Here is a 72,089-nt window from a genome sequence, read left to right on the forward strand (position 1 = left end):
GAGTAGCTGCCTCCTATAGCAATATTTGCCCCACGAGGAGGTGCCTAGTCTCCTGGAGATATACATCATAATAACCCTTTCATTCCTGAAGATGTTCCAGATGTTTTGTTCCAACATAAAATTTTCAAATATATCTGAAGGAGAGTTACAGTAATAACATGGTTTTACGGAATAATAACAATAATAATAATAATAATAGTATTATTATTATTTTTCCCATGTGACCTAAATGGCTATGTATAAATTCAGTTTATTCAAAATATTATAGAAAATGTTTCCTGATACTGGACTCTACTTGGCAGAAATGATCACTAGTTGTGAAATCAAGCTGCCTGCATACACAGATATCTCAACTATTTCATTGACTTTAACCTCATCAATAGGAGCAGTAACTGTACCATAATTCATCAGTATTTAACTTGCTGATTCAGTATAATTGCTTCTATTAACATATCAAAATGGTCTGTTTATATATTCATTATCTTTTCCATTACAGTGAGTCTCTATACCCTTTCCTCTTCCTGTCAAGAGTTATCCTTAATAAAACCAATCAGTGTATGTAGCCTATAATCTGTCTTTATATGTCCATATGAACTGTGGCCACTTAGGCAGAGACAGAATAGAACTGTGGTCCAGTGAATCACACATTATACTCTTTCGTCCATACACCTCTACTTGTACATGTTCATTGCAATGAGTCATTGGTCTTGTTTGAGGCCTCTGGTTTCTGGTACACTGTGGACACTGACTGCTCAGTAGGACTCCTCTGGGATACAATATTGTTGCCTTGTGTTGTGGAGATCCTGTAGCTTTGGATCTGCAGGTCTGGCCCCTTCACAAGCTCCAGCAGTTCATAGAGGAGGCCGATGTTGGAGATGGGCTACCTCATAGTCCTGACACTCGACCAGGCTAGTAGCTGCGTTTGTCAGCCAGCCAGCTCTCCATCATTGTAACCACCTGGACAAGCACTCCAGCACAGCTGCATGTAGATCTCTCAGTGTAGTGGACAGCATGGAATTGGGCCATTCTCCTTATTTCATGCCTTCTAGTCTAGCTCACCTGCACTACACCACCAGGACAAGCTCTCCTGTTTGTCCAGTCAAGATGCAGGGCCTGCTCTCTGGATTGCTACACTCAGTGACAGGCAGGCTAGATCTTACATTGTCATGCCCCTGAGACCAGCTCTTCCACCTGTCACAAATCACAAGCTGGGAAAACATATTTCACTTACCCTGCTACTTCATGGTTGATGAGGAGGGGTGGGGTTAGTCCTCCTGCTAATAGAGTCTGCTCTCTTGGGCTGCCCAGGAGAGGTACACGACCTCCTGGCCTAAGCACTGGTGCCAATGGTTGTAAGGGAAACAAACTTCTTCTGATAACTTTTGATATTTTAGTTGTAAGAACATATTACCTACAACAAGTAAGATCTGAAAAAGTATAGTCATTAAAAAGAGCAAACCAAACATACATTGGTAAGAGTTACATAATGGTATTTCATGTTTGTATTAAGGATGGTCAGTTAGTAAAGAAATTCCTTCAAGTTTTATATTTAGTTTTTAGTAATGTCTCTGTTTTTTCTTCACATCTCATTTTAAATATAAATATCTAGGGAGTCGATTGAACCAGTAAAGCTTAAAAACAAAATACAAATATTTATCCTCAAATTTTTTTGAAATCCAATGCAATATAAATTATGTGAATTCATTTGTGAGGTGCTAAGTTACAGACAACTTTATGTTGAAATCTATGCTCCCAGTGCCCTTCACAGTAAAGAGGCTGGGCTGAAACAATTCCTATTTCAAATACGTATGGCCATCAGTGCTGGGAACAGACTGCTAAACTATTCCAACGCTTTTATTAATACAATCAAGCTAACTACATTGTCATTTTAAATTTCAGCATTCTGTTCATTTTAGCAATAGAAATAGATTAATACCATGTTAATGACTACACAAATGTGAAATGAACTGGGCCATGATATTGTACCAACAGCTGCATCTATTTCAAGTCTGTACTGGTTAATTTTATATGCCAGCTAGTCTTGCCCACAGCATCCAGATATTTGGATCTCATCTAGATGTTGCTACAAAGACATTTTTGGAGGAATTTTACTTTCATATTGATAGGGTTTGAGTAAAGCAGATTAATCTCCATAGTGTAGTTGGGCTGTTGGTGCTGTTAAATCAGTTGAAGGCTTTGAGGAAGACCAGTCTGGCATTGTATTCTTGTCCACTGCAAGTGTCAGTCACAAAATCAGCTTCTTGTTGCATCTCCAGTTTGATGATCTATCCTGAAGATTCTGGGATTATTCATCGCTGCCATTGTGCGGTGCATGTTAGTAACTATTTTAAAATAACCTCTCTCTATTTCCTTTACTACACATACACTTTGCAAACATACAGATATCCTGTGAGTTCTGTTTGTCTGTAAGAGCTACTAAAATATGATGCTTAAGTTCTTGGATCAAAGCCTGAAAATGAAGAAGATGGAGGAAGAGACGAGGGGGGAGTACTGGAGGAGGTGAAGAAGGAGGAGAGTTGAAGGAGTGGAGAGGAGAGGAAGAAAGGTCTGTCACAGCCTTGTGTTTCATGGTGTATCTTCTTTAAAATAGTTAAGCTCTGTTTTTGAGTTGAATTTTGTTTTTTTCCTCCTATATCAACGACTGAGGGAAGATAATCTGTTAGCACAATCAAGATAGCTTTAATAAAGCCAATGTGATTTATTCATCTATTAACAGCAAAATATTTCTCTTTTTGGACTATTGTGTACTGAAAATGTGATTGACATGCCTTCAGTGACTGTGAGATCAGTGCAGGATAGTCATATTTAACTTCTATTATCATCAAGACAATTATAGTGTAAAAATATAGTATTATGAGCAAGACAGGGTTTTCTCAGAGCAGACATTAATCTTGTGGAAAGGGAAATGCTGGATTAAACAATACCTAGAACTCTTATTTGAAGACACTTTTTGCAGCATATATGCTCCTTTCATTAACATAATTTTTGTTCTCAGAAAACCCTGATTTTTACTGAACTCATTTTTAAAATAAAAAATACATGACTTTTAACTATATTTAAGGGATGGTAGCCTGTTTATGGAGAGAGAGCTTGAGGAGTGCTCCAGGGGAAATGTCAGTACCTGTTCAGGAAGAAGGCAAATGCCATTTCACATTTAAAGAAACATGATTGTGGTTTCACTGTGAAATTCACAAAGCTTTTTAGGGTAGGGGAAAACTTTGCTTGATTAAGTGGCACCAAGCACAGCTGTATATCAAATTATAACTACAGTGGTAACCAGAAAAATGTTCTTTGACGTGTGGGGAAGGCAATCCCATGAATATTGTAGCATGATTTGTGTTTTCATTGGAGAGGGAAGGCGGCACGAGGACCACAAGTTAAACTCTGTCAATGCTTGAGTTGCAGTTGTCTGCATGAATAAGCACAACTTCCTAATAATAGCCAGCAAGCCTGCTTTCATTTGTAAATGTTTTCCCTTTGGATAGAAGAACTATTCATATCCCTAGGAAGCCTGTACATCCCTTGTCAACTCTGGTCTCCTTGGTGCTTAGTTACTCAAAACTGTATTTGTGGTCAGAAATGGAAGAGCTTGATGTAGCTTGGTGTTACAAATGAGGCTCTTTCACTTTAGAGATGCTTGATACTGGGTGAGCATATTGATGAACAGGTAGAATAATTTTTTGCTTAATAATTACATATTTATTTAAAATCAATTTTATGTCTGTGTGTGTGTGTGTGTGTGTGTGTGTGTGTGTTTGCCAATTTGTGCACCTGAGTATCTAAGAACGCCAGGATGGACAGGGGATTGGATTCCCTGGAGCTTGAGTTACAGTCAGTTGCTAGACACCCGACTTGGTATCTCTGTAAAAGTAATGTGTATTGTTACCAGTTAAACTGTTTTCCCAGTCCCTGGAGAGTGCTTTTTAAAAAATAGAATATTTAACATTTATGAACTCATGTGCAACTTTTATTTTACATTTGTGCTTTGTTGCCAATAAATTAAATGTATACATCTGTCATTCTACTGTTATGGTATAAAAGCCCCCTTTATTAGGCAGTGTTCTCTAGAGGAACATAACCAACATGAGGTGTATATATTATAAAATTACTTGATTGATTTATAGTAGGGGCAGAGTAATTTGACAAGAGCTACTTGAGTCCTAGAAAAGTAAATAACCTGCTTGTAGCTGCTAGTTCAGTTACCTGGATGCCTCAGTTGTCGTCGTCTGGTACTGAAATATTGGAAGTTCCATGGGACATTGTTAGTACTGAGTCCAAGCTGGAAGAATCTGGCAACAGCAGCAATGACCACACTGTTCAGAAAGATTTGAAAACTGCAGTCACACCTTGCTGTTTCCACAGACCTCTTTATACTTGACTTTCAGTTTGGAGGTGCTACTGACTTTGTAGGTGGCTATTTTACTCTCAGCTAATCTTGACTGGAGTTGTGCAGGTGTTACTTACAGGTGATTCCAAATCCTATTCATTGACAGCTGGAATCAGCCTTCACAACCTCCTGAGATGGTGTGCTGTTGCAAGTGTACTAGGAAAGTTGCATCTATTGGAATATTACAATGTGATGTAAGAAGAGGTGCTCTGGAACAAGGTAATAAAGAGAGTTACTATTTTGGCAGGATTGAGTAATAAATTTTATATCTTTTGCATAAACTATTCAGCATTGAAAGATCCCATAATGAGACATGCATGAATGGCTCATTATCATAATGCCAAAATAAAAATGGACCTTTGCTGTTATCTGAAAAAAATCAATTCACCATTTTAAACTTGAAATTTTTTATTATGTTTTAATGGAGATATCCTCTATTTTACATAATGTGTTACATACTTTTGTCTTTATTCCAATAAGGATTTTGGTCAGTCATCAAAATCTGGGATAAGGGTGCAGGGATACTTGGTGCTTTATTGGTGACAAGGATCCAGACATTTGTGTAGCACTGCCAAGGATTCTGAGTGGTCCAAGGAAGGCATTCTAGCTCTATTTCGCTGTTCACATTTCAAACAAAAAATGAGAAATTGTTTCCCCAAAGGGTCAATTAACATGTATATTAGATATCTCAAAAAAAGAATACTGCCAACTGCCAAGCAAATATTCCACATGTATACCACTCGGGGAAACACTCACATACACTGTCTGAGAAGGCCGAAATGTGCAGTTTTTATTGTGACTATCCAAATGTCTACCTGATATCTACATAACTTCAGAATAAGAATAAGAATGCATATTTATTTGGGATAACTTGGTTTTGTATTTACATTTCTCTTTTTGGCTGAGCATTTGTTGGTTGACAGCATTGCAAAAGTTGCTTGTTAACTCCCCCATTCATCAACTTTTTCAAGGTAAACATGTTTCCCTCAGTGAGTGGTAATATACACTGATTTTAAAACAGGCTCAAACATGAAAGCAGGAAAGTTCATGGTGCCTCAGCCTTGGACCAAGACCTATTTGTAACTAAAGAATGCTATGAATATGATTAATGTTCTTTCTCAAGGTGCAGTTCCCTATCTGCTTATTTAATATGTAGTGATCAGCTCTGTGATCTTATACATATGGGTAAAAATACATGAACTGAGTAGTGTATATTTATGTAGTTACACATATGTAGCTGTATATGTGTGTGAGAGAGAGAATGAAAGAGAGGGAGTGAAAACAAGGAGAAAGAGGTCATGAGTTTGAAAGGTCAATAAAGGATTCGTGGGAGGCAATGGAGTGAGGAAAGTGAAGGGAGGGAAATGATGTAATTATATTAGAAATTTAAAAATGAATACAAATTATTAACAGACAATTTTCACTAAGGAAAGCTACATTTTTGAATTTCATTTAATTTTGAAATAATAGATTTTAAAATATAAAATGGAAGTTTCTAAGAATTTTAAAGTAATAAATACATAAGACATTTATAGCAGTGTTTTAATTATTAAATTTTTATCTTTTATAATTTCATGCATACACATATAAAAATCTCATTTTTTGTGGTCCACACCCTCTCTTTTCTTCCTTTTACTTCAATCAGTTCTGCTTTAGTGTCTAAAGTTTCCTGCCATTTTCACACTTTTGTGTCTTGTTTTGAGACACACTGAATTTGATCTTGGCCATTTATGTGACCTGTGCTTGCAACTATATAATTGAACCTGGTGGGCTCACTGCTGGGTATGCAATCAAAGACAGTGATTCTTCCCACTCCTGAATCCATCAGTGGTCAATAGTCCAGCAGGGAGCAATAGGGTTCAGTGAGGCCCTCCCATATCCATAGCTGACTACTGGTCCTGTGAAAGCCCTGTGCAAGGAACCACAGAGCTTGCACTCCCTGATTGAAATGGCTACATTATCCCCTGATTTCATGGCTCTTTTCCCATTTTCTCCTATTAGATTTTTTCTATACCTTCTACAACATTCTCTGAGCCCTAGATAGGGGTGAGCAATGGTATTAAGATACTTGTTAAAATTTAAAGAATAATTTTGAGAATTCATTTGAATGCTGAGATTAGCATCATTGTGAAGTAAAGAAATCCCTCCTCTCTTATATATGTTCATAATTTGGAGTTTAGTGGCAATAATCAAAGCAATGAGAACTGGGAAGAGTTAAAAGTATAAAAATGGAATATAAATATAATTTATATTAACATAAAATGGAACCTTCCAAATGTTATATTTCCAAAAAAGCTATTATTTCAGAATTAGTAACTGAAACTGTTTAAATTCAAAGAGATAGTTTTTCTTAGTGAAAATTGTCTTTTTATAAAATTTAAAATTATTTTTGATTTCTATCATGTAAATGTCCTATTTGGGCTGAGCCCTGAAGTCTTTCTTATTCTCGATTCCTTGAGGTGGCAATAATCTCTACATTCATTGTCATTCACTGTAAAGAGAGGCTTTTCTGATTAAGACTGGTAACTTTTGACTCTTTCTATTTTCAATGTTTTGAGTATTGTCACTAAATGCCAAATTATGGACATATTGAGAAATGAGGGATTTGTTCACTTCACAACAATGCTAACATTCAAATGAATTCTCCAAATTATTCTCCAAGTTTTAGCAAGTATCTTAATACCATTGATGAAAGATTGCAAAGAATGATGCAAGTTTATTAGTGGATGCTGTAATGGTGATACTCTACAGCACAAGGACAGCAGGTGACGCAGGTTGAGTAGAGGCAAAAGAGCAGTGTTATGGGTTTTTGAAAGGGTCTACCCACATTCCATAGAGCTCAGATGGCAAAGGAGTCCTCCAGGATAGTTCCTACATAGCACTGAGAGGTATGGGTCACACACACACACACACATACACACACACACACACACACACACACACACAGAGAGAGAGAGAGAGAGAGAGAGAGAGAGAGAGAGAGAGAGAGAGAGAGAGAGAGAGAGAGAGAGAGAGAGAGAGAGAGAGAGAACTTTCCCTTGGTTTTATCAGTTTGTACATTAGCGACTCTTTTCAACCAAAGGAAAATGAGTAGAAGTAGCAGAAAGCTACCACTCTATAGTTCTTCAGTGCTGTGGCATAATCTAAGCCTAAAGTGCCCAATTCACTTGTTTAAAAATTTTAATGAGTAATGTAACACCATTTCTCTTTTGTAGTAATTTGAGTATCCCCTTGGATCTCTGTAACCTACACTAACACACACACACACACACACACACACACACACACACACACCATGTAAGACAAAAATAATGAATACTGGGGCATAATGTTTTGACTCTCTGGTAATCCAATCAATAGTGCCCTTTATCTTTTCTTGTCAGTGATATTAATATTACATCATGCTCAAGATACATGACTCAACTTGATTTATTTTCATCCTAGGCAGTGGACTAAATACTATATATAAATCTGAGCTGAGTATCTCTCTAAGAATTTCTTCTAAGAATTAGTAAGTTATATCATACATTCCCTCAAGCACAGCCTTGGAAATGCCAACTTTAATCTGTATATTGTGAAATACACAAATGACATTGGGTTTGCTATTTCAGAAGAAGAGAACACTGGGCATGGAGGCAGAGTGGTTCATGTATTTTCTCTGGGATCTACTACTAAGTCAATCCAACCATCTTATTGCTGTGTTTATGTGGATGCATATTATGTATTTGGGTTTATATGTTCTTTTCAGCTCTGGCAACTAATAATTTTTCACACTGGTTTTACATATTCCTTAAATCAGATGATAATTTATAATTACTTAAATATTATTTTCAGTACACTTTTATAACAAATAATAATAGTTTGGAATATGATATCCTACTAAGCAGTTCAAACAAAAAAGTCATATTATATGTGACTATATTAGTGTTAGTGTTTAACTCTAACTACAGGAAAAATGTCCAGAGCAGGCAGACAGGAATATAAGCAGTGATTTCATGAATGATGCATCTGCAAATTTAGAAAATTTAAGAAGCTAATTAAACACTAAGAATGACTAAGTGTGGTAAGCTGAAAAGAGAACAAAAAATGAATCTGGTTAAAACATTACTTTAGGACAAAATGTAAATGATGACATAGACTTATTTAATAGGGAAACAAGCAGAATATTTTCAAAGAAAATGAAAATTGCTCAAACTGAGTTTTGAGACTATTTATTAATTTATTTAATACATCATTATTCTTTAGTATGTGTGTGGCTAGTCACATTTGAATAGGAAGGCAGTAAGTTAAAGTGGAGAAGTAGTTTGCAACTGGAAAATATGGCCAGGTGACAGAAGAAAGAACTGGTAAAGGGAAGAAAAGTAGACATCTCTAACTAATTAAAATAAAGCAAAGTACTAAACATTATTTGCCTATTATTGGGACAGATGCTAATCTCATTGTCATGGTCCAATAAACCTTTGCCAGTTAAGAAGAGATTCTCCTAGGTGAAGAGCAATGTTCAGGAAGTCTTCCCAGAAGAGAAATGAGTTCAATAAGATGAGTACCAAGAAATAGAAATTGAGTTTCACTCTTGAGGAAGGAGTGATTGAGTAAATCTTTTCATGGATGAAGGGCTTTTATTTGAAAGATTATAATGTTTTTCTTACACTGAAAACTGTGCGGACTAAACTTGCTTACTCTAGGCATGGTAGGTTTGAGTTAATAGACAGTATGGCAGTTTCTGACAGTGAGGGAGTCACTCAGTGGTTTGTGAAGGTCCTTCGGACAAGAATAGATTCTTGCTTCTCTGTGATTCATTATACATTGCCTGACTGCTGACTGAAAGCCTGCACAAAATGATCTATTTTCACATTTATAATTTCCTTATGTAAGGCTATCAGCTTGAATGGGGGGAGGCATGGGAGGCATTGGAGTGAGAAATGGGAGGGGACAAGTAATGTGATTCTACTTCAGTTAAAAATTTTTGAAAATGTTATATGACATATCCTCTCCAAAAATCACTGCCCCTAACTAAAATTACCTTTCTATACAACTAACTTGACAAAATTATTTGAAATGAGAAGTCTACCTGTTATTGTAACACTAAGAAGAATATTAATTTCAAATATGCATCATTAACAGGGTTATGAAGAAAAAGCATAAACGTGGAAACAAAAGGACAGCATTCTCTAGTCAGCATTGTAATAACCATGTGAATGAATAATCTTTAGTAAAGCAGCATAAACATAACAGTAATTTTGTATTTATCATCGTGGTTAATATTTAGAACCAATTAAAAATTTAAAGCTCATGATATTTGAAAGAAGAATTTCTCTTCTAAAACAGCAACAGCCGGGCGGTGGTGGCGCACGCCTTTAATCCCAGCACTCGGGAGGCAGAGGCAGGCGGATCTCTGTGAGTTCGAGGCCAGCCCGGTCTACAAGAGCTAGTTCCAGGACAGTTTGCAAAAACAATACAGAGAAACCCTGTCTCGAAAAACCAAAAAATAAAAAAAACAGCAACAAAAAAAACTACATATGAAGGGCAGAGGAGGTTCCTGAGCCACTAAAATAATAAACATCAGCAAGACGTCCTATAATGGATGATAGATAGTAAAGTGACTTGAAGTTGAAAAATATCAGTATCTTTTTCAAGTTGATTAAAATGAATGTTTTCCTGTAAGTAATCTACAGACATTCTGATGAGCTCACTTGCCCAAGGTCTTTTAAGGGGAACTATTGGGCAGGAATGTATCTCTTTGTGTAAACGTGTGTGTACAGGTCTCACACAAATACAGATGCCAGAGGCCAATATTGAGTAGCTTCCTTGGTGGCCCTTCATCTTAATTTTGGCAAAGGGAATCTCGTTGCACTTGAAAGTTTGACTATATTGGCATGCTCATGAGCTCTGGGGATCACAGTGCTTCCGATTTCTCAGCCTTGAGTTTATAGGTATATACCTCTTTTGAAGCTAATGTGGTTTTAGTTATCCAGTACAGGTCTTCAGATTTGCATGACAAGTACCTTAACAGATGAAGTATCCTCTAAGCCCACAGAAAAGTTTTTTATAGGCAGATCCATCCTGTGTAGGCTGTTGACTTTTATTAAAATTTCCCCAAGTAGTATATCCCTGAGCACCTCTCTTCAGCCATAAAATTAAATAGTAAAAATGACAGAATGAAGATGAACATTATTCATCTAACTTAAAGTATAAAATCATTCCTTATAACAAAAAATTTTACCCCACAGAAAGTAAATACATCTAAAGTCACTGAGGGCAGAACATGCTATACATGTGTGAAGGACAAGAAAAGAATTCTCTTTAGGGATGAAAGCTTAATTTAAGCATACAAAGAAATGACAAGAACTTTTAAAAGTTGTTTGTGAAGTTAAGCCTATAAATTGAGTTTAAAAAATATCTTTACCTATCATAATTGCATGGCATATATTTTTTTGCCATCCTAGGGATAAGATTTTTCCCCTCTTGGATAGGAACGTTCTCAGAAGCTCTCCTTTCTGATTTAGAGAGCTTTCATGAGATTTAGGCATTGGGCATGATTGAAGATGTTTTAGAGACTGGATTTTAGCAGTCCTAGGTAATTACTTCTGTAAAGCGATGACTATTTCCATCCGTTTGTGAAAAGGTATAAATCTTGATGCTTTCAATTGTTTTGTTTCCTTGAACACTGGAGGAAGATAAGCAAACAATCTAGTTTCAGACAATGTACTTTACAAAGCTCAACTATGCATCAGCTTTGGCTCTTTTTTTGTGACCATAGTATATATAACGAAGTTGACTAAACTTTCATAATAATTCTGTGCACTTCAGGATTTGAAGACGTGTTAGCCTGTAAGATAAGCAGAAAGAAACCCAGTTAAAATGTCACTGGAAGGAGTTTTGGGAAGTAGTTTGACCAAGCATCAGGACAGGACTTTGATCCTCAGAGTCTATGCATGAAATATAGGCAAGGTGGCTGTTCTGGATTGCTTTTTTAATTACTGGGATAAAACACAGACCAAAAGCACCATGTGCAAGAAAGGGTTTATTTGACTTGTAGCTATAGTCCATAAAGGAGGGAAGCCACAGCAGGAAATCAGCATCAGTGCCTGGAGACAGGAACCAAAGCAGAGGTCATAGAGGAACACTCTTCGCTGGTAGTTCTTTCTTATGACTGGTACCATCTGGTTTCTCTATACTTTCTTATGCACAGCCCAGGCCCAGCTTCCCAAGGATGGCACTGCTCACAGAGGGCTAGATCTTTATATATCAAGAATAATTAAGAAAATGCTTCACAAACAAACTTATAGGCCAATCTGATGGAACTGAATCAGCAAATTGAAATTTCGTTTTCCCAGGTATGCCTCGGTTTGTGTCAAGTTGACAAAAATCATGGCATAAAAACTTTAACGATTTTGACACACAAATATGTATCTTTAGTCCACACCCTTTCATTTCTTGTCCTCAATATTTCATGTTATTATTACAATATAAAACATAGTCTAACTGCTAAAGTCTCAGACTCTTTAATTATTTCAATACCTTGAAAGTATATGGTCTCTTAAAAATTCTGTGTATGTGGGAATACATACACAGGACAATAAGAACAGCAAATAATTGGAAAATGTTATTACTTTCAAAGAGAACAAGCAGGAAATCTACATGGTAATGTTGGAGGCAGAAAAGAAAAGGAGGAAATTATCCAATCAAAACAAAAAAGGTATATTTAAAAATATTTCAAGATTGTCTAACTGTAGGTTCCTGTAAAATCCAAATAGGTTATATGTTTTCTTATTCCAGGGAGGAATAACCAGGGCACAAATAAAGTCAAAACAACTCAAAAACCAAATCAAACAGTATTAGTACCTCTATGTCCTATATGTGGAAGTTACTCATCTTTTATGTTTAAGGGCTTGGATAGCCCCACATCTTCAGTTCTGCCACCCATAGTGTTCACATAGCTTATCTGGGGGACACAGATGCAGAATGGCTATACTCCATATATATCTCTGTCCTTGGTTATTGTTCCATAATCCTGACATCTTCAATATGCTAGAATATCCCCTACATCTGAGTCTCTACTTTTACTCATGATATTTCCTGATCTCTCCTATAGCCAAGTCTCAGCTATTCCTAAAACCAGTGTCATGTAGGAAATTTTAACACATTTCCAAGTTCATAGTACTGGTTCTGTGTAACAACCATGAGGTGTGATCACCTCCTCAGGAGGCTGCATCTCAGTGATGTTAGTGTCTTATTAATTATTGATGAATTTTAAGTTCTAGCATCCCACATCCATTGTCCCAGTAAATCAAAGAGAAAATCATTTCACTTTTGCAGATTCTTAATTCAAATATCTCACAAATATAGCACTGACAGAATCCTTACAGGACTCTCAAACTTCTTTTGAAATCTTTAGAAGCCAGACCATTATCTGCATTTCCATCAGTATTCTTATCTTTTTCAGCTCCCACAGAACAGACAATTCAGTTCTGAGCACTCAATGACTTTTTCAGCCTAAAGTTACAAATACATCCCCCTCAACCCCTAAACCCAACATGGTTCAGGTCCATTATAGGAAGATCTCACTCTCTGGTACCAATTTGGAGAGAAAAACAGTTTTTTTTAGCTTACAGTTTATAGTCCATCATCGAGGAAAGCCAAGGCAAGACATGAAGCCGACACTGTGGATGGCTGCAGCTGAGTGGCTTGCTTCCTCTAGTTTGTTAGGTTACTTGCCTTATAAACTCAATGCTCATCTGCCTAAGACCAATGCCATGATAGGGGACTTTGCTTGTAATTCCTGTACTGAGGAGACAGGGTCAAAGAGTCCCTGCATTCAAGGTTCAATATGACTGGTTGCAAATTTACAGAACAGTAAACACAAAACATAGTGTGGGAAGTCCAGCTCTGAACCTTTTGAGGACACAGAAGGCAGTCACTGAACAGCATAATTTAAACTTGTTGAGTGGCAGGTTCACAGACACGTTTAGATTGTGGTAATTTATCAAGCTGTTCACCTTTGATTTCTTTATGAACAGACAATTTTTACTACATAACTTTTCTTTTGACAAAAAGCTTGTTAAAAACTAACTCATTAATAACATTAGACAATTTTGTAGCTTATATGCTACTGAAGAATTATTTAGACTAGTAGAGTAACAGTGTGTATTTGGAGAAAGTATCATCCTTTTTAATTATTAGGCATAGAAATTTAATTGGATTTTTACTTCATTCACACACAATGAATTTCTACCTAAAACTTCAATAATAATATGTTCAGCAATATAAATGCAAAGTGTTAAAGTTAGAGAATGTTTATCAACTTACTCTGAATTTATTGTATCCCACCCCCTTGTTTTCATCTAACAAGACATTTGGGAAATGCCTTCACATTCTTTCTTGTGGCAATTCTTTGATCATATTCCATTGCAGACAATCTTCAATTTCTTGGATGTATATCAATGTATTCATTTTGCGATTAACATACAGCATGCTTTTTAGCTTTTGTCTACAAAGACTAATGTTTCTATAAACATTTTTCACATTTTGATCTTTAATTTTTGAAGACATGAAATGATGCAGATTTATGTGAAATACTGTGTTTTAAGAATATGGTTCTTTTTTTTTTTGAGTCAGTAATTACATGATGTCACTTTGACTGGCCTCAATCTTGCTGTGGGGACGAGACTGACCTCAGACTCATAGAGAGAGCCACATGTCTTAGCATTCAGAGGGCCAGATTCAAGATGTAGGCCACTAAATCCCACATAATATACATTTTAACATTAAAACCAAAACCAGTTTTCATAAAAAAGTTACAGAAATTTTGAGTTCCCTTTGCTCCATCCTCTTTACTGGCATAGGCATTATGGGATTCTATCAAATATATTGTCTATGTAGTATTGTTTTTTATACTTAACAACATCAATGTTGTGGGCCTGTGGGTGAGCAAAACAAGATTGCATTTGATCAGATTCCTGTCCCTGGAATACAAGTTAATGCTTGTACTATATTCCATGATGCGTGGTACTGGAGTCCCAAGCTGACTATTTTAACAGTTTACCTAAAAGTGGATTATTTTGAAATATCTTGATAGAAGAGCTAAGTGCTTTCAGGTTTTTTTTCATCAATTTTGACTTGTGTTATTCACCATGACCAGTCACTAGCCTCAATAGATTAACCCAGTACTATGAAAATGTTTATGTTTAAAAAAGGCTTTCACTTGTGATAAATATATTACTGCTTAAGTCATAATCTTCTTAAGTGAAAGTTCACAGCTGTCCCACAGGGCATAGCTGCTCTAGACTTGCTTTCTGTTGGTGGGTATTTTGCATAAAAGCCTCATAAGCATAATCGAAGTGTGAAGAATAAAACTATAATACCTGAAGTCAAAATCAGGGCTAAATATTTTAAATGTTCACATGAAAATAATTTCAATGCATATTACAAAAGAAAATTGTGTGAAGTATTAAGAGCACCTAGGAACAGTAAGAACATTACTAAGAGGAAGGAGTCTTTGTTGTGTTTAGAGAGATTTCTTTGGTAGGAACTGCTAACAATACAGAATTAAAGACCAAAATGAGTTTTTTATAAAGGATATTATAGAGAAATTAGCACACATTATTTAACCATGGTACAAATATGACAATTCTGGATGTGTGTGGGAACAATCTAAAGCCATCAACAAATTTGGTACACACTAGATTGCCGTGATATCGAGTGGGAAGCACAGCTTCATTTGTTCAGTTAAACAAAAAGAAGCAAAGGGAGAGGGGAAAATATTGGTTTGCATTTTAGTTATTTTAGTCATATTCAAGCACTAAGCTTAAAGAGAAATCTGGCACTGGGGTTTCTTTTTTTTAAGAGAGAGAAAGAACAGAAAATGGGATGGGTAGAGGGTTTGGGAGGACCTTGTTTCCTAGATTCTCTGGAGGTGTGGACTGTAGGCTGGTGATCCTTTGCTCTATGTCTAATATTCATATATGAGTGAGTACATGCCAGGTTTGTCTTTCTGTAATTAGGTTATCTAACTCAGGATGGTTTCTTCCAGTCTATCCATTTGCCTGAGACTTTCCAGATTACATTATTTTTTTCCTTTGCTAAGTAATAATCCATTGTGGAAATACACCATATTTTCCCCATCCATTTTTTGGTTGAAGGGCATTTAGGTTGCATCCAGTTTCTGGCTATTACAAACAGCACTTCAATGAACATAGTTGAACAGATGTCCTTGTTGTATAAATATGCATCTTTTGGGTGTATGCCCAAGAGTGGAATTGTTTGATCTTGACGTTTCCTGATTCTCACACTCCTACAAAACAGCCTATACATTTCCAAAGTGGCCGAACAAGTTTGCACTCCTACTAGCAAAAGAAATGTCCAAAGATCCACAAGGATGACCCTTAAGTATCTAAGCAATAGAGGAGAGGCTATCTTAAATGCCCTTCCCCTATAATGAGTTTGATGACTAACTTAAATGTCATCCTAGAGCCTTCATCCATTAGCTGATGGAAGCAGAAGCAGACACCCACAGTTAAGCACTGAGTCATACTGCTGGAATCCAGTTGTAGAGAGGGAGCAGGGATGAGCAAAGGGGTCAAAATCATGCTGTAGAAACCCAGAGAAACAGATGACACCAGTCACAAAGCTGGGGAACAAGCATTGGACCAATCCAAGCCCTCTGAATGTGCATGCCAGTTAGGAGGCCTGGACAGTGTATGGAACCTCTGACAGTGGAACCAGTATTTATCCATACTGCAAAAATGGACTTTGGTAGTCCATTCTCCATGGAGGGATACTCTCTCAGAGAGGAGGGCCTAGACCCTCCCCCAAATGATGTGACAGACTTTGATGATCCTTCATAGATGGTGTCACCCTCCCTGGTGAATGGATATGGAGTGGGATGGGGAGTTGATGGGGGCATAGGAGGATGGCAGGGAGAGGGAACTGGGATTGACATGTGAAGCAAGCTTGTTTCTAATTAAACAATAATTAAAAATTAAAACAATGTGGAAGTGGTGTGATGTCAATAATCAGATAATGTTGGTAGCTCAGAGTATGGAAGAAAATCAGGGTTAACATGTTCAATATCTGTGTAATTGAGATAAATGCCCCCAATAAATGTGACAGCAGAACAGTGGCGTTTATAATTGAACATCTGCTTTGCATAGCACACATACATTCAAAATTCATTTGACAAAATAGTTTGAGCATTTAAAAAGTGCTAGGCTTGCTCTAGGGATTGTAGGTTTAAATGCAAACAAAACATAGACATCTCTCTGTTCTGTTAACTCTCTTATTTCATGATCTAAGAAGTAAATGGAAAGTGACCAGAAGAAAGATCACAGTAACTCTTCTGGATATATCCTGAGGCTTTGTCAACAAAAAATTACAAACAGTTTTAATCTGTTTTAGGTGGGATGGAAAGCCATAAAGAAGTTCTGGGTAGAGGCTAGAAATTACCTTATATAGGCATTAGAAGTTTTGCTTGGGATTATCCTTCTGAGAGTTGCGTTCTACTAATTAAATTATAAGGAAATAAATATATGAAAATTACATGCTAGGAAAGAATTTAAACAATTTATACATGTAATGCCACAATGCTGTATCTACACTATCTCTTTGACTATCCACTGACACTATGTTTCTGAGAAACTGACTCTAGTCACAGGGTGGAAATTTCTAGCCAGTCTCAGTGTCTACTGTACTCAAAAGTATCAGGAATCAGCACAAGTATAATATACAATTACACCCTTTTAAAAATATATATCTATTTGGATTGTTTATGCTGAAGTGACATTTTAGTATCCATTAGTAGCTCTCTGTTTGTTTCATATGAAGCTTTAGAATTAAATGCGTGCATAAGATCACCATCTTCCCATCACCTTCTTTTCCTCTAGGGGTTATGTTCTAGTCTTCATTGATGTAGTGTCCTCACATGACAAGTTCAAGTGCTCAGGCACTCCTGTCTTTGTGCTGGGCTATCTTGTCTACTCTCGCTTTCATTGTGCTAGGTATTGATACATTTTGTTTACTCACTCAGAGAATATATCCCTTTTCTCCCTGGGCATTGAGCCTTTAGCATCCACTTCCAATAAGAAATATTCTGGGCCCATAGAAAACACATAGGAATAAAGATGGGTAAGCAGAGTGCATACTGCTCTTCAATAGCCCCATATGGCTTACATTTGCCTGTTCTTGTATCTTCAAGGGTGTGAAACCCTTCCCCTTTGAACTCCATAGACACTGCACTCAAGTACATACACACACAACACACAGAAGCAGTTAAAAATAAAAGTAAAATCTAAAAATCTCTCTAAAATAAATACTCAGAATGCACACTTTATGTTGTAAATAATATTTAATGCATATCTCTCTGGAAGTACTGGAATTTGCCCTTTGTATTAGAGTTCAGCATAAATATAATGCCAACCTCATTTGACCTCCAAAGCAGAAAAATCTTTACCTTGATAGAAGTCTTCAAAGAGTAGATAAAACTACCACTTAATTCTCAAGCATCTTGCAGTCGCGTTTATCAGTCTCCCACATTAGTGCTCTTATCTGTATGGTACCGATTACTAATTGACACTCACCACCATATTTCTCTTTTCTATGAGTGAAACAGATAACTCACTCAGGCATGTACTCTTTGTGAAGGAAAACACTGCAGAGGCCTTTTTGGTACAGGTAGTAAATCTTTCTAACATTGTCTAGAGGGCAGAAATGAGATAACATGAAGTAAATTGCCTTGCTCAATATTGGACGAAGATAGCCTCTGTTATTCAGGCAAGCAGGACACGAAAAGCTCAGAGACAGTGAGGGTAGCAGACTCCTAGTGACACACCAACAAGCCACTATTTCCATATGTTAAAGTGTAGAGCAATGCATCTTCTCCGTTTAAAACAAAACTTACTCAGCTTCAGTTAGCATATACTCATGGCCATGGTACTACTTCTCTGTATTTTTCTCTTGTCTTTCCATGAGCTGGTAAACAAAATCTACTACAGCAGGCCAACCCTTCTGATACCATTGCTACTAGGTCAAAGAAGAAAAAACTTCTGATTTGCCTAATCAACTGCTTTCATGTCTCCTTTGCAACTTGATCTGTAACCAGTTAAGTGGTATTAATATCTAATGACAAGCATTTATTATGCTTTGTTATAATTTATTCTTCCTGTTACTCCAACACTTCAAAAGAGTCCTTTGAATGCTTCATTCTCACTTAAGTGATTAGCATGTGATCCCCAGAAAAGGAACACATGAAGTAACTAAGTTTGCAGAAATTAGGATGTGAGTGGATGCAGAAAACTAGCATCAGAAGTGAGAGGAGAAGCATTATTTATCTTAGAAGTTCCTGAGAAATGTAAAGGGGGAATTAGTTTTCTTTACTATTCACGTAACACGCTTATTTGAGGTCTAGAATTGAGAAATTCTTGAATACTGAGAGATATATACTTCTCACACTACTGACTCTTGAAATGCGTTACTTTTTGCTCTCCATCTCCCACTTTTCTCTATTAAGAAATCTGCTGCTTGGCTCAGAATAGATGCAGATCTCAGTCTTTCGAACAGAACATGCTTTTAAGTAGATTTTCCACTCCATACTGTATCATCAACTCTTTGTTTCTTCATATATTTGATGGCATATTCTCCATTTTGGTAATTTATTCCCTGAGAGTTTTGAAGGGAAATCTTGTGGATGAATATCAAAGACACTGAGGATATTTTCAAGAAAGACTTTACTGTGATTCATGGCCTCTTCTGGTCTAACACCTAACATTTATTATGAAGCTCCATTTGACTCAAAGACTGAGGTGATGTGGTAAGTTCATAAATATTTGGAGGCAGCTGTTGTTGAGGGATTTCCCTATATGAATTTAGTAATACTATCTTCAAGTGATCTATAAAATGAATGGAATATTGGGCCCTGAGTCTCCGACTTTCTGGGCCAGAGAAGTTAATTATTTACTCTCAACTATGTAAATTCATTTTAGTAAATAAGAGATTAGTTTTTTAACCCACTGAATAATTAATTGATGAAACTGTGAGTTTATCATTGGACCAATTCAAAGAATAATAAAGACTATAAATGTTTATCCATTGTAGATATAACATATTTCCCTCCTTCCCATTCTTCTTTCTATCCCCTGTCCATCCCCCAACTTTGTATATCTTTCTCCTTCTGTTTCTTTCACTCTCCATCCATTTCTTTTATTCTTTCTTTCTTCCTTCTTTCCTTTTTCTTTCTTCCTTTCTCTTCTTCCATTCATCAATTTATTATCTCTCTCTCTCTGTCTCTCTCTGTCTCTCTGTCTCTCTCTGTCTCTCTCTGTCTCTCTCTGTCTCTCTCTCTCTCTCTCTCTCATACTTTCTTTCTTGTGGATGTATGTTTGCCTGATTGTATGTGTGCAACAATTGTGTGCAGGTTCCCTGAACATTGGAACCCTGAAACTGGAGTTACAGTGGTTATGAGCTGCCAAATGCGGGTGCTGGGTAATGAGCCTAGTTTCTCTCAAGAATGAAAAGTAGTATTCACTACTGAGCCATGTTTCCATTCACAAAACACATTTTCCTTATCTATTACATCATTATTTTATGTAATGATTAACTTCTTACTTTTTCTATAAATTTATGTAAATATTTTAGTTTAATTATCCTTTTCTAAATAGTATTTATATCATATAAGAAAAGTCATCCAAGAGCTTCACTTATTTATTACATCTCCCTGGATAAAACTCTCATGGATTATTCATTAAATTCTGAACACTATGAATTTGAGATAATGTGTAAATAAAATGTATGCTATATTTTAAAAATATGAGAGAAAAAAGATAGACATGTAAAAAAGCATTGTAATCATTATTTTAAAACTATGTTTTCAGTATGTAATTTAGCTTGAGCATGAACAATGGTTTTCATCTCATTTACTTGACCAAACTTATTTATTAATAAATAACTCTTGTAATTAGTGCACAAAATTATGTTAAATAGTGGATTTTATTCTCTCTTGTGCACAGCCACAGATACATATATAGTACATTTATATTAACTCCTTTATCATCATCATCTTTTCTCCTTCCCTTCTGTCTCCTGGTTTCTTTTATCTTCCTAAACATATCCCTTTTTATACATCTACAATTTCAATAAGAATCTATATTTCATATATGAGACAAAATATGCATTGTTTATGGTCTGAGCTAATGCCAGTTAGATGATCTCCAGTGTCATCAATTTATATGAAAATTATAGGATTTCATTTTTATGACTGAATAATACTCCATTGTATATACCACATTTTTTGAAATCCATTCATCTGTTGGTGACTGCTTAGGCTGATTTCAGAAGTAGATTAGCTGTTGATGCTACATCTGGATAAAACCACTTAAATTTTCCTCTATTTCTGTTTGAAACTGCTTTGCAGACTCTAAACATGGAAGAAGTTCAACTCCTTAAATCAAGCACGGAATCAAATTTTGAAATACTTCTTTCATTGATTCTTAGAGCTGTAGCTTTTGAAATTCTCAACATAAAAGCCACAGGTATTAGAAGGTATTACCATGGTTTCTCACCAGTCCTTACTCCAGTCAATGTTACAGTAAGGTCACACCATCATATAATTGCCATGACTGCCAGTGATCTTCCAAGTGGACAGTCCAGACCTAAGGCATTATATTTAGCAGTATAAGTTATGCCTTCCCCCAACAATGTATTCTCCAAATCTAGAATTCTCCACCATGTCAATACCAGTAATCATGCCTTATGTCCCTTTTCTTGGAATCTGTACTGTATTTCCATTATGAAGATGTTTAGCTTTGTTTGCTGTGATCTTGCTTTTCTGTTTTGATGAAAATTATTTGTAGTCTTACAAGATGAACTTTATTAGTATTCTACAAGATATGTATCTAAAAATTATTTATCTCTCTAAAGAAGGGAAAAAATACAAGACCAAACTTTATTGGGGTGTTCAACTACTGTATGTAGAGATCAACAAGGGAATGATGTGGTGATCAACATTACTTTACAAAAGCAGTCAAAAGACCACAGAGAAGCAATGCAAGAATGATTGATTCTATTTATTTTTAAAATTTTATTAATTTTATTTTATATCCTTACCTCAGTCTCCCCTCCCTTCTCTACTGCCACTCCCTCCCCCTTTTCTCTTTCCCCCCACAATCCATCCCTCCTCCATATTCAGTCAGGCAGAGGCAGTCCTCCATAGGCATCATCAAAGCTATCATGCTGTCTTAAGACAAAGCACCTCCCTCTGTATTCATGCTAGGCAAAGCAATCCAGCATGAGGAATAGATTTGCTGGTGAATTTAAATATTGTCTTGGGCAAGCTGACATGCTGATAACAGGTATTTTAAAGTGAAAACTTGGTAAATAGAGTTCTTGATTGAAACAAAGAAATCCCAAAGTACATTTTGGAAATGGTAAATAATGTGGTGATGCTGATACTGGAATCCAAGTAGAGAAGATAATGTAGTGACAACCATAAAGTAAACTATGAGTGGTGAATTTGATGAGCCTTTCTTATAACCCTGTTGCAGTAATAATGATTAATAATTAATGATTTCAATAAAATCTTTTCTGTGGTTATGTCCGGTATGTTGTTGCTGCTGTGGGAGTGTGTAGGAAGTGACATGTTTGTATTGGTATTAGCATATGGGTGCTGCAGTCTACACAATGAAAATAGATGGCAACTTTAGGGAGTCAATTCTCTCTTTTCATTGTCTCAAGGCACAGACTCTCTTGTCTGTGCCATCTCTCCTTAGGAGTTCCTGGACTACAGATGTTTGCCCTTATGTTTAACTCTTCTACCTGTGTTCCTGGCATCTAAGACAGAATATCAGGCTCTTGTGGCAAGTGCTTTTGTTTGTTGAGCTATCATTCATAGTATAGCAATAGTATGGTGGCCGTTTTTTGAAGGATTTTCATAGGTTACTTCATTATTCTAAATAAGATGGAATTATGAATGAAACATTATTTCACTATATATGGAATTTATACTTACATATCCTTGTCTTGTTTAAGTCTCTCCATGTATTAAAAAGACAGGTTAATTAATTTTTAACCTTTTAAAAATGCTTTCTAATGCATTTAAACCAGTCGTTTTATTTCTTGGCTGCACCAGTGTATCTTTCTTCCAAGCAGCTCTTTCCAGAGACAAGAACCCAGGTTTTTCGATATCAGGTTCTTTCCTCAATGGTCTATAACAGTAGAGCTGCATGCAATAGACATTAACTTCCTGAGTAACTTTAGTTTGCCTAAATCATGACCCCCAACTTAAATAGTTTCCATGATAAGCACTCTCTATTGAACTCTCAAGCCAAAGCATTATATTCCTCCCATACTGCTTGAAATTTATTAGAAGTATTACAAGTCTTCACCAGTTGAAAGAGCTATCAATATTCTCTCTGTAGACAGGATCATGACTATATATAATTTCATATTCTTCAAAGAGTGTGCATGCCTTTCTTTTCATTTATTTTTAAAATCATCCTATGAAGAGAGGTAAAGACCCTGAGACATCTGCTGCCTTTCCTAAGCTACCAACACATGATTTTTAGCATCATAAAAAAACTATAATGCCAGCTATGTCTGTGTTTGGCATATGAGGTTCGACTACATTGTCTTTTCCTTGTGACTAATGCTCTAGACTCCACCTTAGGTTTAATATCTGCTGCTTGCAGTATTTAGACAGTCATTTACTTAGCACAAATCCCAAAAGTAAGGTTTAAACATGTTTTATGTCTCCTGGTTGACAGACTTGATGACTATGCTGACAGGTGTTACATTTAGACTTAACATAAAGTTATGTTTCAGTTCAGTTTGATAAAATACTTTGCCCAAGAATTTGTAGCTTTGGTGAACTATTTGATAAAATATAATGAGAAAATTGAAATTTTCCACTTGTCTTTAAGATGTAAATAATTTTGAACAAGTAAAAATGTTTGTCTGTCTCTATTACTAACAACACCACAAATATCACCATCATCACTTCTGTTTTGCTTCACAGAACACCATGAACCACAAGAAACTAACCATACTTGTAGTAGAAAATAAACTTTAACATTATTTTAAGCTATACTTATTGTCTTAGTTAGTTTTCTATTGCTGGGTTAAAACACCATGACCAAGGCAATTTGCCCAATAAAGCATTTGATTTAGGGCTAACAGTTTCAGAGGTTAGAGTTCATGATGACAGAACAAAGGTATGCTTGCCTGAACAGCAGAGAGCTTACACATTGTTCTGCAATTGGAGACATCAAACACAGAGAGATGAGGGTGGAGTGGCAGGAGTCTTTTGAAATCTTAAAATTTGCCCCCAGTGACATACCTCCTCTAACAAAGCCACACTTCCTAGTCTTTCCCAGACTGTTCTACCAACTGGGGACCAAATATTCAAACATTAACTTATGGAGGCTTTGTGTGTCCCTCCTGAGGCTGCACACTCAGTCATGGAGGATGATTTCACTGAATAAATGAGGACTGATCTTCAGTCCAAGGTCTAGGAGAAGCTGAATTCCTCTGCTAGGACCTCCCAACAAGCTCTCAGGGCTGTTATGCAAACCACCATGCTCACATAAACCTCGGCTAAAATTGTCCACAAATTGCCTCAAGGTTACAATGATTTGAATGAGATGAGAAAATTAAGTATTCCCCTGAGTTTTACAGTTAAATCTTTCGTTATCTATATTGAGTTGATTCTGCTAGTTGTGATAAGATAAAGACCTATTTTCATTCTGCATGAGAATTCCAACCTTTTCAACACTATTGAAGATATTTGTTCTTCCTTGGTAGAATATTTTTAAAGCAACTGAATGGAGTTGTATTTATTTCTGGACTGTCTATTCATTGCTATTTGTGTCTTTTCTATTGTCAGTGCCTTGCATTTTTGGTTGCTATACCTTTATTATATACTTCTAAATCTAGTAATATGATGGATCTACATTATTTTCTCTTGGCTCAAGATTATTTCAGTCATTCAGCACCTTCTCTTATTCCATAGGAATTTGAAGATATTATTTTTTCTATGAAGAGTAATGTTGACTGCATAAAATATATGATTTCATTTGATCAGTGTGGCATTCTAGTAAAATTTATTCTTTTTATTCATAATCATGGTATCCAGTTATATTTACTAGTTTTATTAGTAATTATTTTCATTACCATTTAGCAGCTTCTTCCATACAGAAAAGCTTGTAAACCTAGAACACATTATCCAATTATTCAGTGAAATAAGCAAGATTTAAGAGAAAAACAGTGTAAACTATCCATTATGTATACAATCTAATGAGCTAGGAAACAAGGAGGACCCTAAGAGAGGCATATATGGTCCCTGGAAAAGGGGCAAGGGACAAAGTCTCATGAGCTAATTGGGAGTGTGAGTTGTGAGGAGAGGGAGTTAGGAGAAAGAGAAGGGGAGAGGAGGACATAAGGTAGCAGGAAGATTGAATCGGGGCAAGAGTAGTAAAGAGCAAGATAAGAGATACCATAATAGAGGGTAGTCATCATAAGTTTAAAAAGAAATCTTGCACTAGGGAAATGTCCAGAGATCCATAAGGATGACCTCAACTAATAATCAAAGCAATACTAGAGAGGTTACCTTACATGCCCTTCCTCGATAATGAGATTGGTGACTATCTTATATGCCATACTAGAGTCTTCATCCAGTAGCTAATGGAATTCCAACCCATAGCTAAACATTGAACTGAACTCATGGAATCCAGTTGCAGAGAGGGAGGAGTGATGAGTAAAGGGGTCTAGACAAGGATGGAGAAACACACAGAAAGAGCTGACCTGATCAAGGAGAGCTCAGGGATCCCCAGACTGATAGCTCGAAAATCAGCATTGGACCGACCCAGATACCCTGAATGTGATGTCAGTTAGGAGGCCTGGGCAATCTATGGGGCTTCTGGTAGTGGACCAGTATTTATCCCTAGATACAAATGGATTTTGGGAACCCATTCTATATAGAGAGATACTCTCTCAGCCTAGACACACAAAGGAGGGCCTAGGCCCTGCTCCAAATGGTATGACAGACTTGAAGGTTCCCCAGGGAAGGCCTCACCCTCCCTGCAGAAAGGGAATGGGATAGTTTCCTGGTGAGAGGCAGGAGAGGATGGGAGGGAGAGGGAACTGGGATTGACATGTAAAGCAAGCTTGTTCCTAATTAAAAATAACTCTTAACAGTAGAATGGAGAATTATGTTACTATTGTTTTGGTAGACATAGGCAGGAGAACTTTAGTAGACTTCAAAGAAATAGTTTCTGCTGCTTTGCTGCACAGCCTAAGAGTTATACTTAATGATAATGTGCCATACACTTTAAAAGTATGATAAGAGATTAGGGATATCTTTGAAATAAATCATTATATGACACAATTATCAGCCTGATTTGAGTATTCCATAATGCATGCATATATCAAAATACTACATTGTAATATATAAATATGTAATTATTTCCTAGTTACAAATACAATTCTAAATATAGTGTTAATGGATGAAGTTCTCAAAAAAGAATAAGAAAAAAATCATTGATGTCATCCTTGTTCAACTCTTGTATATGCAATCTTGCTGGTGCGATATTAAGGGTGTAACTTCTGACATTACGAATTAACAAAATACAACAGCAAACTCCCCCATTTCTTTGGTTTTAACAATCAAAATTCCTGTCTTCTGAATTTCTCTCTGAGCCTTAGGTATAAGAGGTATATTGTAACAGGAAGAGTGTATGAATTGGTTATATAATATGTAATGATCAGTCCTGAGAACATGTGTGTGTGTGTGCTATTAATATCAAACATTCTGAGAGGGTATATTCATGTATTAATTATGCACACATACACACATTTGCTTGCAACAATGCATGTGTGTAACAACAAATAATAAAAAGGAGATCATGAATTTGAAAGAGAGTAAGGATGGGTATGTGGAACTGTTTTGTCAGAGGAAAGGAAAGGGAGAGATGTTTCTGTTTTGGAACCCAGCTAAATACCCTTTCTTAGCATGAAGGACTTTACAACAGGAAAAAACTAAGTGTGATTATGTATTTAGCAGGTTATTGTTGTTCTAAATATATACTTTCTGATTGCACTTCAAGATTAGATTTGAGTACTTTTTGTTGTTGAAATATAGCTTTATTTTTTACTTTGCTATTCTTCCTGAATATAATTGATAATATTTTACCAATGCATGCAATAAAGACTTTTGGAATGGTGACAAAAATAAAATAAAATTGAAAAACTAAAGGTTAATACTTAAAATTTTAATTGACAAACTACCAGTTATCACTTTCCTGAGGTCAGACCACACAATCTGAAAGGATTTTAATGAATAGGGAATCAGACAGATTCTTTTGCAGATTTTCATATGTTGAGCTGCACTTAGCCCAAGGACTTAGCTCTCTCCAACTCACTGCCTTGACTGCCTTGGTTTCCCACTGTTGGCATCATTCTGGTTACTATGCCTGAGAGAGTGTGGTCATCTTGAATTTTCCACTGTGTACTCTTTCTTGTCTTATTATAAACAAAGAAGATCTGGATTTTTATTTAAGATTCTAATACCATCTGTTTTGTTTATATTCTAGTATATTTTAAATCCACTCTTTCATATTCTTCTGAGAATGTATTATTTTCTGCTTCTTTTTCCTAATAAGTCAACTCATCCTTACGGTATTGGACCATTCCTGTGGAAAAACGCCTTTATTGATTCCCTAATGTCACCAGAACAATACTCACTGCAAAATCACTCACAGACCTCCTCAAAATTGCCTGCATTTGCTGCAAAACAGTTCTCTTATAATTTCTTATTCTAGAAAAATAACATTCACTCAGCAAGGCTAAATGACATTTGTGTGTATGTATGTGTGTGTGTGTGTGTGTGTGTGTGTGTATTTCATCTCAACTATTTGCATTTTCCCGTTTGTTCCTTTGAGTGTCCTCTTCCTAGAGAATATTAGCCAATTATTACCCCATTTTTGAACTTTTATTTTTGAAATCTATCCCTAATTTAAATTGTAAATTTAAAAGTAAGAGTAATAATATTATTTTATTTGTATTACTACTGCCACAGATATTAATACACTCAGCTTCCTAATATTATACAATAAAATATTTATTTGAGAAAACCTTGGTAATCATAATACTTTATATTATCAAAGTTTATATGTAACACATGCACGCACACACACACGCACACACACACACACACACACACACACACACACACACACACATCATCATGGAAGTTATACTCATGGGCTGACCATGCTCCTCACAAGAGTCATAGACTAACAAAACCCCAGTACAAGTCACAAGGAATTTCCTTTTGAATGGTTGTCATGGTATATCAAGTGACTTCTCAAACAGTACAGACTATTGCTAGAGTCTTTGGTTATCTCTCAGTGGTTGAAGAAACCTCAGATTTAGGACACAGGATTTTGATGAGTCCAGCTGGATCTATCCTGAAAGTCTTGGGGTCTAGCTTCTGTAAAACCAGTAAATACTAAGCAAACTGCAAAGAGAGGAAAGAAATTAATAGTCCTAACCAGCTGCAACACTCACGAACCACAGCAAGGACAATAAGCTATGTACAAATGTACAATAAGTGCCACTCACAAGTTGGTGGTAACCAACAGCTGTCTAATGGTGCTTACGACCCATTCAATAGGAAGGGAATCACACAGGTTACTTAGAATCCTAGCCAAATTTCTGGGCTGGTGAGCTTATTGACCTTAGAAATGAACCTATCACAGCCACTTTGCTAGACCCCCACAATCCCTGACTATATTCTACATCATATACTTATACCCACAGATAAGTGTATCTTATCTACAAACCCCATCCCTCATCAAATGATCTTCTCTTTACAGCAAATGGAGACAAGTGCGGACCATAACAGAAAACCATGACTGGACACAATAGAGAGATCAAAGGATCAAGAAAAGCTCAGTCATATTATATACATCTACATCACAGATCCTGTATCTACATCTCAGGGAACATCACTGAAGATGGAGTAATAAGATTCTAAGAGTCAGAATGCCAGCAAGTCTGCTCTGAAACAATATCCCTTAGATGCATCTGCATAAACAAGAACAGAACAATAACTATATCAAGAGACATGTTACTTGGAAGGGAGAAGATTTCACCGAGTCCTCTCCCTACACAAAGTACCATTGGCAGCCAAAGGCTTCTGGAAGAAGGAGAATTAGCCTCTCCCAAGGATGATTCCCTTATTGCCTATCCAGATGAAAGTGGTCACCCCTGAAAACCATATACACACAAACAACAAAAATGTACGCAGCAGGTTATATATATTTACATATGTACATATATGTATGTGACAAAACAAAGAAATAAAAGGGTATCAGTTTGAGAGAGAGTCATGGGAGGGGCTGAGGTAGGATAATTGAAGGACTGGAGGGAGAAAAGGAAGGGGAAAGTGACATGATTCTATTTTCATTAAAATATATTGATTGCCCATTAGGCCACTTTTCTTTAATTTCTTTTCACATGCCGTAACCTAGAAGACACGTGATCATACAGCTTTCATTATTTGTCTAGAAATTTAGGAGGTTATTCAATTCAGCATTAGGTTTGTAAATTCAGTAAGAGATTTGGATAAAGGCAACTTTGAACATTCTAGAAAAATTTCAACACACTTTAAGACACCATAGAAACTTCAGTGTATACATGCTTAGATTGAAATGTGCAAATGTTTATTTTTAACCTTCTTTGTGCCATTTGGAATCAGAGACTTTTTGTACAATTTCAATGATACCGACGAGACTATGACAGTATAATTTATTCATTGAGGACACTACATAGCAAATTAAATATTTCCTTGTAGCCCTAATAGCAGATTGGTACTTTGGACAGCCAATATCCCAGTAAATGCAAACAAAAACAACATCAAAGATTTGTTTTGTGCCATTCATTTTCAATGTGCTTTAATTGCACTGGAACTTTAATTGAGCTGTAATTGCACTTTATAGCATGCATTTGTATGAATTTAAAAATACTTAAAGCAGAAGCGTGGTAGATGAAACAATTCCATGCATACAGCAGTTACCATAAAGAAAAGTTTTAACATCAGTTTTGTTATCACTATTAGATAACTTTAAAGTGAAAATTGCAATGCTGTCACATTGTGTTCAACTGTGCCTTTTATTTTCTGTTAATCCCCCTTTCTCTTTTCAGATTTTTTTTGTCTCAGTAATATTGTTCCCTATTCTCTCCCACAGAATTCAAGCCTTGGAGTCTGTATGATCTCAAAGGTTCCTTGCCTCAACCTTTCTGAAGCCAGAGAGGACACTCAGGGAAGTGGTAGCTGTGTATTGATACCGGATTCTTGAATTCTGTGTGTAACAGCCTTCCACTATGTTCACAGATCCCATTGGCTGCAAACATTCCTTTGATCTAGCTTTCTGCATCTCTTTGCCTCTTCAGGTCAGGATGCTACTGACTTCCTAGAGTTTCTGACTGTTTATTATTTCTTCTTCCTGTGATTTACTTTGTCCTCACTTCTGTGTCTACTCTCTCTCTGAACTGCATATGTGATACATCAGTTTTACAAATATAAAAATCTTTTTCCTTTTTAATGGTTCTTTAACATACAACTTGAAATATAAGTTGTGCTCAATTAAAAACATGTGAGCAGTTAACTATATACTGTACATGATATCATTTCCAGATTAAACTCTTCAGACTTGCCATACCAGAACTAATGAAAACGCAACTACACAGCAGAGTGAGGAAGTGCTGAGTTCAAATCTTCACTATTGCTTAGGCCACATATGAACTACGTCAATATTGACTTCTTTAGTTGTGCTGTGATTCAACTTCTGCTTCAATAGTAAGGACAAGTATTACTGAAATTAGGTGTTGCTCACATGGTTAGATGAGGAATGATATGCAGCTGAGCTATGGCTCTCTCCCTGAATATGAACTTCTTTTTGAGAATTTTCATTCTGTGGACATGCATTTATTAGGTATTTACTACAATGGGTGTCTATAATGTCCATAATGTTATCCATTCACTGTACTCTGTTTCTTGCACATTCTCACCAGTTTTCACTGCCTTTCATGGTTGTATTCAATGGCCAGGTTTCCTAGGTCCAATAATTGTTCTTGTTCATTCCTTACACATTTATATGTTTAACAGACCAGTAGTTACTTTCCTAACATTTAAGCAGATGTAATATTGACATGGTTTTCCCACATCCAGTATTTGCAAAGCAATATACAGTTTATTGGCCATTCCTAACAAGAAACAATTCCAAAAGTTTTTATACATTTTTTCTTACAGTTAGCCAAGATCTGTTCAATTTTCATGGCCATTAATCTCATTCTAATCAGGCACGGATATAAACTGTTTGAGGGGAACTATGAAGGCAGGTTATGTTACAGACTGAAGAGTGAGACTTAATACTGAAACGGAATAATCTCTTTTATTTCATGGTATCATATTTGTTTACATTTTTCTCTATTTGATACATGCTCTGAACTATAATACTAACTAGTGCACAAGTAGACTTTGGGAGCCCATTCCCCATGGAGGGATACTTTCTCAGCCCAGATACACAGAAGAGAGCCTAGACCCTCCCCCAAGTGATGTGACAGACTTTGATGATTCCCCCATAGAAGTTCTCACCCTCCCTAGGGAGTGGATGGGGAATGGGATGGAGGGTCAGTTGGGAGCAAAGGAGGGAGAGGGAATTTGGATTTGTTTCTAAATTAAATAAATAAAAAATATTGGCAGATACTTTATTAGGATTCTATTATAAAGCAAATACCACATTAGGTGTTGCTTACATCACCAGTTTAATTCTTCCATCACTTAATTTCAGAAAAACGAATCAAAACATTGATATAATGCAATAATATATCCAGAGACAAATAGTTGATGTACATTGCATCTACATTTCAAAGTAAATCTATGTTACTCTAAAATTACGAAGACTTTTATAAACATTTAGAGGGATGTTGTGAGTAAGACTGTAGCACCATCACATACGTTTTTATTAACATAATATTTTGGAGCAGAGTGGCCACAGTAAAGTTACTAAGACAAATATTGGGTAGGTTAGATATGTAGTTAAATTTTAAATATTATTTCTCAAAGTAGAAATAGATGAATGAGAGAACTAATTGAAAAATAGTATTCTTTCTAGTTATGCCAATTTTTCATGAAATTCAAAGATTCTTTTTCAAACTGGTATATAGGTCATAGAATTTTATACTTATTTTTCTCTCATCCAGCTGCTTCATTTCTGAAATAAAAGTCCTTGCTAATATCAAGATCATCTTGTATTAATTAGAAAGAAAACATATGTGATATTGTAAATGTCATTTATGTCAACAGAAAGTTATTTTTTCCCTATTCACACTTATGTGGGGTTTTAATTTATTATGCCATCTACCATCTGGATTTCAAGAGAGTTTTTTTAGTCCATTTTAATAAAGGACATATTGAAGAAAGCAATTTATTGCTAAATGAAGTACATGGGCATTTACATTTTCCCTGGTAACTTCTCATTGAAAATTATTTGTCTTTTAAAGTTTTGGTTAGTTCTACTATGGTAGTGTATATGTTTTATCCAATTTCTAGGAGCCATGTCAGCAGGATTAAGCCCACTTATGCTACATAATGAGATGAGATCCTCTTTTAAAACAAACAAACAAATTAATAAACATCAAAGATCTTGGAATATGAGTTAACAGTGCAACACTTTTCCACAATATGTAAATCCCACAATATCTAGATCTTAATATCAAAATTAAAAATAAATATTCTAAGTAGGTTATTTAATATTTACATAAATGCATGTCAAACTCATATTAAACAGCAAAAGTAACTTGATACTGTGTCATTCTTGCTATCCACATGTTATTGGCTCTTATACTAACTGTATAAGTGTACAGCACCTATTATATAAATGTATTTTTTCATATTAAAACTACTTGATTTTTTATTTTTATATATATTGAAATAATTAAGTGTATCTGTTCAGAGAGAGTAGGAACATACTGGCGTATCTTCCTAAAGCTTTACCAGTTTTATCAAGTTTCCTTTTCTCCCAGACATAATGCTTCTAAAAGAGACACCATTTTCAAGTCCATTACTTATTGTCTCTTAATGAGGATAATCAATATTGACTCACCCTGAAGGAATCAGGGTTAGATCATCCCTCTGACACTAAAGTTTCCTGAAAACACTGCCTCTGTGGTTCTGAATAATCTGTGAATGGATTCATGGATTCACGAGACTAAAGTAGAAGTTTACTCATGGATGGCAAGACATATTTTAGTTTAATGTATCTTCCTCCATGATAAATTATTGAATTTTGAAAAGGTATTGTTTTATATCAACACAATATTCGTCAGAACAGTTTAGTACCCTGGTGCCATGCCATCTTTTCTACACAAATGACACATCTGGCATTTTATATTCTATGCTTCAATTTCTTCCAATTATGATGTCAAAACAATTACTTAATTAAGGGATAGCACAAAATATATATGAAGTAATCTTACAACAGGCTGCTTTGGCAATTTTACTTCATGTAAAGAAACAAAACGGAAACTGAGCTTTGTGGACATCTGACGTTTTCCTGGGCTTTTCACTTGCTTTCAGCCCTGTCATGCCTTGAGACAGCCAGAGAGTCACTGGTGAACCTTTGATATCACTGCATTTAATTAGGGAAACCAACAGGATCTTGTGTGTGGAGGCCAGCGATGTGTAAAAACTCATATGTAATGTGAAGCCTGACAAATTGTAGTGAGTATTTTTGGACAGGCAACTTACAAGGCCTTTTGTTGTCTGTGCACTGTCAGCTTTTGACTCAAACAGAGTAGATTAACATAAAAAGAGAATCCTCCTTTCCTGGGGCATGCCTGGAAAGCATGAATCTGTCTCTTTTGATTCATTTTTTTTCTTGAGCTTGGTTCTGTACAATATAAAACCATTACCACTTATAGCCTGGAGCTTTTTCCCCCTTACCTAGGCTTTATATATGTAGGTATTTCTCTGCTCAAATGCCTTAGTTTCTCCTAGTATAAAACATTTATTGTCACTGTACATCTTTTGTACATTAATGCATTAATGAATTTCAATCACATAGTGCCATTATGTATTGTTACACATAAAATTTAACTTATATTACACCAGGAGTGGAGCCATGGAAAATTGCTTATTGGAGAATTTTCAGTATAAATTGCCACTTGGAAGTGATGAGATTTGTTTTTTTCCAGGCTGAAGGAATGATTCTGATTTTTACTTACACAGTACATCAGAAATGGGACTATATATCTAAGTTTCAGTTTTAAGTCACAACTAAACTGCAGATTCTTAACATGTGGGATAGCTGAAATGAAAGAGCTCTGGGATTTTGGTCCTTTGTCTCCAGTTACTTTTCTATTGTTGTGAAAAGATACCATGAACAAGACAACACATCAAAGGGAGCATTAAATTTGGAGTTCACAATTCTAGATGATTCGAGTCCAGGACCATGATGATGAGAAACATTTCAGTATGCAGGAAAACATGGTGGCATGGGCATGGTGCTATGGTAGTATGTTAGAGTATACACGTTGAGATAACAAGAATGGAGGAGCTAAGCGCCCTGTGAATAGCTTGGGCATTTGAAATTTCCAATTCCATCTTAAGTGACACACCTTCTCCATCAATATCACATCTTATAATCCTTCTTAACAGTTCCACCAACTGAGTACCGAGCAGTCAAACATATGGGTCTAAAGGAAATATTCTTGATCAAACCACCACATCCTTACAAAATATGTGTTCCTCTGTTACTGAACATACTTCTTTATAACACTTGAAGATGATTTCCTCATCCCTGAAGTAGTGTCAAGGAATGCATATTATCTCCCTATAATTCATGACATCTATGGTTCCCATACCACAGAGACACCATGAGGTAATATTCCCTTCCCCATTTCTGCTTGCTCATCTCCTTCTTTCCCTTTTTCTAGTACAATCTTTCATGGATTACAAAGTTTAGAGGTTATGTTATCTGTAACTTAAGAATATCCATCTTCAGTAAAGCCAGAGACCACATCTCTCTCCCATCCTAGGAAGCTAGACCTAATGACTCTGACCCTACTGTAAGTTTTGACTCTACTACAAGTCATTGGTTAAAAGCAGCAGATTGTGCCATGAATATACAATATACTTGCAGAAGCAAGTAACTTTAAAGTGTTCCTTTATTCTGGCTTTTTTGCAGGGCCCAGTCACATGGGATTTACTATTAGGAAAGATTTCTGACAGCAAACTGGTAAAGCATTGATACATTCTGTTTGTTCCTTAGTGTTTTAAATTCTTTTTTATTATATATTTAAATTAGAAACAAGCTTGTTTCCCATGTCAGTCCCAGTTCCTTCTCTCTCCTCTCCATGCCCACTCCCTCCCATCAGCCCCCCCAGGCTTCCACCCAATTCCCCAGTGAGGGTAAGGCCCTCCATGGGGGATCTCTAGAGTCTGTAATTTCATTCCGGGGAGGGCCCAGGCCCTGCCCAAAGTGTCCAGATTGAGAGAGCATCCCATATACTGGAATGGGTAACCAAAGTCTATTTGTGTGCCAGGCATAAATACTGATCTACTACCCAAAGTCCCATAGATTGTGTAGGTCTCCTCATTCAGGGGGTCTGGATCAGTCCCATGCTGGCCTCTCAGCCATCATTCTTGGGTCTAACATCTCCCCCTTATTAAGGTCAGATGTTTCTTTGGGTTTCACCAGTCCAGTCTTGACCTCTTTGCTCATCACTCCTCCCACTCTGTCACTGGGTTCCAGGAGTTCAGTTCAGTATTTAGCTCTGCGTGTTTGCCTATGCTTCCATCTGTCACTGGATAGAGGTTCTAAGATAGTATGTAAGATGGTTGTCAAAATCATCATCAGGGATGGGCATTTGAAGTAGTCTCTCCACTACTGCTTAGTTTGCCAGTTGGTGTCATCCTTGTAGACCTCTGGAGATATCACTAGTGCCAGATCTCCTTTCAAACCTAGAATGACTCCCTCTATTATGGTATCTCTCATTCTGCTCTCCTCTATTCTTCCCCCAGCTCAACCTTCCTGTTCCCTCATGTCCTCCACTTCCCTCCTCTTCACCCCTCTCTTTTTCCTTGCTCAATTTCCTCCACCCTCCCCACTGCTCCCAATCTGCTCAGGAGATCTGGCCTCATTCCCCTTCTCTGGGGGTACCATGCATATTGCTCCTAGGGTCTTTCCTGTTTCCCTGTGAGATTGTAGACTGGCACTCCCCTGATTCATGTCTAAAATCCATATATGAGTGAGTACATACAATGCTTGTCTTTTTTGTGACTCGGTTACCTCATTCAGGATGGTTTTGTCTAGTGCCATCCATTTGCCTGCAAATTTCAAGATTCTGTTGTTTTTTCCCACTAAGTAGTACTCCATTGTGTAAATGTACCACATTTTCTCTATCCATTTTTCAGTTGAGGGGCATCTAGGTTGCTTCCAGGTTCTGGTTATTACAAATAGTTCTACTATAAACATGGTGGAACAGATGTTCTTGTTGTATGAATGTGCATCTTTTGGGTATATGTCTAATAGTGGAATTGCTGGGTCTTGTGGTAGACTGATTCCCATTTTCCTGAGGAATCTCCATACTGATTTCCATAGTGGCTGTATGAGTTGGCACCCCCACTGGAAGTGGAGGAGTATTCTCCACATCCTCTCCAGCACAAACTGTCATTGGTGTTTTTGATTTTAGCCATTCTGACAGGAGTAAGATGGTATCTCAGAGTTGATTTGATTTGCATTTCCTTGATTGCTAAGGATGTGGAGCACTTTCTTAAGTGTCTCTCAGCCATTTTAGTCTCCTTTTCTGAGAATTCTCTATTTAGTTCTGTAGACTTCTTTTTAATTGGATACTTTGGTGCTTTGTAAACTTGCTTCTTGAGTTCTTCATAGATTTTGGAGATCAGCCCTCTGTCAGTTGTGGGGTTAATGAATATATTTTCCCATTCTGTGGGCTTCCTTTTTGTCTTGTTGACTGTGTCCTTTGCCTTGCAGAAGCTTCTCAGCTTCAGCAGGTCCCATTTATTGTCTATCTCAGTGTCTGTGCTATTGGTGTTATGTTCAGGAAGCTGTCTCCTGTACCAATTCATTGAAGGCCACCTCCCACTTTCTTTTCTAACAGGTTCAGGGTGACTGGATTTATGTTGAGGTCTTTAATCCAGTTGAACTTAAATTTTGTGCATGGTGATATACATGGATCTATCTGCAGTACTGAAGGTTAGTAATGACCTCCCTTCTGAATCACCTCATAATTTTGTCTTGGATATCATCTAGAATTTCATTTCTTTTTTTTCTATTTTTTAGTTAAATTAGAAACAAACTTGTTTTACATGTCAATCCAAGTTCCCTCTCCCTCTTCTCCCTTGAACCCCAGTAGCCCCCTATCCTATCAACTTTCCACTAAGCAGGGAGGGTGAGACCTTCCATTGGGGATCTTCAAAGTCTGTCATATCATTTGGAGCAGGACCTATGCCCTAGTCTATGAGTTTAGGCTGAGAGAGTATCCCTTTATGAGGAATGGGCTCCCAAATTCTATCTGCCTGCTAGGGATAAATGCTGGTCTACTACCAGAGGCCCCATAGATTGCTGAGGCCTCCTCACTGATACCCATGTTCAGGGGCTCTGGATCAGTCCTATGCTGTTCTCCCAGCTATCAGTCTGGAGTTCATGAGATCCCCCTTGTTCAGGTCACCTGTTTCTTTGTTTTCACCAGCCTGGCCTTGACCCCTCTGCTAATCTCTCCTTCCTCTCTGTAACTGAATTCTAGGATTTGAATTCAGTGTTTAACTGGGTGTTTGCTTCTGTTTCCATCAGCTACTGGAGGGAGGCTCTAGGATTGCATATAAGGTAGTCATCAATCTCATTATTGGAGAAGGGAATTTACGGTAGCCTCTCCACTATTGCTTAGATTGTTAGTTGGCATCATCCTTGTATATCTTTTGATAGTTCCCTAGTGCCAGATTTCCCTTTAAACCCATAATGGCTCCCTCTATTATTGTATCTCTTTTCCTGCTGTCCTGTATTTTTCAACAGACTCAAATTTCCTCCTTCCTCATATCCTCCTCTCCCCTCCTCTTCTCCCCTTTTCTTTTTTCTAGCTCCCTCTTCCTTCCCTCTATGCTCCCAATTTGCTTCAGAGATCTTAACCCTTTCCCCTTTTCCAGGGGACCAAGTGTGTCTCTCTTAGGGTCTTCATTGTTTTCTAGGTTCTCTGGTGATGTGAGTTGTAGGCTGGTAATCCTTTGAACCATGTCTAAAATCCATATCTGAGTGAGTACACACCATGTTTGTATTTTTGTTACTGGGTGGTTTCTTCTAGTTCCATCCATTTGACTGTGATTTTCAAGATTTCATTGTTTTTATTTTCTGTTGAGTAGTACCCCATTGTGTAAATGTACCATAGTTTCTCCATCCATTTTTTAGTTGATGGTCATCTAGTTTGCTTCCAGGTTCTTGCTATTACAAATAATGCTGCTATGAACATGGTTGAACAGATGTCTTTGTTCTATGAATGTGCATACTTTGGGTTTATGCCTAACAGTGGAATAGCTGCATCCTGTGGGAGACTGCTTCCGATTTTCCTGAAGAATCTCCATACTGATTTCTAAAGTGAATGTGGGAGTTGGCACTGCCACCAGCAGTGGAAGAGTGTTCCCCTTTTTCTTCATCCTCTCCAGCATAAACTGTCATTGATGTTTTTGATTTTAGCCATTCTGACAAGAGTGATTTACTATCTCAGAGTTGTTTTGATTTGCATTTCCCCGATGGCTAAGGATGTTGAGCACTTTCTTAAGTGTCTCTCAGCCATTTCAGGCTCCTCTATTGAGAATTCTCTATTTAGTTCTGTACCCACTTTTAATTGGATTGTTATTTTAGCTATAGTCCTGAAAACAGCTTGGTATTAGCACAAAAAATAGACAAGTACACCAATGGAATCAAATTGAAAACCCTGATATTAACCCAAACAACTACAAACACCTGATTTTGACAAAAGCCTCAACACAAATCCAGCCGCATTGAATCTCTTAGAAGAGAAAGTATGATATAGTCTTGAATGAATTATTACAGGAGACTGCCTCCTGAACATTACACCAGTAGCATAGACACTGAGCTCGGCAACTAATAAATGGGACCTCCTGAAATGAGAAGATTTTGTAATGCCAAGGACACAGTCAACAAGATAAAGGCAGCCCACAGAATGGGAAAAGATATTTGCCAACACCACATCTGACAGAGGGCTTATCTTCAAAATTTACAAAGAACTCAAGAAGCTAGTCTCTAAAAAAATTTTTTTACTACACTTGACCTCATGGGTCAAGGTTACATTTAGAAATACTTTTTATTCTGTTTCTATGAAAGCAACATTTTTAATATACTCTTATTGCACTAGGCGTTTGTCTCAGTTTCCATGATGTTTCCTTATTTTAACAACTCCTTTTTTGTTTTCATTTCCTCCAATGTCTCTTTCTGTGGCACTGATTCCTTTATCACATTCTAAGGAATTTCTCTAAATCTGATCAAATATTCCATAAGATTTCAAATTTAATATTTTACTGTTTCCTTAAACTTGACAATATGGGTTATTTGCAAGTATTCCTTCCTTACTGTGTGCATCAGTTTCAAGTAAATCGCCCTCAATTCTATTAGTATGATTCAACTTGAAGTCATTACTGTCATAGAAAGATTCTTCACCTGTATTTATCATCTACATCAGTGACATTATTCCATTCTTTCTGATAGAAACTAACATTGGAATAAATGTATTCACATATACATCAAAGACTTAGGAAGCTAGTACTCACATTGTTTTAGTTAAGAAATGTATGCATTTTTCCTTTGTAACCACATCATACGATTTTAGAGCTCAGAGAATTTGGGGATCTGTAATTTCTGTGTCACTTAATAAAACATTCAAGTTTTCCAGGTAAAAGTTTCTTCAGGTTGGTGAGTGACTTAGTGAGCAAAAAGCCAATCTTCTCTTACATAAAAGGGGTCTAATATTCTTTATACTACCAAATTATTATTATTATTATTATTGGATTTTTGAGACAGGGCTTCTCTGTATTGCTTTGGAGCCTGTCCTGGAACTTGCTATATAGACCAGGCTGGCTTTGAACCCCTTGCCTCTATCTCCTGATTGCTGTGATTAAAGGCATGCACCACCAAAATTTTAAGTTAAACCTTGACGAAGTCCTTAGAAGGATCATCTAAGAAATCAATTAGGTTGCTTCTACTATTTCCTTTATCAAACATACATTTAATATGTTTTTAAATGTCATATTTTGACATATTCATATTATTCTTCATACATTATTATATTATCTAATGAACAAAATAAAATGTATACATTTTGTTTACTTTAAAAAAGTTACAAAAAATCTTTAAATTTTATCAAGAACAGATTCTTTCTCATTAATTAGCAGAATAAGGGGTGTTTGCTATGTATTGCTTCTTGACAGGTTGTTATCAATGTATACTAAAACGTTCCAGGTTGCTATAACATTTTTATATTTCTGATTTTAAATTAACTACATTTTACAAGTAACTGTACGTGTGTGTATGGTGTAGTGTGGCGTGGTGTGGTATGAATGTGCGTGTGTGTGTGTGTGTGTGTGTGTGTGGTGTGTGTATCTGCTTGTATCTACTTGTGTGTGCGATGTGCATGAAGGTACCATCAGAGTTGAGAAGATGTCTTAGAATTCTTGCAACTGGAGTTACAGGTGGGTGTGAGATGCCCTAGTGTGGGTGTAGGGAATGAACCAGGGTTCTCTGCCATATCAGCAAGTTCTCTTTACTGCGAGGCTGTCATTTCAGGCCCTGTTACACCATTAATTTTTAAAAGGGAAATATATGCAGAACTTGAGAAAGGTAATCTGTTATTTGCTTCCGATTCTTCTATTAATTTTCTATTAATCTTCCCAAGTGTTTTAAAGAAGAGGCTTATAATAATAGTGTGCTCTTAAATGAATCATGAATTTTTACTTGCACTTTATGTCACATCGGGGTCAAATATCTATATTTCAGTTCTGCATAGCAAACCAATTTTCATTTCTTCATTTATTAAGAAATGTGTTTGCCATTATGGGGTAGTGAAAATATATAATATTTTAGAGAAAGCTGTGGGTGTAAGTATTGGACATGACATATGCAACAATGTCTTTAAAAGGCTCAGAAAAGTACTGAGTTTCAAATTATTGTCAGGGAGTTTCACTATCATTAAATCACAAACATTAAACAAAACAGTGCCTGCAATGATAGTATATACACTTTGCTATAAAAATTACAGCCGATTTAAAAGAAAACCCAAAAATTACGTATTAAAGAATAGAAAAGAGGTATTCACAAGGATGTTGTATTTTTTAACTTTTTATGAATGTCACTTTCAGTTTCCTTTCCCTCCCCTTCTCCCCCACCCTCCAAACCAATCCCCCAACTCCTCACCCCCACTCCGCCCCTCCTCCACTCCCCAGGGAGGGCAAGGGCCTCCATGAGGGAATTTCAGGGTCTGTCACATCATCCCGGGAAGGGCCCAAGTTCTTCTTCAAGTGTCCAGGCTGAGACTGGCATGGGTTCCCAAAGTCCTTCTCTATGCCAGGAATAAATACTGCTCCACTCTCTCAGGTCCCACAGATTGCCAAGGCCTCCTCTCTGTCACTCAGGTTCGGTGGGAGGGTGTCTGGATCAGTCCCATGCTGGCCCCTCAGTCATCAGTCTGGGGTCCATGTGTTCCCCCTTGTTTACGTGAGCTGCCCCTGTGGGTTTCACCAGCCTGATCTTGATTACTTTGGTCATCACTCCTCTTTGCAACTGGGTTCCAGGAGTTCAATTCGGTTCACAGCTGTGGGTGTCTGACTTTGCCTCCATCAGCCACTGGATGAGAGTTCTAGGATGGCATATAAGGTAGTCATTATTCTCATTATCATGAGAGGGTACTTAAGGTAGCCTTAATGCCAGTTGGTGTCATTCTTGTAGATCTGTGAAGATCTGACTAGTGCCAGATCGCTCCTCCAACTTATGCTGGCTCCCTCTTTTATGCTATCTCCCATCCTTTTCTCCTCTATTATTAACCTGGCTCAACCTTACTGAACTCATGGATACCTCATGAATTTCTCTTGGTTATCAATGCATTTTTTGTCAAATGCACTTGACAGAGTATGTCTCACATCTGTTTTATTCACAAGTGACTTCAGATCATAGAGAGTATTTCTTTATGATTATTCCACCATAGTACTGCAGATCAAACCCTGAGGAGGTTTTTATTTTGTTTGCAAATCAAATTTACCATTTGTACCTAGCTGGGTTTGGGTAAAAATTGAAACATTTGATGTAGGGTAGTTCAGACACCAGGCTGTAGGAATGTTTAGGAAGTCTTCAGAAAAAGAGCACACCATGGGATCCATCTCCAGCATACACAGTTCAGAGTATTCTCTCCTTTGCATTCCAAAAATGACATTAGCATCCGAGCAACAATATTATCCTGACCACAAAATAAGAAATTATTTGTGTGGTCTCTACACTGCCCTTGATCTGTGGTTGTCAGAGGTGCTCACTTCCACAATGCTTTTCTTAAATTTCCTAGGTACATGAAGATAAAATATTATACCACCTGAATTTATAGACTCAAATATTGGTAATTAAAGTCTCTGATTGTAGTATTTTAGTAAATAAAATTGGTTATCATAGAATAAGTGATTATTTGGAAGTATAGATTCAGCAGTTGCTTCCTTGTGTAAGTAACACTCATTTTAGCACACAAAGGAGGTGTTTTGTGTTTAGATTAATAGCCTTTTGGTTTTGTTTAGTGAAATTGTGTTGTTAGAAATTATATTTGAGATATATCCATACATACCATGTTTTATAAGGTCAGAATTTATTGTGCCTAAGATAGAACTAATTGGTAATCTTAGAAACCACATTTCATGGATATGCCCTGTAGTCAAGGTTCTCTAGAGAAACACAATTGTTAGAATAAATCTCTCTCTTCTCTCTCTCTCTCTCTCTCTCTCTCTCTCTCTCTCTCTCTCTCTCTCTCTCTCTCTCTCTCTGTGTGTGTGTGTGTGTGTGTGTGAGATCAACAATTAATAAATGGGACCTCCTGAAACTGAGAAGCTTCTGTAAGGCAAAGGACACAGTCTGCAAGACAAAACGGCAGCCCACAGAATGGGAAAAATATTCACTAATCCCACATGTGACAGAGGGTTGATCTCCAAAATTTACAAAGAACTCAAGAAGCAATTCTCCAAAACATCAAAGGACCCAATTAAAAAGTGGGCTACAGAACTAAATAGAGAATTTTCAATAGAGGAGTCTAAAATGGCTGAGAGGCACTTGAGAAAGTGCTCAACATCCTTAGCCATCCGGGAAATGCAAATCAAAACAACTCTGAGATACCATCTCACTCCTGTCAGAATGGCTAAAATCAAAAACACCAATGACAATTTATGCTGGAGAGGATGTGGTGAAAGGGGGACACTCCTCCATTGCTGGTGGGAGTGCCAACTGGTTCAGCCACTTTGGAAATCAGTATGGAGATTCCTCAGAAAAATGGGAATAAACCTACCACAAGACCCAGCAACTCCACTCTTAGGCATATATCCAAAAGATGCCCAATCACACAACAAAGATGTCTGTTCCACTATGTTCATAGCAGCATTATTTGTAATAGCCAGAACTTGGAAACAACCTAGATGTCCCTCAACCAAAGAGTTGATAGAGAAAATGTGGTACATTACACAATGGAGTACTATTCAGCAGAAAAAAACAATGGAATCCTGAGATTCGTAGGCAAATGGATGACACTAGAAGAAACCATCCTGAGTGAGGTAACCCAGTCCCAAAAAGAGAAACATGGCATGTACTCTCTCATATATGGATTTTAGACATAGATAATGTAACATGTATTCTAATAAATCACCTGTATACACCCCCCCCACACACACACACTGAGAGAGAGAGAGATTGAAACAAATCCCATATATATTTGGTTTTTTTTTTGAGTCAGGGTATCTCTGTATTGATTTCGAGGCTGTCCTGGAACTTGCTCCTTAAACCAGGATGGCCTCTAACTCACAGAGATCTGCCAGCCTCTGCCTCCTGAGTGCTGGGATTAAAGGCGTGTGCCACTAGTGCCTGTCTAAATCCCATATATAAAGATGGCTTATAGGTTGTAGTCCCAGCAGTCTAACAATGGATTCCACCAACAGAAGGAACAAGAATCCAGTACTTGTTCAGACCACGTGGTTGGGTGTTCATCTGGTCTTTAGTATTCTGCAGAATCCCAAATAAATTACCTCTAATTCCAGTGAAGGAATGATCTTGCCAGCATTATTTAGAGCTAGAAAGCAAAGAGAGAACATACTTCTTCCATATCCTTTATACAGGCTGCCAGAAAAATGTGTAACCCAGATTAAAGTAGAACCTTACTACCTCAACGACTTCATTATAAGTGGATGCTCATGTGACAAATTACTTGACTAAGAAAAATACCCCCACAGGTGTGTCAGCCATTTGGATTTTAGATAATTCCAGGGGAGGTCAAGTTGACAACCAAGAATAGCCACCATATACTTATTTACAGGACCTTGGGATCACATTTGTTAGGATTAGTATATAAAAGGGATCTTTCCTTGTACTTATCCATAGTAAAAATATATTTTTGTATCAGATATATTCAGAGGAGTATATTATTAGTAATCTACTGGTAATCTCTATAGATTTCACACAGTTATAGAATGAATTTCTTTATAGTCCCAGCTCTAAATGAATGAATAACATGAAAAAAAATCAGAAACATCATTGAATATTGATGTTAATTCATATTTCAATTTCAATAATTTTAGTTTATTTTTGTCAAAGAAGATGTTATATCTATTGTAAAGAAATCGCATGTCACTCATGGAAAACAATAGAATGAATCTTTCTTATCCACTTTGCTCCCATGTGGTTTCATTGTTTCTTAAGTTTGCCCAACAAATCCCTTAATATTAAATACTTTTTCCTCAGCTAAATGATAACACTGGGATTTCAGATTTTATTTTTTCAGTTTGCAAATCATTTTCACTTTCACCATTTCATTTTCTCCCCCAAACAATACTGCAAACCATTTCTTTTAAACTAAAATGTATTTTCCAAAGCTCATGGTAATTAAGGGATTTGACCAAAGCACAGTGTAACTAGGAAGTAGCAAAGCTGAGATCTGAAATAAGATTTTACGATGTGTTTGTTTTGCTGTCTTTTCTTTCATTCAGCATTTCTCTCATGAGCCAACCATTCTTTAAGTACCAAGACTTTGCTATGAAAACTAAGTAGATAAATTCAATGTCCTCGTGAATTTTACATTCTAGCAAGGTGAGACCAATAATAAATGAAATTTTTCAATTAAAAAACATTTCCACAGACATTTAGACTGAGCAATGTGACTGGAAGTGACTTAAGGAGAATATGGTTGTTCTATAATAAAATATCTCTTTCAGCTAAGTCACCTTTAGTAGATTTTACAAATATTTCTAGATGTGGATAGGTGAATCCAGCTCATTTTCCTTCAGTGAAAAAAGTATCATAGCATATTTCTTCTTGAAATCTGCCTTGTATTCAAACATATATGAAGGCAAATGATACAGTTAATAGACATGTCCTAGAATATGAGCATATGAGTATGTGGCATGACTCCCTATCATATAATACCTCACAGAGAAGGATCTAAAAGTACAGGTCTGTTTGTAAAATATACAGGAAAAGGACACTTCATTGTGTTTCATGAGTGGCATGTGACTGGTTTATAAATATAAAAAAACAAAATTGAAATGAAATGTTTGTTTTCAAATATAAGTTAATACCAGGGTCCAGATAATAAGCATTTGCTACTATTTTTTCTTACTTGAATATTATGAGTCATAGAACTTTGGAACATATTTGGTTTTGGAACAAAATTCAGACACCAGGTAGTCCAGCTTCTCATGAGATGCATATGTGTATGTATAATGTGTATGTGTATGTATATGAGGTATGTATCATCTTAAATAAGACTTCTTCACACATAGGCATTAATGGTACCTCACCATCTTTAAAATGAAGCTCAGAGTTTTGTTAGTGAGTCGATGTGTCTTAAAATGCCACACATGGAAAGCGATCTAAGAATATATATTAGTACATCATTGGCAGGACATGTCATTCAGATTTTAAAATTTTGTCTCATAACGCTATTTGGGATGTCTACTATTTGTGCAGTAATTGCTGAGTTGCTGAAAAGGCTAACAACAACCCTCACACAACCAAAATGCTTTCAATTTGTGTCAATAACAAGGCTTGACACTAAGCCAAAAATACTTTTAGGTTTGATTTTATTCTCTACCTTCAAATTCATCAACCTGAAAAAAGGAAGCCTTTTTTTCTTTCCTTTTAAAAATGTTCATCCACTTACCATATACTTTAACATCAGGCACCATGATGGGACTACAATCATATAATGAATGATGTTACATTGTAGTTCTTATTGTCACAAGCCTCACATTCTTGCATTGTCCTATGAAGACTCCTAATTTATAAAGAATGAATAGAACAAGGTTCTATAAAGAAATAGGTATACTTATATTATGGAAAATGAAAACCTGCCAAATCTCAATTTTTTTGCTAAGAAGGTGGGTTTCTAACCTGACTAATGTGGGAAGAAAAGAAAGAAATGTGACAGATGTTTTAGTGTATGTAAATATTGGAATTCTTATTATTAATATTACTTTACTATATCAAAGTAACTGGATAGGCCCAGGATATATGGCACAAAAGTTAAGAGCACTGACAGATCTTCCAGAGGAGCTGAGTTCATTTCCCAGCTGTGTGGCAGTTCCCAATGCTCTGTACTTCCAGTTGTATGGACTCTGGAACCATTTCTTTTTCTGAAGGCAATGCATGGAAGTACTTTAAAGATATACAATCATGAGAAAATCATAAATGTAAAATAAAAATGAATAAAATTTCAAAAACCAAAACCATTGAAATTTACTAATTCAGAGTTTTGAAGTTCTAGGTTACGACCTCTATACTGGCTCAGCTCTATGGTGATGAGAATGACTTGGCAATTATGCAAATGAATGTTAGAACAAAAAGAGGGAATATGGCCAGAATTAGAATTATTTAACAACCTCTTTGAAAGAACTGCCGTAGTGGAAAATTCTCAAAGTCTGAGGAAGTAAATTATTCTAAATCTCAAAGCATTGTTGGCTTGTGAAAATATTCACAATGCTGGGTATGCTGGTACTATTTGTTTTATCTATTAAATATAAAATATGGATAAAGAGACAATCTGTGATATTGATAGACAATAAACAGAAGGAAAAATAGATAACCAGGTATAACACATAGAAAGCAGAAATACTTGTAGACATTTTGCATAGGAGGAACTTATAGGATGAAGAGAATGAAAAAAATATGATGAGTGTAGAAGAGAAGGCAGAAAATGGGGTTGACCTGATAGAGCCTGGAATAATAGCAAGTAAAATATTGGCTCAAGGAGGATTCGCCTAAGGTGAGGTTGGCAAGACCACGTTTATACTCTTTGGGCATCATTTGGATATGTTTAGGATTCTCTGAGGTGCTGCTTTATCCAAAGTAGAATATTTTCCAAAATCCCCCATTGGAGGCCTTGCCCTCCCTGAGGAGTGGATTGAGGGTTGGTGTGGGAAATGGGAGGGAAGGAGGGAGAGGGAACTGGGATTGGTATGTAAAATAAGATTGTTTTTAATTTAAATAAACATTAATTTAAAAACTACAGAAGTCACTTTCAACCCCCTGTGTGAACTCACAACCCTATATGCAGTGTTAGCACCCTCCTGGTATTGGTAATTACTCTTAAATGTTGGAACAAGGAGATAATATCTGTACTTTTCAGTTTATTTTTCTGTCTGCCTTCCTTAGCACCAGAAGATAGTTGGAAGCCACCACAGGGGTAGCAAAACAAACAACAGATAAATACTCTGTGCAAATTCCCAGTCCCAGAAATACAAAGCAATGTGGAGAAGGGCAGCTGTGGGAGTAAAGGACAACATGTAAATAACCAAGTAAAACAGCAGGCAGGCAAAAGGTAGCTATGCAGTGAAGATTGATGTGTGAGTAAAAAGAAAGCAAAGCAGGCTAGCAGGCCGGGAAAAAAATGACCACAAAAAAAGAAACATGAGTGGGAGGGAAGAGAAGTAAATTTATGGAATACATGCATTAAGAATATGCTTGTTATTAACTTTGAACACACATGAAAAGGCTATTTCTGACATTTCTACAGTGAAAATATGTGTTTGGTTTATCAATGTAAAGCTGAAGAAATTGTACTGAAGTAGATCATTGGCTTTTCTGTGAGGTGATGTTCCCTCTAACAGTGGCATTGTTCCAAAATCCATGAAAATCATTTATTGTATCATAGCAACAACCACTTGAGTTTCTTGTTATGGCCCACATTGAAATGAAAGTCATCACAATTCTGAGTCTAATATGACTTTCACTCATCATCTGTTTCTTTTAAAGGAGATACGTCTTTGTGAAGGTCATGTGTCAGTGTTACTCAATAGAAAAGATTGTGGCAGAGACAAACGATATATGGTCATTTATTTAATTCACTAGATGTATTATTTATATTTTCTTTGATTTTTGTGAAAGTATTTCACTCCACCCAGCCTGGCCCTAAATTTTTATGCAGCTGAGGTTGGTCTTAAATTCCTGATCCTTCTGTTTCCAACCTCAAACAACACTTTATTTTTGTCATGTTACATAAACTTGAGCCTCTTGCCCTTTCTGGAATATCATGGCCTGGGGACTGCAGCCAGGTCCTCTTGACCCCAGAGGACCAAGCAACCCGGATCCTGCTGAGAGTTCCAGTCTACTCTCCCCCCCATTCAGGGCAGAGGGGAAAGATGAGATGTGACCTCCACCTCGGGCTGACTTCCTTCCACTTGCCCTCTCTGGCATCTCCTGGAATGGGGACTGCAGTCAGGTTGACTCACCCTTGGAGGACCAAACAACTAGGAGCCTTCTGAGAGTCCAGATATACTCCTGCCCCCACTCAGTTCAGAGGAGAGGGAGTGCCTCAGACCCATCGGAGTAGTGGACCTGCTGGCAAACACTGGAAGAGAACCTTGGACCTGTACCCACCAGGAAAGGAAGAGACCCCCACCTGTACTCACTGGAAGAAGGGATGGGAAGAAGACAATATAAAAACACATTCAACAACAGAAAAACCAATAGGACAACAGCAGACTCAGGGAGTATACATCAGAAAGATCTGAACATTAAAACAGACATGAAGCAGAAGAGAACAGCCTTAAAAACAAATTCATGAAGATGATAATGACCCTAAAAAAGGAAAAGAGAAAATCTTTTAAAGAAAGGAAAGAAAAGACAAACCAAAAATTGCAAGAAATAATTCAAACAGTGAAAGGTGTGAAAGCTGAAATAGCGACAGCAACAAAAAATACAGAGTCTCAAGGAAAGCTGGAACTGGAAAACATGATTAAATGAAGAGTAACTACAGATGCAAGTATAGCCAACAGAACACAAGAGTTGGAGGGGAGAATCTCATGTGTTGAAGATTCACTAGGAGAAATAGATTCATCAATCAAAGAAAATCTTTTAAGTCCAACAAATCCCTAACACAAAATATCCATGAAATATGACACACCTTGAAAAGACCAAATCTAAGAATAATAGGGATAAAAGAAGGTGAAGAAGTCCATCTCAAAAGTGCAGAAAACACATTCAACAAAATCGTAGAAGAAAACTTTCCCAACCTAAAGAAAGACATGCCAATGAAGTACAAGAAGCCTACAAAACACCAAACAGGATGGGCCACAAAAAAGTTCCCTCCACACATAATAATCAAAACACCAAGCATACAGAATAAAGTAAGAATACTAAGAGCAGCAGAGGAAAAGGCCAAGTAACATATGAAGGCAAAACTATGAAACTCATACCTAAGTACTCCATGAAAACTCTGAAAAGCAGAAGGTCCTGGGTAGATGTTCTACCAACACTATGAAACCACATATGCCAGCCCAGACTACTATACCAAGCAAAGTTTTCAATCACTATAGATAGAGGAAAATAGATATTCCAAGACAAAACCAGATTTAAACAATATATATTCACTAATCCAGCCCTACAGAAAGTACTGGAAGGAAAACTTCAACCTAACTCTCAAAAAAAACATAGGCAATAGATACTCCAAATTTACCAAAAGCAAAAAGGAAAATCTGGGTAAATCCACAATAATAAAATCCCCAATAATAAATCAAAAACAAACAAGAATTAACACTCATTGGTCCTTAATCTGCCTCAAAATTATTGGTATTAATTTGCCTATAAAAAGACAGAGACAAGCAGAATGGATGCAAAGACATAATTCATCCTTCTGCTGCATACAAGAAGCACACCTCAACTTCAAAGACAGACATTGCTTCAGAGTAAAGGGTTGGGATAAGATTTTCCAATCAAATGGACCCAAGAAACAATCTGGTGTAGCTATCCTAGAATCAAACAAATTTGACTTCAAACTAAAATCAATCAAGAGAAATGAAGAAAGTCATTTCATATTCATCCCAGGAAAAATTCATCAGGATGAAGTCTCAATTCTGAACTTCTACGGCCCAAATACAAAGGCACCAACATTCGTAAAAGAAATATTACTAAACTCCAATCACAAATAAGACTTCACACAGTTATGGTGGGGGACTTCAATACCCCACTCTTACCACTAGACAGGACCATCAGACAGAAACTTAACAAAGAAACAAAGGAACTACCAGGAGTTATGACCAATTGGGTTTAAAAGACATCTATAGAACATTCCATCCAAATACAAAAGAATATACTTTCTTCTCAGAGCCACATGGGACCTTCTCTAAAGTCGACCACATACATGGCAACATAGCAAACCTCAATAGGTACAAAAATTAGAATAACCCCGTGTATCTTATCAGTCTACCATGCTTTAAAGTTAGAATTCAACAACAAAACAAATTGCAGAAAACCTACAAACTCATGGAAATTGAACAATGTGCAATTGCACATTTCCTGGGTCAAGGAAGAAACAAAGAAAGAAACTAAAGACTTCCTAGAATTCAATGAGAATGAAGACACAACATACCCAAACTGATGGGATATTTTAAAGCAGTACTAAGAGGATAGTTCATAGCACTTAATGCTCATATGACGAAATTGGAGAATAGTCACAATAGAGAATTAACAGTACAACTGAAAGCTCTAGAACAAAAAGAAGCAAACACACATTGAGGAGTAGACACCAGGAAATAATCAAATGGAGGGCAGAAATCAATAAAGACAAAACAAAGAAGACAATACAAATAATCAATATAACAAAGAGTTGGTTCTTTGAGAAAGTCACCTAGACGGACAAACCATTATCCTAACTAACCAAAAGTCAGAGATAGAATATGCAAATTAACAAAATCAGGAGTGAAAAGGGGGACAAAACAAAGAAAAAATCCAGATAATCTTTAGGTCATACTTTGAAAACCTGTACTACACCAAATTTGAAAATTGAAAGGAAATGGACAATTTTCCAGATAGATATCACTTACCAAAATTAAGTCAAGATGAGATAAGCAATATAAACAGGCCTATAACCCCTACGGAAGTAGAAGCAGTCATCAAAAATATCCCAACCAACAAAAGACCAGGCCCAGATGGTATCAGGGCAGAATTCTAACAGAAATTCAAAGAGCAAATTCCAATACTCCTCAAAGTGTTCCATTCAATAGAGGCAAAAGGTTTATTGCCAAACTGTTTTTACGAGGCTACAATTACCTTGGTACTGAAGCCACACAAAGACACAACTAAGAGAGACAACTACAGATAAATATCACTCATGAACATTGATGCAAAAACACTCAATAAAATACTAGCAAATTAAATTAAAAAACACATCAGAAAAATCATCCACCATGATCAAGTAGGTTTCATCCCAGGGATGCAGGGATGGTTCAAAAAACGAAAATCTGTCAATATAACACACCATATCAACAAACTGCAAGAGAAAAACCCCATGATCTTCTCACTTGATGCTGATAAAGCCTTTAACAAAATCTAATACCCCTTCATGATAAAGGTCCTGGAGAGATCAGGGATAAAAGGAACATACCTGAACATAATAAATCAATGCACAGTAAACCAACAGCCAACATAAACTAAATGCAGAGAAACTCAATGCAATTCCTCTAAAATCAGAGACAAGGGTGTCCACTCTCTCCATATCTTTTCAATATTGTACTTGACGTTCTAGCTAGAGCAATAAGACAATAAAAGGAGACCAAGGGGATACAAATTAGAAAGGAAAAAGTCAAATTTTCACTATTTAGAGATGATATGATAGTTACATAAGTGACTCAGAAAACTCTACATGGGAACAGCTGTCAAACACATTCAGTAAAGTTGAAGGATACAAGATTAATTAAAAAAAAAAACAAAAAAAACGTCAGTAGCCCTATTATATACAGGAAATGAATGGGCTGAGGAAGAATTCAGAGAAACATCACCCTTTACAGTATCCAAAAACAACATAAAATATCTTGGGGTAATGCTAACCAAACAAGTGAAAGACCTGTATCACAAGAACTTTGAGTCTTTAAAGAAAGAAATTAAAGAAGGTACAAGAAAATGGAAAGATCTCCCATGCTTTAGGATAGGTAGAATCAACAGAGTAAATATGGCAATCTTGTCAAAAGTAATCTACAGATTCAATGCAATCCCCATCAAATTACTGGCACAATTCTTCACAGACCTGGAAAGAATAATAATCAACTATATATGGAATAACAAAGATCCAGGATAGCCAAAACAACCCTCTACAATAAAGTAACTTCCAGGGGCAACATCATCCCTGACTTCAAGCTCTAGTATAGAGCTATACCCCTGAAAACAGCTTGGCATTGGCAAAAAAATACACAGGTAGACCAATGGAATCTGATATTAACCCACACATATATGAACACAGGATTTTGACAAAAAAAGCCAAAACTATACAATGGACAAAAGAAAGCATCATCAACAAATGATGCTGACAATACTGAATGCTGGCATGTAGAAGACTGCAGATAGATTCATGTCTATCAACATGCACAAAACATAAGTCCAAGTGGATCAACGACCTCAACATAAATTCAGGCACACTGAACCTCTTAGAAGAGAAAGTGGAATGGGTACAGGAGACCATTTCCTGAACATAATAATAAATTAATAAATGGGACTACCTAAAACCAAAAAGCTTCTGTAATGCAAAGGACACAAATCAGAATTAAAAATGGCAGTCCATAATATGGGAAAAGATATTCACTAACCCTACATCTGACAAGGGACTGATCTCTAAATTTACAAAGCACTCAAGAAGCAAGTCTCCAAATCACCAGTGCTCAACATCCTTAGACATTAGGGAAATGCAAATCAAAACAACTCTGATATATGATTTCACTCCTGTCAGAATAGCTAAAATCAAAAACACCACAGACAATTTAGCTGGAGAGCATGAGGAGAAACAGGAAAACTCCTCCACTGCTGGTGGGAGTGACAAACTCTTACAGCCACTCTGGAGGTCAGTATAGAGATTCCTTAGGAAAATGGGAATCAGCCTACCACAAGATCTAGAAATTCCACTATTAGGCATATACCCAAAATATGCACATTCATACAACAAAGACATCTGTTCCACTATGTTCATAGCAGTATTATTTGTAATAGCCAGAATCTGGAAGCATCCTTGATGCTTCTCAACTGAAGAGAAAATGTGGAACATTTTCACAAAGGAGTACTACTCAGTGGAAAAAGAAAACACATTGGAATTTGAAATTTGCAGGAAAATGAATGGCAGTAGAAGAAAACTTCTTTAGTGAGGTAACCCAGTCACCTAAGACAAATGTGGTATGTACTCACTCATATTTGGATTTTAGACATGAAGCATGGGTATGCCAGCTGACAATCATACTGCCAGAGACTCTGGGAAACAGGGAGGTCCCCACAAGAGATATGCATGGTACCCCAGAGAAGGGGAATGGAGCAGGATCTCCTGAGTAGAGTGGGAGCATGGATGGGAGGGGCAGGGAGTTGGGAATAAGTGAGGGATAGGAGAGAAGGGGAGAGGAGGACATGGGGGAGCTGGAATATTGAGTCTGGGAAGAATTGAAAGCAGGATGAGAGAAACCATAATATAGGGAGTCATTATGGGTTTGAGGAGATATATGGCACTAATGAGATTTCCAGAGATCTTCAGGGATGACACCAACTAGAAATCTAAGCAATAGTGGAGAGGCTACCTTAAATGCCTTTTCCCCGATAATGAGATTGTCTACTGCCTTGTATGGAATCCTAGCGCCTTCATCCAGTGGCTGAAGAAAGCAGATGCAGACAGCCACAGCTAAACACTGACTTCACTCGTGGAACCCAGTTGTAGAGAAGGAAGAGTGATGAGATAAGGGGTCATGACCTGGTGGGTGAAATCCATAGAAACAGGTGACCAGAACAAAGGGGAACTCATGGACCCCAGACTAATGGCTAAGAGGCCAGCATGGGACTGATCCACACCCCCTGAATGTTGGTGTTAGTGAGGCAGCCTAGGCAATATTTGGGCCTTGGATATCAGGTCAGTATTTATCCCTGTAATATGAATGGAATTTGGGAGCCCACTCCACCTGGAGGAATGCTCTCTCAGCTTGGACACTTGGGGGAAGGCTTAGGCCCTGCCCTGGATTATATGACAGACTTTGGAGGTCCCTCATGAAGGAGAGTCTAGTGGGGATTGTGTGGGGTGTTGGGGTGGTTGGAGGAGATGGGTCAGGAAGGGAGTGAGAGGGAGCTGGGATTAACATGTGAAGTAAGCTTGTTTCTAATTTAAATAAATAAATACATAAATAAATTTTAGACTAAAACCACATACTTCCTGTACCCTGCTCTATATTGACTTTGGGTAAAAACATTATTCTTACACATATCAAATGCATTCATAAATTGCCTATATGGCAATATCAAGCAAAATAACATATATTCCCAGACAAATCTGTTACTTAGTTGTCAATCAGTTACTGATCTTTTATTTAAATTTAAGATGAATGGATTAAAGGGTAAACTGTGTGTCTCAATGTTCCACACTACAGCTTCCATTACAAGATGTTTCTTCTTCTTCTTCTTCTTCTTCTTCTTCTTCTTCTTCTTCTTCTTCTTCTTCTTCTTCTTCTTCTTCTTCTTCTTCTTCTTCTTCTTCTTCTTCTCCTCCTCCTCCTCCTCCTCCTCCTCCTCCTCCTCCTCCTCCTACTTCTTCAGCTCCTCCTCCTCTCCTCCTATTCCTCCTTTTCCTCCTTCTTTTTTGTCTTCTTCCTCCTCTTTTGTTCTGTTTGGTTTTGGTTTTTGGTTTTTCTTTTAAATTTTGTTTTGATTTTTAGGGTCGTTGCAAGGGCGGAGGGCTAATGGGAGAGATGGGGCAGTAAATGGGATTGGAATGTGTGGTATCAAATACACAAATAATCAATAAGCAAAAAGAAAACCGTTATTCTTCCAAAATTCTAATGTTTTATAATTATCGTGACAGAATGAAAACCGGCATGTTGAAATTTGGCTTAAATATATATATATATATACATATATATATATATATATATATATTGTGTGTGTGTGTGTGTTAGCAAAATGGATCAATAAGTAAAGGTACTTGTTCTCAAGCCTGAGACCCTGAGTTTGTTCTGCTGAACTCACACTGTAGAAAGAGAAATCAGTTCCCTTAAGCTGTACTCTCACCATCATGCGTATTCCTTTGCTCATGTACACACACGAACCTACCAGCACATGAGTGTGCATGGGAAGACAAATATACATTAAATAAAATGTAAAAAAAACCCTCATTTTTATATTTGAGTAAAATAAAGTGTTTGTTTTGTTACACTTATCTACTGTAGTTTTTTATTATTAAAGCAAGGAGATATCATTAAACTAAATGCACACTGGATACTACTAAATAGCTGCATCTATGGTTTGATTTCTTCCAACCTTTCTCCTAGTCTATATGATAGCGTATAGCTCAGTGCAAAGATAGCATCATGGGTCTTCAAAGAAGCTCCTCACTTCTGTTTCTGTGTTATCTTTTCTTTTGTTCATAATGCAGTTTTTATTGTTATTATTACTATTGGTTTTTAGAAATTTTTTTCTATTTTTTAAATTTCAATTAGAAACAAGCTTGTTTTACATGTCAATCCCAGTTTCCTCTTCCTCCATTCCTCCCCTGTCCCACACTAGCCCCTTATCTCAGCACTTTTCTGCTCCCCAGGGAGGGTGAGGCATTTCATGGGGGATCTTCAAAGTCTGCCATATCATTTGGAGCAGGACCTAGGCCCTCCCCCATGTGTCTAGACTGAGAGAGTATCCCTATTTGTGGGATGGAATCTTTTCTAAGGACTGTTAAGATACACCTCACTTCTTTCTGGAGTTAGAGGCCTCATTCTACAGTTGGGAAATTGGGTAACCACCTTGACACAAAACTGTTGTTTTTATAACTGTTTACAGCAGTAATATAATGGTTTTTTTTGTTTTGAAGTACTTCCAAATAGTTTTGTTTACAATAAATATTATTTTATTAAAATTTGCTCTTTAATAGTTTCACATATGTATAGTAAATTCTGTTTATTCTCACTCACCGCTCCCTCTTATTTCCTCCCTCCCCTTGTAATACCCTCTGCTCTACAAACTCCTTTCCCACATATATGCCTTGTTGTTTTGTGACCCACTGACTTTGAACAGGGCTATCCATGTGATGTTGAGCTTTGAAGCTATCCATTGGAGCCTAATAGGTACACTACTCGGTACACAACTGTATTCATTTATTAATTCAGCTGTTAGCTGAGCCATAATTGGCTCTTTACAGGTTCACTCTTACACAGGCCCATATATCATGTCTTGAAGATAGCCTTTGAAACCCTCTCCTTTCTTCCACTTCTTCAACATTATTTTCTGAAACAGAAAGGGCAAAAACAAGTGTCTTATTTAGTTTTAAGCACTCAACTCACCTCATTGTCAGCATCTTGAGCACCCTGGGTCTTTTTGTTCACTACTTGTCACAAAAAGAAGCTGATGTGGTTATGAAAGGGAGTAGCATTTTTCTATGAATATAAACATACATGTTACTTTGATTCTATGTTATTTTAACTAATTAATAGTAGTGGGCTATACCCTGGGTTTTATGACATCTCCAGTCATGGGAATTTAATTAGATTTACAGTAGCAGGCATGTATGTCCTCATTGGAATATGGTTCAGATACTGAGAAGTTGGTTATATTTATTTCAGTCTTGTCCACATCATGTCAGTAGCTATATCTTGCCTGGCAGTCTGTGTTATAGTTCCTATGTTATAGAGGGCATACTGCTAAACACATATTCCTAGATCTATAGTTATGATCCATATATGAGAAAGAAAATGTGATATTTGTCTTTTCAGACTTGACTGACCTCTCTCAGTGGATTTATCTACAAAATTCACATATGTATTTTCTTTGCACTTTAATAAAATTCCATTATGTATATTTATCATATTTTCATTACCTGTTTATCTGTTAATGAACATCTAGGATTCTATTCCCTGGTTATTTTGAATAGAGCCAAAATGAATACGAATTTGAAAGCATCTTTGAAGTATGATACAGAATCCTTTGGGAATATGCCCAAGAAAGGTTCTGTTCATCATGTAGAAGGCTATTTCTAGTTTTGTAAGAAAATTCCACACTGACTTCCATAGTGACTGAGTCATTCTATGTTCCCATCAACAATAATTAGGAGGTGTCCCCCACAAACTTTCCAGGGTCTGCTGTCATTTGCTGTCTTGATAATAACCATTCTAATTGGTATGAGAAATATAATACTAAAATCATTTTAATTTTAATTTCCCTGCTTGTGAATTATGTTGAACATTTCAAGTGTTTATTAGCTATTAATATTAATTAATATTTTCAACTTTAAGAACTTTCTATTAAGTTCTAGTGCCTTTTTTAATTGAGTTGTTTTCCTAGTGTTTACTATTTCCCCCAAATTCTTTGTATTTTTGAGATATTATTTATTATGTATAGGTGGTAAATATTTTATCTCTTTCTGTAGATGATTTTTTTACCTGTTTAAGAGTTTTCCTTGTTGTATTATTTTAACTCCATAAAGACCCATTTTCAGTTAATCTGTGACCAGATTTCTATTTAGAGAGTCCACATCTATGCTATATCTTGTAGTCTGATCCCGACTTTTCCTTTCAGCAGTTTCAGAGTACTAGAATTCATATTATAGTCTTTAATACAACTTGAGTAGGTTTTCCTGTAGGGTGAAGTTGAAGGATCTATTCCAGTCCTTGTATATTGGATATCTTTTTGTTCTAACAAAATTTTTTGAAGATGCTATCTTTGTCCAGAGTGTATTTTTTAATGCTGTTTTTCTGCAAATTGTGTAGTTGAATTGAATAAATACAGATTTGGGACTTCTACATTATTTACTTTATTTACATGAATGTTCTGTGCCAGTGGCATGCTGTTTCTATTTCTATGGGTATATAGTATTTCTATTGTTCAGGAATGATTTGACTGTGTAGTCTTTTGTGTTTCTAAATGCAATTGTGGATTTCTTACTATTTTTGAAAAAATAGATTTGTAGTTATTGTTGACACTGTATTGAATATGAGTGTGGCCATTTAAAATAATTTTACATTTGCATCAGGCTAGGAAGTCTTTCCATTTCCTACTACTTTCTTTTTCATTCTTCAGTGTTTTAAAGTACATGTATTTGACTTCAGTAGTTAGGCTTATTCCAAGGTCTTTTATATTTATTGTGAAATGTGTAATGAAATTTCATATCACATATTTCAATAGCTCAATAAATTGCATAGTTCACAACTATTAGTAAATCTTATAAAGTTTTGAGTGGCATGAAATCTGATGCTGGCAAATGAAGCTTTTTAGATATTTCAGAGAAACAGAGATGTCATGGAAGAGAAGCTAATGATACTGAGAAAAAAGTCAGTGGTGATATTTCTTTGACTTGTCAAAAATTGGGAAGAAGTCTGAAAAAGTCAAATGAGCAATAGCTAAATATTTGAAAAGACACATTATTCTTCCTCATTTAATTTTTGAAATATAAGTTAATAATATCAAAACCAGTTGTTCAAAAAAAGCTTTTAATGCCTTTGCTTCTGGGTATGTTTACATCTAAAGTAGATCTCTTTGTATGGTGGATGCACTTGCTTCAGTGCCCTAGTTAGTGCTGATGAAATGAAGTGTTGTAATATTCTTGACAAATATACTTGAAGGGATGAGACAGCATCGCTTCAAAAATATGGTTTGATGTGAGCAATGTTTAAAATTATTTCTCCATTTTTGTTCCCTTAACATTTTTGAAGAGGTTAATATAATATGTTGAGAATCATTAGGTCAGTAGGTTATCTCTAGAGACCAAATGCAGTGTTTAATTATTCAGACAATAACAACATAATTGCTATGACAAATGCAAGAGACTCATGTTATATTTGATACTGATGAAATATTTAATACATACTAGAGGAGTCTTATGTTTTCAAGTCATATTACAACATAAAGAACCTATAGGATATATAGATCCTCATTTCTCATAATGCTTGACAAGTAAAAATCATATTTTTATATTGTCAAGCACTATAATGATATCATTTTTTCCTTTATAAAGGTCAATATATATTGAATTTGAATTAAGAAATGGAATATGGGTGATTTTTTAAATGGTTATTGGCTTGCATTAAGTTAAATAAACTAAAAACAAAAGTATATGTAGCTCACAACAATGAATTTAATATTTAATCTGAATTGATTTTAAACAGAAGCAATTGCATATTCCACTAGGAGACATGGGGAAGGGAAACTTTGATATTTGTTTAAGCTAAGGTAATTACTCTGTAGTCTTCTAGTTTATAATTTCTTTCCACTGAATTTGTATATTTTCTTGTAAAATGCATACCCATGTATGCTATACATTATACTGATAATCCCTTTCATTCCTTTTGGCATTAAAAGCAATTTATTTTGCTCTCACTTGAATCACATTCCACCAAACTTCTTTGAGTGGTTTTCTTGTTTCAACTCTGGTTTGTACTTGAAGTTTCCATAACCCACTGCATGATAGACAAAGGTAGTCCCCTTAACTAGAGTCCTGCATGGTAGTCAAAGGCAGTAACCCTGAGCTAGAGGAAGAGACTTTCACATTGCTCACATGGCGCTCTCAATAGGAAAATTTATCCTTCTCCATGTGCGTTCTTGGAACCCCACATCCAGCAATTGAAACCTGTGGATGACTCACTGAACTTACACTGAATGGTGACATACTGGGACATATAACTAGATCCCAGAGGCAATATTCCCAGACCTATAAAGGAAACACATGAGACAGAAATTCAAAGAGTTTGTACTTACCCACAGTGGTGGGCATTTACAAGACCCATTGCTTATAATGCTTAATGATACAATCTTGAGAGCAAGTGTCAGTGCAGATAGACAAAGGAGCCCAAATAGATCCCTGTAGTGTGGGATATAGAAGATAACTTTTATACCCATATATCTCTTCAACTGGCTACTACAGTTCTTTAGAGACCAGTTTACTCCTTTCCAAATTGTAAAAATGGTCTTGCCTATATATGTAGTTAGGACATAGATGAAGAATTGTAACATTGGGTTTTCTTATTATAACTAAAGGTAGATATAGTATTATTGACTTTCTCATAAGCATGAACATTGTCAAATATTCTTGAGACACACATGGGAGGCTTGAGATATGAGGATAAGGCATTCCTTCTCTCAAGAAAAAATGTGGTTGGGTGATTTATCTCCCTACACTAATGATCAGGAAATACAGGAGACACTAATTACACAGCATATCTACACAAATAACTCTTCAAGTGATCCAAAGTTTGACATGGGAATGATTAGAAAGATGTCTTACTCTTGGGCACGAGTTTCAGACACTTTGGGGAGGATAGTACTTATTTTATAGTGAAAAGTATAAAATAAAAATACATTCCAAGTCTTTGTGATATGCCTACAGATCTTAGTGGTATTTGATAATATTTGTGTATTAACCACATTGTTTTATTCCTATGCATGTGATATCACTGTGCTTACCATGCTTGAAAAGATTATACTCTGTTTCTTTTTATACTATGTGTAGAATCTGTTCCCCACAGAATGATGTCCATTATGACTCTCTTGACTTCTGAGAGGTTAATATATTATACTCCTCAATGAGATCTAGCTACATTTTATTACATGTTGAATATTGTGCTATGTAACTAAACTTGGGACTGTTTAACTGTAGTTCTGCCAGGCTTTGGAATAACAACTGTGGTAGAAATTCAACACACTTTCAAACAAATCATTTCACAGAAATGTTGCAAATAGTATTATGAGAAATATCCTTAAAGATCCCTAGCTGTGCCTTGATATAAATATGTTTTAAACTTTGTTTGAGATGAGTAAAAGTAAAGAAAGAAAAGTATTACATACAGAGTGAGGATTAAGGAATGTGCAGTTTAATAAAAGGGGCAGTAACAAAGTTTACTGTTGCACTGGGTAGCATGAACCAAAAGAGAATATCAATTCAGTAGAGTTCAGTTAGTGTGCCTTGACAGATTTAATATTTCAGGTCAATATACTGGACCATAGGATCTAAGTATCCATCTAAAAGTTGTAAGGGAGTCAAAAGTTATATCAACTTTGGTGGTGATATTTCATTCCTTTTTGAGCAGAGCAATTACAGGGCTACAAAGATAAATTACTAAAATTCTTACATTAAGCTGTTCTCTTTTGGCCATTTGGCATGGATTCTTGATTTGTGTGATAAAGTTTCTTTTCTCATGAGTTCTGCAAAGGGATGGCAATAAAGTATTGTAGCAAATATCACCTTCTGGGTGTTGTCTGACTTAGATTCCTTTGTCCATAAACTATTGATGTAAATGTCAGTAAAAGCAGATACGTGTAACTTTTCCTGCCTTCCCCATAAGCAGACAAGAGAGGAACTGGTATTTATTATGAGTCTGTTTGAATCCATGTAAAGAAGTCTCCATGCATTTTCTCTGTCATTTAAATGAGATCAGAATTAAATTTAAATTGATTGAAACGATCTCTTTCAAATCCCAAGTATTACATCTGATATCTGAAAAACATCAAGTATTTATTTACATTTTCACTTGAATTTAGCAGGAGAAGAAATAGGAATTCAAATTTGAGTAAGTTCCTGTAAGTTGCAACGCTGGTTCAAATGTTCATAAGTCTATTTGATACAGCATTTTATTTTAAATAATCATACCAGGAGAGCTCCACTAATTAAACAAGATTCACTGTGACAGTCTTATGAAATCAGGAGAAGAAATATTATCTAGGTTTTAGAGTGTGAAAATTTCGTAATTCATTTTTGTTTCGTGAGTAACATTATGTTAGGATGTGGATTTTAAAGATGTCATGGGTCATGGTTTATAATGAAGCTATAGTGGCATTAATGAGGTCTTCTGTGAAGGAGTAGTTTATGCTACTGCTTATTGAGCCATGCGTCTACATACATGTCTTGCATATGGTTTGCTTTCTATTATGAAGCACATAGACAAAATCATCTGAAAAGAAAATCCAGTGTCTAAAATGTGGTTAGAAAAAAGAGGGTTCAGCCTAGTACATGACAGATTGGCACTTTGCTTCAACCAGGAGATTGATTGACCTATAGATTTTACTCAAAACATTAATGTGCAAGGCTTCAGGCTGAGAGAAGCATTAAGTTATCAAGATGGATGGGCAAGGAGGACTTATTTCCTGGGTCCTACTTTCTTCAAGATAAATGCAGTAGTGGAGAGGGAAAGAACAATAGGCAGTGAACAGTCCCAGGAAATAGAATTTGTCAGACCTTAGCTGACAGAAAATGCACACAAACATCCGAAATCCTTCTTCTTTCTATACTCCATAAAATGTGATCAGTTTTAAATATGCTATAGCCTTTTATTAAATACTGAATATTGTATCAATTGTTTTGAACATGACTTTTTCCCACTACTATTTGACTGTTATTTGGTTGATTCTTGTATTTAAGTTAATTAAAATATTGTCTAGTAGTACTTGGGATATGCAAAAGTTACATGGATGCCAATTTACTTGTTTAAAAAATTCAACATTTTATTTTATTCTTTAAACCATTTCTGTATACATAGTATTGATATTTTTACAAACATATTAATTAAGCTTATTTAATTAAAATGAACTGAAAAATTATTTTGTAATAGTGAATTCATCACCAACAAGAGAGCAGATGTGTCTTATTTTATTTTCATATTTAATTTAGTGTGTATATGCTTGTGCATGTGTTTGAGTGTATGTGTGTGTGTATGTGTGTGTGTGTGCACACACACCTGTGCATGTATTTGTGTGGCAGTGCAAACTTATGTGTGTGCATTGTATATTGGTTTTTTTGTATGAGTTTATGTGTGTATGCCACTGACTAATACCGTTAACACATGTATTGTGTTTAGCACATGTTAATGAATGTGTGGTGGGAGTAAGAACCTAGGCTACAAAGTTGGTTGGGTTTTTCTCTCCTTATATGGTCATCTGGATGTGACCAAGTTTTACAAGTGATATTCTCTTTTTATCCAATGAACTGATCCAATTCAGGCTTTGTTTTTCCACATTAGAGAAGCTAGTTTCCAACAGAGATATAGAGAGTGAGAACATGGAGGGTTTCATGCGTCCTATACCTAGAAGTGCTCCACTATCTTTCTGTCATATTCTGTTGGATTTCAGAAGCCATCCATATTCAAAGGTGAATAAACAACCCCCACTTACTCATAGAAGAACTTGGAAATTGACAACGTGGAAGCAACAACTTGAAAAGAATAGGAGAATGGAGCAGATTTTGTAATTAATCAACCAGATTGATGCTTTTGTTACCTCTTCAGAATTATTTTTATTTAAGAAGTGATAATAAGATCCATGACACAACATGTACCCTAACACAGGGAGTACAAAGTGAGTGTGTGTGTGTGTGGAGAAGAATAGGTAGGATGCTGAGAACATAGTGGAGAATGAGGAAGTGTTTTCTTTGGGATATGGCTTGCTTGTCACAAATAGTAACAGTTGTTCCTACAGGCACCAGGGCTTCCAAAAATGAAACAAAAAACATGTGAGAAGGAAGGGGATTAGTGAGAGAGATTTCAGGTAGTATCCACAAGAAGATGAGATGGGGAAGCAATGGAGTAGGGATAGTGTCACAGCACATTCTGTGCATGTATGTAAATGCAAAATTCACTAATAACAGAGAGATGGTTTTTTAGTTATTCAGGTAAATGATTATACTTTATCAACAGTAGGGGAATATTTGGGCAGCTTTTTAAAAACAACCTTGGCAACAGTAAAGGCCTATTTTTTGACATGTTTTACAATATTTATTGCTTATTTTTATTTCTTATTTTAATCAAGAACAAATAAAGACTCTTATTAATTAAATGACTTTTTCTGCATTTGCTTTATTTGTTAACTCTTCTAAAACTTTCAGACATTACCTCTCTTCAGCTTCTTGACTTGCTTTACTGTTGTTGATACAGCTTTATCAGCTTAAATACACACTGTCTTAAAAATGTTTCAATCAGAAGTCAAGTACAGGCCTTAGCTTGATAAAATTAAGGTATTAATAATACAATATTATTCATATGCATGTGTTCAGGCCTGACCATTTTGTATTGGATAACTAGTTGGTGTGCTCTTCCCTGGTTAAGACTACTTCTTCTACTCTCGTATTTCTTAGTTTCCAGTAATTCTTTGCATAAGGCTGTGGCCTCATTACCTTCCTCCATCTACTGTAGCAATTCTTTCTGTTGTTTGGCAGTACTGTTAAGACTTTATGAATATAAATGCTGATATCACTAGGAGACCCAATTTCATAGCAAACTGCCTGGTTCCCTTGTTCTTAATACCTATCTTGAACAAGGTTCTTCAAGTCTTGGGTACAGGAAAATTTTGTAGATGTATCTGTTGGTACTAGACATCACAACTCTACATTTTGATTGGATTTGGTTTTCTTTAATAGGCTCCATCTGGTAAGAAATGATGTTTGCTTGATGAGGGCTGAAGAGTACACTTATGTATGTGTATGGGGACAAATATTAAGAATTTAGTTAAGTATTCTTCTGTTTGTAGAGTCTCCCATAAATTCCATGACTTCACTATCCTTAGGTAGTTGACTGTGTCTCCAGTACTAGGCTTGATTCCCCTCTTAACAAATAAATCTTCAAAAGGACCTAATTTATATATATATATATATATATATGTATATATATATATGATGTGAAAAATAAAACTGAATTGCAACTCATTCTCTTGTGAAACTGTGTGTATGACATCATTTTAAAATAATATTTTTGTTTTACTCTCCTTATTTCCCATCAGTCATGTCTTTTATCTTAGCCACAATAAAAGTGTAATATCCTTCTCATGTAGTTTCCTTTTTGTTGTTGTTGTTTAATTTTTTTAAATTTAATTTAGAAACAAGCAGAAAAACAGAAGACCCAGGATAGCCAAAACAACCCTGTTCAACAAGGCAACGTCCGGAGGCATCACTATCCCTGACCTCAAGCTCTATTATAGAGCTATAGTCCCTAAAACAGTTTGGTATTGGCACAAAAATAGACAGGCAGACCAATGGAATCGAATTGAAAATCCGGGTATTAACCCACACACGTACGAACATCTGATCTTTGACAAAGAAACTAAAAATATACAATGGAATAAAGAAAGCATCTTCAACAAATGGTGCTGGTATAATTGGAGACTGGCATGTAGAAAAATGCGGATCGATCCATGTTTATCGCCATGCACAAAACTTAAGTCCAAATGGATCAAAGACCTCAACATAAATCCAGCCACACTGAACCTCTTAGAAGAGAAAGTGGGTGGTACCCTTGAAAGAATTGGTACAGGAGACAGCTTCCTGAACATAACACCAGTAGCACAGACAGTGAGATCAACAATTAATAAATGGGACCTACTGAAACTGAGAAGCTTCTGTAAGGCAAAGGACACAGTCAGCAAGACAAAAAGGCAGCCCACAGCATGGGAAAAAATATTCACTAATCCCACATCTGACAGAGGGTTGATCTCCAAAATTTACAAAGAACTCAAGAAGCAAGTCTCCAAAACAGCAAAGGACCCAATTAAGAAGTGGGCTGCAGAACTAAATAGAGAGTTTTCAATAGAGGAGTCTAAAATGGCTGAGAGGCACTTGAGAAAGTGCTCAACATCCTTAGCCATCCGGGAAATGCAAATCAAAGCAACTCTGAGATACCATCTCACTCCTGTCAGAATGGCTAAAATCAAAAACACCAATGACAATTTATGCTGGAGAGGATGTGGTGAAAGGGGGACACTCCTCCATTGCTGGTGGGAGTGCCAACTGGTTCAGCCACTTTGGAAAGCAGTATGGAGATTCCTCAGAAAAATGGGAATAAACCTACCACAAGACCCAGAAACTGCACTCTTAGGCATATATCCAAAAGATGCCCATTCATATAACAAAGATGTCTGTTCCACTATGTTCATAGCAGCTTTATTTGTAATAGCCAGAACTTGGAAGCAACCTAGATGTCCCTCACCCGAAGAATGGATAGAGAAAATGTGGTACATCTACACAATGGAGTACTATTCAGCAGAAAAAAATAATGGAATCATGAAATTCGCAGGCAAATGGATGACACTAGAAGAAACCATCCTGAGTGAGGTAACCCAGTCACAAAAAGAGAAACATAGCATGTACTCTCTCATATATGGATTTTAGACATAGATCTGGGGAGTGCCAGCCTACAATCCTATTGCCAGAGAGTCTGGGAAACAGAAACTTCATTTACTGGCTGGTTAAGTACTGAGCTGAACTCAAGAAAGCCAGTATCAGAGAGGGAGGACTGATGATCAAAGGGATTAAGACTGGGCTGGTTGAACCCCCAGAAACAGCTGACCAGACAAAGGTTAACTCTTGAATCCCAGGCATCAGCCTGGGAATCCAGCATGGGACTGATCAAGACCCCCTGAATCTGGGTGTCAGTGAGGAGGCCTAGGTAATCTATTGAGCCTTGGACAGCAGATCAGTACCAATCCCAAGTATACACACGGACTTTGGACTCCCATTGAACAATGTGAGGTGCACTCTCACCCTGAACTCTTGGGGAAGGGTCTAGGCCCTGCCCTATATGAAATGACAGACTATGGACACCCCCATGGAGGGCCTCACCCTCCCTGGGGGAATGAGGGGATAACGGGGGGGGGGGATGGGGGGGAGGGCACGGGAGGAGGGGAGGGAAAGGGAGAGGGACCTCGTACTGACTTGTGAAGCAACCTTGTTTCTTATCTAAATTTAAAAAGGAAAATAAAAAACATATTAATAAAAAAAATTTAGAAACAAGCTTGTTTCACATGTCAATCACTTCTTCCTCTCCTTCCACTCCTCCCTGCCCCCCCCACCAGGTCATCCAGTTCCCCACCCAATCTCCACTCTGATCCCCAGGAAGGGTGAGGCACTCCATGGGGGATATCCAGTGACTGTAATTTCATCCAAGGCGGGGCCTAGGCCCTGCCTCAAGAGTCCCAGCTGAGAGGCATAGGCACTCAAAGACTATTTGTATTTGTATGCCAGGGATAAGAACTACCCAAGGCCAGATAGATTACCTAGGCCTCCTCACTGACAACCACATACAGGGGCTCTGGGTCAGTCCCATGCTTTCTACACAGCTATCAATAAGGGGTTCAAGAGCTCCCCATACTGTTTCTGTGGGTTAAACCAGCCCAGTCTTAACTCCTTTGCCCATCAGTTCCCCCTTTCTGACACTGGATTCCAGGAGTTCAGTTCAGTGTTTGTCTGTGGGTATCTGCCTCTGCTTTCATCAGTCCCTCGATGAAGGCTCTGTTTCCCAGACTCTCTGGCAATGGGATTGTGTGCTGGCACACCCCTGATTTGAGTATAAAATCCATAAATTAGTGAGTACATACCATGTTTCTCTTTTTGTGACTGGATTACCTCACTCAGGATGGTTTCTTCTAGTGCCTCCCATTTGCCTGCAAGTTTCAAGATTCCATTGTTTTTTTTTTCGGTTGACTAGTACTCCATTGTGTACTCTATCCACTCTTCAGTTGAGGGGCATCTATGTTTCTTCCAGGTTCTGGCGATTACAAATAATGCTCCTATAAACATAGTGGAAAGACATCCTTGTTTTATGATTGTGCACATTTTGGGTATATGCCTAAGAGTGGAATTGCTGGGTCTTGTGGCAGACTGATTCCCATTTTCCTGAGGAAACTCCATACTGATTTCCAAAGTCGCTGTACAAGTCAGCACTACCACCATCACCAGAGGAGTGTTACCCTTTCTCCACAACCTCTCCAGCATAAACTCTCCTTGGAGTTTTTTATTTTAGCCATCCTAACAGGAGTGAGATGGTATCTCAGAATTGTTTTGACTTGCATTTCCTGGATGGGTTGGGATGTTGAGCACTGTCTCAAGTGTCTCTCAGCCATTTTAGACTCCTTTACTGAGAATTCTCTATTTATTTGTGTACCCCACTTTTTGTTCGGATCCTTTGGTGTTTTGGAGACTTGCTTCTTGATTTCTTTGTAGATTTTGGAGATCAGCCCTCTGTCAGATGTGGGGTTAGTGAATATCTTTTCCCAATTTGTGGGCTGCCTTTTTGTCTTGATGACTGTGTCCTTTGCCTTACAGAAGCTTCTCAATTTCAGGAGGTACCATCTATTAGTCGTAGATCTTAGTGTCTGTGCTTTTGGAGTTGTATTCAGGAAGCAGTCTCCCTTACCAACTCGTTCAAGGTTCAGTGTGGCTGAATTTATGTTGAGGTCTTTGATCATTTTGGATTTATTTTGTGCATGGCAAAAGACATGGATCTATCTGCAGTCTTCTACCTGTCAGCCTCCAGTTATGACAGCACCATTTGTTGAAAATGCTTTCTTTTTCCATCGTATGATTTTAATTTTTTTCAAAGATCAGGTGTTCTTACATGTATGGGTTAATGTCGGGATGTTCAATTTAATTCCATTGGTATACCTGTCTACTTTTGTGCCAATACTAAGCTGTTTTCAGGACTACAGCTCTGTAATAGAGCTTGAAATAAGGGCTTTTGAGCCTCTGAATGTTGCCTTGTTGAACAGGGTTGTTTTGGATATCTTGCGTCTTTTTTTTCCATATAAAGTTGATTATTCTTCTTTCAAGGTCTGTGAAGAATTGTGCTGGGATTTTAATGGTGATTGAGTTAAATGTGTATGTTGCTTTCAGTAAGACTGCCTTTTTTACTATATTGATCCTACCTATCTAAGAGCATGGGAGATCTTTCCATCTTCTGCTATCTTCTTTAATTTCTTTCATTAAAGACTCAAATTTCTTGCAATACATGTCTTTCACTAGTTTGGTTAGCATTATCCCAAAGTATTTTATGTTGTGTGGCTATTGTAAAGGGAAATGTTTTTCTGATTTCTTTCTCAGCCCTTTTATTGTCCATACATAGTAGGGCTAATGATTTCCTTGAGTTGACCTTATATCCTGCCACTTTGCTGCAGGAGTTCCCAGGTAGAGTTTTTGAGTCACTTATGTATGCTATCATATCATACGCAAATAGTGAAAGTTTGACCTCTTCCTTTCCAACTTGTATCCCCTTGATCTCCTTTTGTTGTCATATTGCTCTAGATAGAACTTCAAGAACAATACTGAAGAGGTATTGAGATAGTGGATAATTGTGTCTTTGTGTGGCTTGAGTATCCAGGTTATTGAAGCCTTGTAGAAAGAGTTTGCCAAAGACCGTTCTGCTTCTATTGCATGGAATAGTTTGAGAAGAATTGGTATAAGCTATTCTTTGAATTCTGGTAGTATTCTGCACTGAGGCCACATATCCCTGTGCTTTTTTTTTTTTTTTTTGGTTGGGAGACTTTTGATGACTGCTTCTATTTCCTTAGGGATTATTGGTCTATTTAAATTGCTTATCTCTTCTTGATTTTTTTGGCAAAAGATTTCTATCCAGAAAATTGTTCATTTCCTTTAGATTTTCAAATTTTGTTGTGTACAGGTTTTCAAAGTATGACCTGATGATTCTCTTGATTTCCAGAGTCAGTTGTTATATACCCCATTCATGTATGAGCTTGTTAATTTGCATGTTTACACTCTGTTGTTTGGTAAGTTTGAATAATGGCTTGTCTATCTTGTTGATTTTTTCAAAGAACCTATTCTTCGTTACATTCATTTTTTGTATTGTTTTCCTAGTTTCTGCTTTATTGATTTTAGCCCTCAATTTAATTATTTCCTGGCGTCCACTCCTCCTGGGTGAATTTGCTTCTTTTTGTTCTAGAGCTTTCAGTTGTGCTGTTAATTCTCTAGTGTAGATGTTCTCCAGTTTTTTAATGTGGGCACTTAGTGCTATGAACTTCTTGCAGCACTGCTTTCAAAGTGTCCCATAAGTTTGGATATCCTGTATCCTCATTCTCATTGAATTCTAGGAAGTCTTTAATTTTTTATTTCTTCTTTGGCCAAGGAATGGTGCAATTGTGCATTTTTCAACTTCCATGAGTTGTAATTTTGAAAGTGTTTGTTACCTTTAAAAATATATCACTGATGACTTCAACATCTTAAAAGATTCAAGCCAAAACTACAGTAGTAAACTTTTGTCCCAAAAACTTATCTTTTTTTCAATAGAGATGTTTCCAATTGATACATTACTCCTCTGTAACGTGAATTATTTATTAATCACTTCAAAGATAACATGCCACTTTAATTTGTGTTTCACTTCCTTTCTATGTAGTTGAGAAATATTTCTGAGTAGCATCAATTACATTCAATAGTAATAACCTAATCTTACACTACTTGGTTCTTTTTAAAGGTTTAATTTAATCTTTGGTTTTTAGCAATTCTACTCTAATAAAGCAAAGTCAGATTTCCAGTTCCTCCTAAGGAATTGAAAAACAAATTTCTTCAAGTGTTCATTCACTTGAACATGTGCCTTGATACCTTTTAAAATACCAACTTTTCTTCATATTCTTGTCTAGAAAAGGGTATAGACTCATTTATGTTTTGTTTTGCCATTCTTTCTTAACTTTTAATTTCACGACTGTAAAGCTTGTGGCTTTAGCACTTCTATTTGCTTCTGCCCTTCAGGTTAGGTTATGTTGTTTACATTTATTGAAACTTTTAAGTCATGACTCATCTTCCTGAATTCTGAGTGGTTTTGATTAAAAGCAGGGAATCATTTAAGAAGACTACATAACTAATATAATGTTATTTAAGGTATCATTTAGTTGCTGTTTCATTGATAAGGAAGAAGATAAAATTAAGTCAGCATATGTTGAAATTCAAAGGCATTTTTACTTATTGGCACAGTCTTAATTAATGTGGATCTGTGTGGAGATACCCACAGATCATGCAAACCCAGTGGGATTATGTACAAATTATCTCAGGTGGGTTTTCGTTAAAGAACATGGGTCTTTGGAGAAAAATCTTAACATATACCAAAGCCAATTAAGTACTAATGAACAAAAGATTCAGAGAACACGTTTTAGCTTAGAGATATTTAGTGGAGATTTTGATAAAAATTTAAAAACAAAGAAAAAAATGAGACATAAAGTACTTGTTGCTGTCTATAGATATCTTTTTCCAAAGAAATTTACTTTGCTTGGTGCACTATTAACTAATCTGTATTGCAATTGTTGGAAATTTTTCTATAGACAAAGAAAAAACAGCTGTTCAAAGTAGGAAACAGAAAAAGCACAGAGTGTGGGAGAAGTAATCCAAGAGAGAGGGAAAAGTATGGAATATATGGATAATATCCTTTTGAAATGCAAAAAAAATCTCATTTGAATAGTCCATTGCCATTTGATTATAAATGCCTTTCTTCTTTCTTTGATGATCCCTACTTTAAGCAGTAGGAATATCCTGGTGTCTGAAATATTTTATAAGAATATTTAACCACTTTAATAAGGTATTAACTTAGATTAATAAATACCATAGTTCACTTTGATGCAAACACATAAAATATCCATACATTTGATATCAATTCTCACTTTGCTCTGCCTAATGCCAATAGTAAATATAAAAAGTAATTTTAAAATGCTGATAGACGACTACATAAAATAGTTATGTTTGTAGTTATGTACATGTTAATAATATAGAAAATGTATGAAAGATGGAACTAAATAATCACTATAGTAAAATATTTCATAATACAAAAAGGAGGGTTTATAGATGGATTTTCTTATGGTCTTAATTAAGATTTACAATATACCTAATAAAGATTGACATATAGAATGAACTTTCATGTTATTGTTTATATTTTATAACATTATACTCCTATTAAAAGGAAAACTATTTTAAAATTAGTTTGTTAATCTTATAGTCACCCATACTTTAATTTGAAAATGTATAAGAAATGAGTGGTCTTTTTGCTTTCTACATGCATACACAACTTACTGATTTTGATACCTATAAAGTCTAACAATAATGATGCAGATTAATTGCCTACAAATATGTTTATTTCATTATGTTGCCAGTCTGATTATCCTGTAATTTGTAACTTGAGAAGTAAGATTCATCATTTGAAAAA

This window comes from Mesocricetus auratus, unplaced genomic scaffold, assembly GCF_017639785.1.
Source record: "Mesocricetus auratus isolate SY011 unplaced genomic scaffold, BCM_Maur_2.0 Super-Scaffold_100015, whole genome shotgun sequence".
NCBI lineage: Eukaryota > Metazoa > Chordata > Mammalia > Rodentia > Cricetidae > Mesocricetus > Mesocricetus auratus.